General features: G+C 46.3%; 13 protein-coding genes across 13 annotated transcripts in view; 8 read left to right on the top strand and 5 right to left on the bottom strand.

Annotated features, from left to right (window-relative positions):
- Positions 1–20,803: 20,803 nt before the first annotated feature.
- F5891DRAFT_1118302 (uncharacterized protein) lies at positions 20,804–23,684 on the bottom strand. The gene is made up of 6 exons (XM_041363828.1): positions 22,787–23,684; positions 22,523–22,731; positions 22,275–22,464; positions 22,156–22,224; positions 22,032–22,103; positions 20,804–21,222 (listed from the first exon to the last, which is right to left on the bottom strand). Exons 1-6 carry the CDS (start codon positions 23,619–23,621, stop codon positions 20,861–20,863), a joined length of 1,737 nt encoding a protein of 578 aa, XP_041217476.1. The 5' UTR covers positions 23,622–23,684; the 3' UTR covers positions 20,804–20,860.
- Positions 23,685–24,771: 1,087 nt separating this feature from the next.
- On the top strand, positions 24,772–25,729 carry F5891DRAFT_987373 (uncharacterized protein; the record flags this gene model as incomplete). Its single annotated transcript, XM_041377896.1, has 5 exons — positions 24,772–24,774; positions 24,845–24,904; positions 24,960–25,004; positions 25,027–25,067; positions 25,123–25,729. The coding sequence occupies 5 exons, from the start codon at positions 24,772–24,774 to the stop codon at positions 25,727–25,729; spliced, it is 756 nt and encodes a 251-aa protein (XP_041217475.1).
- An 855-nt stretch (positions 25,730–26,584) lies between these two features.
- On the bottom strand, positions 26,585–26,842 carry F5891DRAFT_927971 (uncharacterized protein; the record flags this gene model as incomplete). Its single annotated transcript, XM_041373904.1, has 2 exons — positions 26,585–26,702; positions 26,757–26,842. Coding segments are annotated over 2 exons (204 nt in total), but the record flags the coding sequence as incomplete, so codon positions are not given.
- A 1,288-nt stretch (positions 26,843–28,130) lies between these two features.
- Positions 28,131–30,755, top strand: F5891DRAFT_1131821 (uncharacterized protein; the record flags this gene model as incomplete). The annotated part of the gene is made up of 9 exons (XM_041364702.1): positions 28,131–28,280; positions 28,325–28,529; positions 28,551–28,872; positions 28,921–29,166; positions 29,224–29,297; positions 29,352–29,574; positions 29,637–29,689; positions 29,713–29,955; positions 30,010–30,755. 9 exons carry the CDS (start codon positions 28,131–28,133, stop codon positions 30,753–30,755), a joined length of 2,262 nt encoding a protein of 753 aa, XP_041217473.1.
- A 1,831-nt stretch (positions 30,756–32,586) lies between these two features.
- Positions 32,587–32,906, bottom strand: F5891DRAFT_906011 (uncharacterized protein; the record flags this gene model as incomplete). Its single annotated transcript, XM_041373545.1, has 2 exons — positions 32,587–32,657; positions 32,711–32,906. Coding segments are annotated over 2 exons (267 nt in total), but the record flags the coding sequence as incomplete, so codon positions are not given.
- A 112-nt stretch (positions 32,907–33,018) lies between these two features.
- Positions 33,019–33,655, bottom strand: F5891DRAFT_965438 (uncharacterized protein; the record flags this gene model as incomplete). Its single annotated transcript, XM_041376168.1, has 2 exons — positions 33,019–33,255; positions 33,311–33,655. The coding sequence occupies 2 exons, from the start codon at positions 33,653–33,655 to the stop codon at positions 33,019–33,021; spliced, it is 582 nt and encodes a 193-aa protein (XP_041217471.1).
- A 2,591-nt stretch (positions 33,656–36,246) lies between these two features.
- F5891DRAFT_965477 (uncharacterized protein) lies at positions 36,247–36,426 on the top strand (the record flags this gene model as incomplete). Its single annotated transcript, XM_041376170.1, has 1 exon — positions 36,247–36,426. A coding segment is annotated over one exon (180 nt), but the record flags the coding sequence as incomplete, so codon positions are not given.
- A 54-nt stretch (positions 36,427–36,480) lies between these two features.
- On the top strand, positions 36,481–37,562 carry F5891DRAFT_1073509 (uncharacterized protein; the record flags this gene model as incomplete). Its single annotated transcript, XM_041363343.1, has 6 exons — positions 36,481–36,510; positions 36,568–36,625; positions 36,677–36,932; positions 37,110–37,150; positions 37,187–37,280; positions 37,365–37,562. Coding segments are annotated over 6 exons (597 nt in total), but the record flags the coding sequence as incomplete, so codon positions are not given.
- Positions 37,563–43,628: 6,066 nt separating this feature from the next.
- F5891DRAFT_965439 (kinase-like domain-containing protein) lies at positions 43,629–44,132 on the top strand (the record flags this gene model as incomplete). Its single annotated transcript, XM_041376169.1, has 2 exons — positions 43,629–43,698; positions 43,756–44,132. 2 exons carry the CDS (start codon positions 43,629–43,631, stop codon positions 44,130–44,132), a joined length of 447 nt encoding a protein of 148 aa, XP_041217468.1.
- Positions 44,133–57,200: 13,068 nt separating this feature from the next.
- F5891DRAFT_1198586 (uncharacterized protein) lies at positions 57,201–57,861 on the top strand (the record flags this gene model as incomplete). Its single annotated transcript, XM_041368651.1, has 2 exons — positions 57,201–57,404; positions 57,460–57,861. The coding sequence occupies 2 exons, from the start codon at positions 57,201–57,203 to the stop codon at positions 57,859–57,861; spliced, it is 606 nt and encodes a 201-aa protein (XP_041217467.1).
- A 173-nt stretch (positions 57,862–58,034) lies between these two features.
- On the top strand, positions 58,035–59,504 carry F5891DRAFT_1198585 (uncharacterized protein; the record flags this gene model as incomplete). Its single annotated transcript, XM_041368650.1, has 3 exons — positions 58,035–58,597; positions 58,658–59,024; positions 59,097–59,504. The coding sequence occupies 3 exons, from the start codon at positions 58,035–58,037 to the stop codon at positions 59,502–59,504; spliced, it is 1,338 nt and encodes a 445-aa protein (XP_041217466.1).
- Positions 59,505–63,072: 3,568 nt separating this feature from the next.
- On the bottom strand, positions 63,073–64,521 carry F5891DRAFT_140284 (uncharacterized protein). Its single transcript, XM_041370633.1, has 8 exons — positions 64,122–64,521; positions 63,940–64,072; positions 63,825–63,879; positions 63,698–63,772; positions 63,629–63,640; positions 63,396–63,572; positions 63,201–63,338; positions 63,073–63,143 (listed from the first exon to the last, which is right to left on the bottom strand). Exons 1-8 carry the CDS (start codon positions 64,373–64,375, stop codon positions 63,088–63,090), a joined length of 900 nt encoding a protein of 299 aa, XP_041217465.1. The 5' UTR covers positions 64,376–64,521; the 3' UTR covers positions 63,073–63,087.
- A 4,940-nt stretch (positions 64,522–69,461) lies between these two features.
- Positions 69,462–69,900, top strand: part of F5891DRAFT_965495 (uncharacterized protein) — a gene marked incomplete at both ends in the record, with an annotated part of 788 nt that continues 349 nt past the window's right edge. The window contains one exon of the mRNA XM_041376171.1: positions 69,462–69,900. This exon is cut by the window's right edge and continues 50 nt beyond it. Within this exon, the coding sequence (XP_041217464.1) occupies positions 69,462–69,900 (439 nt within the window).

Below are 69,900 nucleotides of genomic sequence, written 5' to 3'. Positions count from 1 at the left end.
AGATGTGCTCGATGTCAACGGCGACACTCTTGCATACGAGAGTTCGTCCTGTTCATCCGCGTCGGGCCCCGCCTGTGATAACAAGAACTCGTACATCTCGCGAAGAGCAGTAAAGTCCGTCGGGAACATAATGTCGAACCAGCCTTGCTGCACGAAGACAGTCCCACAAGGAATCATGGTCGTGCCAACGCGCGTTTGTACTACAGGGGCGTTTAAGCCTGGCACCGCATCCGGTAGCGATGAAAAGTCTGACAATAAAAGCCGGTGGCGAGGAAAGTGCGTACGTAGTATCTTCAGTAGGCTCAACAGTCTCGTCGGGATGTAATCTGGGGGTGAAAGGTTTGGTGCGAATGGTAAAGATGCGTACAATTTCCGCAAAGTTGGCGAACGGAGGAATCGGGGTAGCGGGACTGGAAGTGACAGCCGCCGACGCAGCGCAAGATAAGAAGCGATGAGCGGATCACTGATCTTCGTGTAAAACGGTACGAAATCGCCCACTTCGTCCACAGCTACGACTCCCTGATATGCCTCCAGGGTCTTTAGATCATACCGCACTACATCGTGTGCAAAATTGTCGACCACCTCCGCTGCTACCACATAACATGGAGCATGTTCCTTGCGTTGCCACTGGAAAACGCTCTGGTTCACCACGTCCACGACCTGGCCATGGCCCCGTTGATGTAGATGGTGCCGTTGTGCCCGTGCCAACTTCTCGCTAATCTCAATGATCGTATACTGTGTGCGGTCATAAACATCTGGGTAGTGCGTCTTTAGAAAATCCAAGATATTCAGCGCCAGCGTGCCATTGCCGGCTCCCAGTTCGTAGACCTTGAAGTCTTCGTAAGGGAAGTATTTGAGCAGGTACTCGGACACTAGGCACTGAGCTATCGCCTGTCCATACCATGGCTGTAGGACATTTTAGCTGTCTGTACCAATAACACGAAAAACAGGGTTGCCCACCTTGAACAATTCTGTCGGAGTGTGCCAGAGTTGCCTCCCAGGACCGTCCTCTTCTCCATTGCCAAATTCCCCGTACCTCTTTGCAACGTCGACTTCAAACTCAACACTGTCTCTATACTTATTAAAATCAAAGCCTCCCTCAACGCCACCGCAATGAGGAGGTGCAGTGAAAATCGTGGCGCGCTTGCTGAAATAGCCGTAGTGCGGATTGTACAATGAATCTTCTATGAAATCTCGGACTAGCATCCGTACTCTGGTTGGTGGTTTACGATGAGACTCTAGGTCATGCGACGAAAGCATTGGGTACTTGAGATATTTCGGGTCGACAGTGGTAGAGAAAGAGATATCCGGGTTATAGTTAATTTTGTCATTGTGTTTCGAGGGCGGCTTATCGTTCGCTGTCAGCGCCGTCGAAGAGAAGTAGACCTTGAGGTGAGTTTGTCGTGGACAGCATCGATGATTACATGAGAGTATGCTGCGAAGCATTTGCTAGTTAAACTTGGTGAAAATACAGCTGGCGCTATATGCATACAGTCACCTTCAAGAGCTTCAACCGAAACACGATCAGACAGAATTTCCGTGTGACAATATGCGCTGATGTTGATTTGTTGAGCTTCCACTTTCCTTTTCGAATCTAGTAATGATTCTAATCTCCTTCAACTGCCACTGCCTTCCGGTATCGGCTGGTACCACAGTTCGGCGAAAATGACTACAGCGGAGCGTTTGGTTCGCTCCTGGATGGCATCAGAGAAGGACTCCGAGGTCGATGAGAGCGTTGCTGGTACACATTTCGTTGCAAGGCGATATCAAAATTTAAATGAATTCTTCAGGAATATCAATTGGTCAATTAACTTTGTTGGATATTATAAAGGCTCTTGGTGAATTCTTAACATCTGAGGAGGACCGCTTGCGGACGAAAGGTGAACATGTCACTCACTTGTCGGTGTTCTTGTTCTTAGTCATTGCAGGTGTCGAGTTTCTCTCATCTGTTCTTGGACGATGTCCACACGAAAAGCTCAATCGCCAGGCTAGTAAGTACAGGTCACCTCAAGGATGAATTAATTCTACTCACCGCCTTTAATAGTTCGTGTACTCACCACGTTTTATTGCAGCAAGCTTGAAGATCTTGAGACCATCATCCCTGCACTCAACGGTCTCTCTTACCTTGTCAAGTTTCCTAACATACAGTCGGCCGAGGTGAAGGATATTATCAACGCGTACGTACTTGAATTGTCGTGCATTTCCGTTACTTTTAATATCGCCTAGTATATTCGCCAATGTCAAAATGAGAGCCCTTGTGCAGTCCACTCGCTTCTTCGTCTTTTCAATCGTCAATTCTCTGATCGCTAGCCATCGAGACACCCTCAAGGAGATGGGAAGTGCTTTCCTTGCGGGATATGTGAACCTTGCAGTCGGAGAGAAAGACCCTCGAAATCTCATGTTGGCATTTGCCATTGCTCGAGTTGTGCTGGCAGAATTCGACACTCTTGCTCACACTGAGGTACGGTTCGCTGTTATGCCATCTGCTCCACGTCCAACCGTCGTACATAGGATTTCTTTGACATAACATTCTGCTACTTTCCCATCACATTCCGACCACCACCCGACGATCCTTATGGCATCAGCGCAGATGATCTGAAGCAGTCTCTTCGGTGCGATAAGGTCTTACACACTGTGTCTTCCATTTTCTAATGCTGCTGCAGACTCTGTCTGTGCGCAACTCCAGCCTTCGGGCTCCTTGGAATTCCAGTCTTTCTGGAAAAGCTTACTGCTGGATCACCCTCAACCAAGGTCACTGCTGCACTTGTGATATTTAAATATTAATCTAATAATCCATCGGCAGCGAGATACTCTACATGCAATGGATACCTGTCTTCCGGTCTACGGACCTGTTGTGGCGCGCGAGTTGGGGAAGAAAATTTGGAGCTCTCTGAAAATCGAAGTAAGATTTTATCCCCTGGAATCTTGAGTATAACATTACGTGAAATCAGATTTTTCAACCAACTGATCCAGATACCGAACATTCAGCCCTCAATACACTTCAGGTCCTTCTTAGAACCATGCATGCTGATAAATCCCAAGACGCAGTAGGTGAGGACTCCATCACGAGCCTCGCACAAGACATGTGTAGCGAGTGCATACAAACGTTGAAGGAGCCTGAGAAATCCCAAGCAAGAGCTGCAATGAAGGTCATATGTGCCTTTGCCCGAGCTAATGGTAAGCGTTGTACAATGGTACAAGCTGGATCTCAACAGTCTTCATTCATCAGGACCACTTTCCAGTTTTGCAGTCTCGCAAGCTGCTGAGCTTCTCATCAGAAATTTCCATGACCCAGATGAGGTATCAAACCGGGCGTCAGTGGTTATATTACTCACAGAGTTGATTGAAGCCTGCCGGGGTGATGTTACGCATGCCTCCGTTTCTCGATCTTCTCAGTCAACATTATCCCCACTCGCTGCCTCGAAGGATCCCCTCCTTGGGCTCCTCATTGTCAGCTTGAAAGGACCTGCGACATGCCTGCCAGCACTGCATGGTCTAAACGCACTTGTGCGCACTCCTAAATTAGTAGCTGATGATGAGCTTGGGTACATAGTGCTTGAGGTCAGCGAACTACTACGCAAGGAGCCTGATGAAGTAGAAGACGTGACGTATGAACATTTTTCTCTCCATCTACGATGAGTTACTGAGGTTCATGGTTTCAGTATGGACACCCTCGCGCTTCTCTCTACCATCGCTGGTATTGCCCCGCACCATCTGTCATCGCAGACGCTCCCAATCCTTTTTTCCTTCCTCCCAGATGTTGCTCCATCAAGGGATGCCATCACGCAGCGCGCATCTTACTGGCGCGCCCTTTCGTCCCTCAGTGCCCTTTGTGTACAACCACAACTTTTTGAGACATTAGTTGTCAGGCTCATCGCCAAACTTGATATCCTTTGTGCAATCTTGTCATCTAGGACAATTGACCAGGAAAGTACAGCTGCGTATGCCCATGCTATCCTCACGGCACTCGCAAATACACTCGACGTCAAAGTCTCTTCGAAAGACGTAGATGTCCCCAAGTACGCCGAGCAGCTACTGCCGCACATGTTCAGATTGTACTTGGATGCTGCGCTAGCGAGCTCGGAGGTGGTGGCTATCGCTGCAGATCCAAGGCTGCTGCAAGTTGGGGCGAGGATTATCAGGCTCGTGAGTCAGACCTTGACTATTGCGTGAGTCTTTGTCTTATCTCTGAGTGAACACCATTGATAAAGGTAGCAGGGGGCAAGAAAAGCTTGTTGCCGCTGTGTTTGCCGCCTATACGCAAGGTGACGTGAAGCTGATTACTGGTGGTCTCTTAAACTCAGCCATACCATTCGCACCTCTCCATGTGAGTGCAACACTCACATTCCCCTTATGTACGTCACATTGACTCCGATCCTAGCTCAATGCCAGTCCCCGACAACGGAACAGTTTCACTCTTTTCTCTTCTACCATTGTATCATTACGCAAGGAGGTATGCCGCTTTTCAACCTGAATTTCGGTGCTTTTGTTAATGCCGCTTCAAGGTTCGGATGCCTGTCGACAATCTATCCACTTTCCTCTCCGAACTGGTCGCGTGGAGTGATAGCCCATCCAGTACAATATTACAACGAGAAGCTGCATCTCATGTTCTTGCATCCAATGTTAATAAGCATGTTGATGGTGATTTATCACATATGTTCATTGTAATCGGACTGATCACTTCTCTTCAGATGCATCTGACTTTCTGACATCCCAGCTGGAGGGTTACTCGTCATCAGCCCTCAAAAACACAAGTATCCCGACAGAAGCACGCAAGAACGCAATCAGTACCTGGATATCTGTACTCGCCTTCTAGCTCGCACCTTATTTGCCCTGATTTTTCTCTCCAGATTACAAGGGCGCTCCTTGTTCGCTCTCATCCCTCTGCAAATGCATTCATTAATCACCTGTTCGAGCTTTTGGATGACAACACAGTCGACTGGGATGCAGCGCGAGCGATCGGTTTGCTTGCAAGCGAGGATGTCATATTGACGAAACGCAATGATGCTGTTCTTAAGGTATGCAAAGGAAACCTAGCAGAATCATCCTAAAAAAACTGCGTATTTTTAGATTCTACACGTGCAGAAGTACTTCAATGTAGTGATGCCGCGGTTGTTAGAAGGAGCCAAGGGTGTGTAGAGTGTTCATACTCCATATAATCTAACACACTTCCTATTCGCAAGGATCGCGAAGAGAGACATCATATTTGGTTGCTTTGGCGTACCTCATCAATGCTGTACCGAAGGCAATCTACGCTAGTCAGATGCCCTCAGTTAGTCGTCATTTTATTTGACTAAAGCATATTGGTTGGTTTGCTGACGGCGTTCCCTTAGCTGATGCCTATTTTACTACGCGGACTCGACCTCGTTGACCCATCCATTCGTTCACACATTATTAACACGTTGTCTAACAATATCGATGTTACATCCGCTGATAAGGACGCTGTCTCGATGTATGCGTCGACTCTCGTGCTTGCCATGCTTAAAAATTGCATGTGTTCGGAAATGCCTGATCCTGTGCGTCGTTCACGTGTTCATTGATTTTGCTCGGACTACTGAATGGCCAAAGGGAGTACGCGTAGCGGCGCTCAAATACCTGGCATTGCTGCCAGGCACTGTGCGATATGATTTACTGCATCCTTACAAGACGCGTGTATTGAAGGAATTAGCAAAGGTTTTGGATGACCCTAAGCGTGCGGTGAGGAAGGAGGCAGTCATTGCAAGGTATGGCATAATAATATTTTCGGTCATTCATCTATTCATCATGAATCAAACAGAACAAACTGGTCAGTTTCTATGCAAGCTAGTTCATCACACGGCAGAACTGATTTTTTTGGTCAGGTACAAATACAGTGGGTAGGGATGATAATGCCTTGGATGGGCACATCATGGGGTGGTCTGAATACTCCTTAGTTAGAGCGAGATTACCACCTCGAGGCGGCCTGACTGGTTTAACCGGTTATGCATTATGTTGCATGCGATGTGAAACCTAAATGGGCATGAGTGTGCACGCGTATTGAACTATCCCAAAAGCATCGCTCCTAGGCCTAAGTGTCTAGATCTCAAGGCAAGTCGAAATGACACTATTGTCTCGGCCGATGTACTTCGCTTAATTTAGAACGCTGTTCTAAGTATGGATGGAACATCTGCCAATCGTTCTTCCAAAATAATTTGTGTCATTCTGGGTCAGAATGTTCTTCTGGCTCAACTTTGCCCGGTGCGATATCTACCACAACGCACCCTCCTGTCGGTATGTAGCACCCAGAGCAAAACTATACTCGTCAATGTACCTGGACTAACAGACACTGTTAAAAACGGGAACGCTCCTCACTGAGCTGGAACTTTCAGCCACGCTTCGGAAAATAGTTTTTGAATGTGGTACCTTATTGGCTAACCTCGCTGGAAATCGTCTATGACGACAACATAGTCTTCCTCGGGAAATCCTCAGACGAAGGAAGGCGGTCGCTCACGAGTCAAACCTGAAGGCCTGATGACTGGTCAGAGCTTAGCAGGAGGACACGGCACAGCTGCACCTTTAGCTTCTTGTCTGAGGATCCCGACGTCCACCAAGTTAGACTCTTCGTGAGTGGAAGCAATATCGTCAATCCATGAATGTATGCCGATTTTTCATGAGCACCACCATCACATATCTCCAGCAGCACAGATCCTGAGGATGCCTTTCTGGTATCCATTTCATGTTTCTGGATAGCGATCGTGAATTTTCTGGCCTTTTTCTCGGCCCATAAAGCTCGCGACGAACGCGGCATGGAAATTCCAGTTACTCCAAAGTTCAGCACTGGTTTCGTAATGTGTGCATAATTGCATGCTCCCAAGAGTAGTCTGCTAATGTCTTATTTCAGTAATCCGGAGATATTTCCCTGCTGCATTGTCCCGTGATTCCCTGATGCGTCCGTGAACACACTAGTGCACCTCACTGTGTTAGGTTCGTCTGTGGAGATCACCTCGAAATCCTGAAAGACTAACTTACAGTAGCAGAGGAATCGTGATTGTGGTATAACATGTAGGTCAAGTGTAAACGTCCCATGGATATGGCTTTCTGCTTTGAAATTTTGGTCTATGTAACACATTTTCTTCAATCGAAGTACAATGTACACATGCGAGGCGGGTCATGATGGACCTCATGATTGGACGGACTCGCCCTTCCTCCTCGAGTGCTCCATTACCATGAGTGAAGACCACCGCTGACGACAATACTGCGAATTTTACACTTAGCTTCACTGCTAAGCAAAGAAATAAAAGGAAGTCGACGCACTCGCTACCCGTACAGAATGTCGATGCATCAGATACCAACCACGTCACTACACCGCGCAACTCGTTAGGGCGTCCGAGTCGACCCATAGGGTTCATATTAGACCACACATCGAGAAGGTGCGGTTCTTTGTCCAGATATGCTCTAGTCATACTATCACAGCCATCATGATTTAGCACTGCAATGCAATTAATCGCGAGACAAACCTGGTGTACATATATCCTGGAGACAACGAGTTGACGCGAATCTTCTTTTCGCCAAGCTCGCAAGCCATGCTGCGAGCCATCTGCAGGACAGCTGATTTGGAGGTGTTGTACGATACCCAGGCGTGGCCCTATACAGGGTCAGTATGCAAACATGGCCATAACAGTTTTTGGGAGATGCGCACCCTGTTATTGACACTGCCCGACATTGATGCGATAAGAATAATACTGCCACCGCATCCGAATCGCGACATCTGTCTACCAGCAGCCTGCGCAGTGAAGAGGACACCACTGGCGTTGACATCCAGGACCTTCACACGGGGTTGATCTCAAAAACTGTCGGTCGGTGGAAAGCAACTGTCAATAATCACCCACCTCTCTGTACTCCTCTGCCGGGTATTCCAGACAGTCTATGGGTGACCTAAGAATACCAGCCGCAGCGATGAAAAAGTCCATTCTTCCTTCTTTATCACTAATCTCCTCTGTCTTTTTCCAAAGCGCCTGCTGATCAGTGACGGTCCCGCTGAAATACTCCAGCCGCGAGTTATTCCCTAGCTTCGCGACGTAATCTCTGCTTGCGATCCATTCATCTAATGGCTAGATCTTGGGCTTTGGTGTGATGGTCGGGTCTGCAGCAGCCTCGACACCGAGTTTACCGAGAAGAGACGCAGATTGAGCTGGGAATTGGGAACTATGGGAAAATTCAGCTTCCGTTTCATGCAACATTTCCAGATAAATAAACACTTGACACATCTTACCTGGACATGATAGATGATCGCGACAGGTTCAACGTTAGGGAAACCGATCACGCATGAAGGGTCTTTATACTGCACACACAATAAGGCCTGGCCGCCTTCTGTGAGCTTGCCTGACCATAATCAAGTGGCGTATGAATAATGGGAATTGGTACTAACTTCGAATTCGTGACCACATGAGCATGAGGTATTAATTTGCGGAACGAAGTAGTCTTCCTACAGCAGATAAAGAAGTGAAGTATCCGCGTTATCCGCGTTTGATCTGATAGTACAATTCTAGGGGATTGTGGGCTTCCATTGATGCACTGTTTCCTGCATATGATATTGAATCCATAGCGGTACTCTACAAGCTAGCGTGCGACATGAAAGATAAATCTCTGCGTGTAGTGTTGTACACAAAGATCGTGCAGGTGGCGCGCAGGTGGAGCACGCACGTGGGGTGGACGCGAATTGGTTCCGCGGGATCAAATGCTCCGTGCTGTGAACGTCCGTGTCAGGACTAGTGGGCCTGTCATTCGTTATCTGAAATCAAGTATCTCTAATCACAAGCTCTGACTTACAGATAGTCGTCGTAATCAATCCTACGACTCTTCAGTCTCCTTCGCCACAACCATTCCGGGTCCAGCCCCAAGTTTATCCACCAAATCCCCCGTCCGTTCCCTGAGAGCATCCCTCATCTCACTCCATAATACCTCACCTGCATCACACGCAACTTTAAACACCTCCTCAAAGCGATCCATATGCAACCTGGTCTCCATCTGGACGAGCGTCACGCGTCCTGTACGAGGCATCACCCCTGCCACGACGCTCGGAATATCATTTTCTTCGACTGCAGTCAGATCAAGTAAGGGTTGGGTGCCATGCACGCCGCCGCCGATGGCGCAGACAAAGTCAAAGAGGGGGATGCCTGCGGCTGCTAGAGCGAGGGTGGAGGCATTTATGCAAGCGGGGAGGAAGCCGCCATCGAGCTGGAGGACATGTACAAAGATATCGATTGTGCTGCGTGGGTAGAGATGGGTTTGTACGACTGGTTCGAATGTGCTTTTTATTGATGCTGCGAGTTCGAGGACACGCCTGAGTGGTATTAGCGATGTAATAAAGTGTTGGTATAGGTGATATATTTACTTGTCGCCTCTGCCTCTTCTTCTTCGTTCACCGATGCCAAAAGGGGTGAGTTGGACTTCGACGTTTAGTGTTGCACGGTCGTGGAATGTCTCGCGTCTTGTTCCTGATTTTGGTTCGTGTGGACCGAGGACTGAGACGCGTACTTGAGTGAGGCCGTGTGAGTAGGTGACGCTGCCATCTGCTGTTCCTTGTGGTGCGAAGTTGATGGCTAGTGTTCGTAGTTCATGAGGTCTGCGACCGTCGCTGCGAAGAAGACCAGCATTAAGTAGTTCGATACGGGATGACTGGATGTGAATGGGTGGGAGCTATGTTGGGATTGAGTAAATGGGCGCACCATGGTTGGTCACTTAGGTAATACGTGTGGTCTAGTGGCGGATAGCCAACTTTAAGCGCCTGTGTGATGACTAATCACGCGAGTCGGACTTTGAAGAACTTGGTATGAGATCAAATATTACTTTGGTCGATAGCTTGCCATTTTGCAAAGTATGTGGGTAAGTTTCGTCGCCATCGCTTCTCATAGAAAGGATACTGACTAGGTGGAATAGACTGAACATCGAAATCCAGAAGGAAGGACATACTGGTTCAATACTGGCACTCGTGAAAGTGTCTGGGAGAAGCCAGACGGTGCGCATCGAAGTTTTGTCTGTCCTGTCCTGCGCTAATTGTGAACTGTTTAGACTTGAAGACTCCATTTGAGGTGATTTAACATTTTTTCCCTCTAGCTGTGTACTCATAATAGCCTGTCCCTCCAGAAAGCTCTCGGGGAGACAAAATGGAAAGAATACTTCTCCGGAGGCAGAAAGTATTATTACAATGTGCGTCCAACGATGAAGATATTTCTCATCAGTATCTAATCTACTTGAGCAGACCGAATCCAAAGAATCAAAATGGGACATGCCAGACGAGCTGCTCCTGCTCCTTGAAAAAGTCGAGAAGGAGAAACAAAACAGCCAACTTGTCGTCGCTGGTTCCATTCCGTATGTCCCTAGCCTATTTACCTGCCCTTTCTCCTTATCATTCAATACAGCACTTCGTCTGCTCCAATTCATGCTGCGACAGCCCCAGCGCAGCCTGACGGCACCGTAGCCACTGCAGGCTCTGCCTCGCTCCCCTTCAGTAACACAGGCGTTCTTCCCGCAAGGCCGAACCTTCCGGATGACCCTACCATTCCTCACAATGGTTTCGCCACCTTTGAGGAGGGTGAGAAAGCTTTTATGCATCTCTTGCGCAAGGCGGGTGTCGATGCGGACTGGACATGGGACCAGACTATGCGTACCATCATCACGGATCCATTATATAAGGCTTTGAACTCTTTAGCTGAGAAGAAAGCAACTTGGCAGAAGGTGCGTTTCCTTCGTTCACGGTATATTGTATTACTTAATTGTTGTGGCATGCCCAGTACACAGACGGTTTGCGTCAGAAGGAAGAAGAAGAGCGTGAAGCACGGCTTTCCAAGCTCCGCCCAGCTATACGTAACATGCTCAAGGGCAATCCGAATGTGTTTCATTACACTACATTCGCTACTGCGGATAAATTGTTCTCGCAGCATCCCATCTGGCAACTAGCTCGTATCGAGGCTGAGCGAAAGCTCATATTTGAGGAATACGTCGCGGAGCTCAAGCAGCGCGAAGTGGTGCATTCTTGTTTATTCTCCTGATCATGAATACAATCTGACTCACACTCACATCCACAGCAAGAAACCCGTGCTGCGCGTACGCGCGCAATCTCCAAAGTCGTGTCTCTTTTCAAAGAACTCGATGTGAATGTCCTCACACGTTGGCGCAAGGCCCACGAAATGGTCACTGAGTCCCTCGACTGGCAAGCTGATTCTGAGCTGCGCAAGCTTCCTACGCTAGATATCCTCCTTGCATTCGAAGATTACTCGCGTGTCAAAGAACGTGAGTTTGAGGAGCACATGCGCCGCGCCCAAGTTGAGAAGACACGTGAGGAGCGCAAAGCCAGAGAGGCGTTCAGGGGATTGCTGCAAGATCTTGTGGCTACTGGAAAAATCAAGGCGCGCAGCAAATGGCGTCATGTTTACCCAACTTTTGCTTCTGATCAGCGATACCTCAATATGCTCGGCAAGCCTGGATCGAATCCCTTGGAACTTTTCTGGGATGCTATCGACGCACTTGACCAGAGGCTCGATGCTAAGATCACTATTGCTGAGGAGTGTGCCAGGCGTGGCGATGACCCCAATGTCATGGACGTAGTGAAGAACGATAAGGATAAAGAATCCGTGAGCGTGGTGACCGTACAGACGACATTCGAAGAGTTCAAGGCTCGCATAAGGAGGGACCCTGACAGCGTAGGCAAGCTCGGGGAGGATGATTTGCGCGAGGTGTATGACACGGTGTGTTACTTTTCTGTGTGTAAATGACGAGAGTGCTTATGAGTCTGGTAGATCCACGATCAAGTCGTGAAGAAGCAGAATGAAGAGAAGCGCCGCACAGAGAGAAGGCAGAGGCACCTACAAGATGATCTTCGCTACGCGATGAAGAAGCTTCCCGAGCCGCTTGACATCACATTGTCCTATGAAGCCGTGCGTCTTTCGTGGCCCTCCCTTGACATCAGATATTAATTTAATCCTTATGCAGGCTGTCCCCTTCATTGAGAACCTCCCAGAGTACAAGGCCCTAGACGATGATGAGAGTCGACGTTCAGCCTTTGCCAAGTTTGTGAAGAGGCAAAAGGAACGACTACGCGAGGCTCCGTCGGAGGATGGTGCTTCAACGACGAGTAGACGTCGTAAGGAGCCTGAGCGCGAACGTGAGCGGGATCGTGACCGTGACCGCCGCGATGACCGTGACAGAGAGCGAGACCGCGAGCGAGATCGTGAGCGGGACAGGAGCTCCAGACACCACCACCGTGAGGACCACGACGGGTACCATGGCCGTGACAAGGACGGGCATGGCGAGCGTGAGCGGGAAAAGGATCGTGAACGTGAACGTGATAGGGAGAAGGACAGGGAAAGAGACAGAGATAGGGACAGGGATCGCGAGCACAAACGGCATACCCGAGACGAGCGGGACGGAAGGGATGAGCGCAAGCGTAGGAAAGGTTCAAGGGAACGTGGTTATAGTCGGACTGATGCGCCGCCATACGGGGACGAGGAAGATGTTGCAGGGGATAAACCAGAACAGAGTAGAGAACGGAAGCGAGGTTCTGATAGGGCACATAGTGAACGCGCTGAAAAGCGTGCTCGCTACGATCCTGATGTAGATTTTAGAGAGGAGCGCGGAGAACGATCCCGGAGGGCGGAAACGCCTGAAGAAGGGGAGATATGATACTTATCCACTGGTTTTAATATTGACTAACTTCCGTTTTCTTGTGCGTGATGATTTGACTGATTAGAAAACAAAAATATTATAATGCTCGGACCAATGCTATGGATTCGAAGGATCAGGGAACTCAATAGAGCCTATACGCAGACGAGTGTATGGATGCTTGTTCTTGATCGTCTTCTGGTAACCCTTTCTACGCTTCTTCTTGAACACCACCTCCATTTTACCCTTGGTATGCTCGACGACGGTAGCATCAACCTTAACGCGACTTGAGGATATTACAGGATCACCGCGAAGGGTGTAATCCCGTGAGCCAACTTCATGTATATCCTGCAACGCCAACACGTCGCCAACGCGTACGTCTTTCAGATGTGGGACTGTGAGTAAGTCCTTGGGTGCGAGGAGATATTTACGTCCTGCGAGAGATGCGACAATGTATTGCGAAGGTTGGGAACGGATAAGAGAAAACGCGGCACTAGTATTTTTCGGGAGCGCTGCCTGTGTTGACACCGAACATGACGCCACTAGAAATCGTATCAGAAAGCACTACCAATATGTAAAAAAAAATGACCGACCGCGTCTTAGATTATTTGATAGCCAGCTGCGAAATTGCCAACTCGCCATGGCGAAATGAAGACCAGCAGGCAACCGGCAGTTCTCTTCAAGTAAAGACTACGTGACCGCGTGACACTGTGACACGGAGAACCGGTTTAGTCGGAGATTTAAATTAAGTCTGTTCCGAGAAATTCCTTTAACATCGACTCTGCTCATTCCTTCCCATCCAACTCATTCCTGTCGCGACAATGCACAGAATCGCTCTCCAGAACTCGGCGCGCAGAGCTGCCTTTGCTGCTGCCCCCAAGGTCCTGCTTTTGCCGCTTTCTCCTACTCAATTTCATGCTCATACAACTTTTTTATGTTCAGAATGTCGCTGCACTTGCCTCTCGGTCATATGCTACCGCAAAGCCTGGTGCGTACTCCTGTGCGGCGTATCCTACTGTGTTTGACGTGTATTGGAACTTTCCGGTACTATTTGTCACATTGCGTGTCTTAAACAGCCGCATCCGAGGTTTCTTCAATACTGGAGTCCCGTATTGCTGGTACTGCTATCAGTGGTAACGTTGAGGAGACTGGCCGTGTCTTGAGTGCGTAGTCGCGGTGGTCATTTCCAGTCTGTTGGTCTCATAATATCTGCAGGCGTTGGTGACGGTATTGGACGTGTCTGGGGTCTTAAAAATGTCCAGGGTAAGCCGTGATTCTCGACAATTCGTTCCGTGCAAATAACCTTGTTCGCAGCCGAGGAGATGGTGGAATTCTCGTCCGGTGTCCGGGGCATGTGTCTCAACTTGGAAGCTGACAACGTCGGTGTCTCCATCTTCGGTAACGATCGTCTCATCAAGGAGGGCGACACCGTCAAGCGCACTGGTCAGATTGTCGATGTTCCCGTTGGCCCAGGTCTTCTTGGTCGCGTCGTCGACGCTCTCGGTAACCCAATTGACGGAAAGGGTCCCATTGAGGCTGCCGAGCGGAGACGTGCCTCTCTTAAGGCCCCCGGTATCTTGCCCCGTCGTTCGGTCAACCAGCCTATGATGACCGGTCTCAAGCCTATTGACGCCATGGTGCCTATTGGTCGTGGTCAGCGTGAGCTTATCATTGGTGACCGTCAAACCGGAAAGACTGCCGTAGCAATCGACACCATTCTCAACCAGAAGCGATGGAATGATGGCAAGGATGAGGACAAAAAGCTCTACTGTGTTTACGTTGCTGTCGGCCAGAAGCGTTCCACTGTCGCCCAGCTAGTCAAGACCCTCGAGGAAAACGACGCAATGAAGTACACTATTATTGTTGCTGCTACCGCCTCAGAGGCTGCTCCCCTGCAGTACCTTGCGCCCTTCTCTGGCTGTGCAATGGGCGAGTGGTTCCGTGACAATGGCAAGCACGGTATGATATTATTCGCTTCTTCGGGCGAACTCGGTACTGAGTACTATGTTAGCCCTCATTATCTATGATGATCTGTCGAAGCAGGCCGTTGCTTACCGTCAAATGTCTCTCCTCCTCCGTCGTCCCCCCGGTCGTGAGGCTTACCCTGGTGATGTCTTCTACCTGCACTCCCGTCTCCTTGAGCGCGCTGCCAAGATGAGCGACAAATTCGGTGGTGGATCCCTCACTGCACTCCCCATTATTGAAACTCAAGGTGGTGATGTCTCCGCTTACATTCCTACCAACGTGCGTGATTGCCCAGTCTTGCACATTTATTGATCCCCATCTCGCATATAGGTCATCTCGATCACTGATGGCCAAATCTTCTTGGAGGCTGAGCTGTTCTTCCGTGGTGTCCGTCCCGCCATTAACGTCGGTCTCTCCGTGTCTCGTGTTGGTTCTGCTGCCCAAACGTTCGTATCTTTTACGGTTTTCGTATAACATCCTTAACCCAATTCTCTCCGCCTATAGGAAGATCATGAAGAAGTTCGCTGGCTCTCTTAAGCTGTACCTTGCTCAATACCGTGAAGTCGCTGCCTTCGCCCAATTCGGTTCAGATCTCGATGCTTCAACACGTTTCCTCCTCTCCCGTGGTGCTCGTTTGACCGAGCTCCTTAGTAAGCAACTGCGTTTAATGATCTAAAAATATAGCTAATGCTTTCTAAAAGAGCAAGGCCAATATCAGCCCTTGCCTACTGAGATCCAGGTGCCCATCATCTATGCTGGTGTCAACGGTCTCGTGCGTAACCTATCTTCCAAGCCTCACCTGCCACTCGCTAATCTCTATCATGTAGCTTGACTCCATCCCCGTCGACAAAATCACTTCATGGGAAGCTGAATTCCGTTCACATCTGACTGCTACCCAGAGTGCACTTCTGGAAGAAATTGCGACTGGCAATGTTACCCCCGAGATGGAGGCTAAAATTAAGAAGGTCGTTGAGGACCACGTCTCGTCGTTTACCTCCTCGTAGACTAGATATTCTTGTGTATCTACCCCGGTTTTTTTCCGTTGTGACGGACACGCACTAAAGTCCTATCGCGAATGCCATGATTATTTTCGCAGCGCGATTGTAATATTGTATATAAGTCAGCAGCATGGTGAGATACAAGGCCTATAAGTGGGGTACATCGAATTCGGCAGAGTTCGCAACAAGTAATTAGCCTCATGCTGCGACTTCCGTCTCGGTCTCATCTTCATCGTCATAATCTTGATCATCCTCGTTTTCGCCCATGGACTCCTTGAGCTATATTACGTGCTTCGTCGGTATTACTGTTCTAGGAAGTACAACAAGACCAAGACGCACCATCTCTAGTAGTTCATGACACTCGTTCAGGTGTGCCATGACGATACCCTGTCCTTCGGGAATATTTCCACCTACGCCCACGAATCTGCCGTCTTTCCGCATGGAGTCGATCTGGTGCAATGCCAGTTGATACTATGAAAAATGAACTCCCTGACACCAAAATAATCAAAGGACCGGAAACTCACGGGGTAGAGGTCCCGGGGCGTAAACGGACCACCAAATTTGTATACTTCATTAAGACACTTCTTCACTGTGGAGAGTTTATTGGCCTGCATGCAATGTATGAGAATCAGAATCGAGGGCAGATGGGAGAAAGACGCACGATGGGGATGAGTTCCTCCGATACCGGCTCGCTCGACGATAATAGACGGTAGATAAGACCATAACACCGTCTCAGCAAGTACAGTAGGACCTGCACATGTATGAATAGTTGCACATCGACGAGTACAAACACCACTCACATACTGTCCTGGTGGCCTGTTACCCTCTGTATCGACAAACTTGCCATCGATACGCATCTTGTCGATCTCGTGTAGGCTCATCGAATAATTATAAAGATCTGTCTCACGGAGACTCCATCTATGCGTGAGGACAAGGTTCTCCAGTTCCGCACGCAGCTGGTTCAGGCGGTCATGAATGGGCTTCAGAGAAGACGCTACGTTCTTTGACTCGTCCTGCGCTTTAATTTGCTGGAGAATGTCGAAGCATTCCTCGATGAGGGAGGTGCAAAGTGCTTGAGAAGCTGGCATAATTCCTCCTGGGCCAAGGAATTTCCCGTCGACACGTTTTCTGTGAAGGTGATAAAGACAAAAGATGTAGTCTAGTTGATGGCGCACTCACGAATCGATCTTGCGCAGTTCCTCAGCCAGAGACTTTATTTCGGCTTTGTGTGAACCCTCTTTGGCAGCCAGCGCAACTAGTTGTCTCCGAATCGTGACGAGGCGTTCATGAATGGGAACCAGTTCTACTGAGAGCACCGACAGAGAACCTTGGAGTGATCGCATGATAACATCTTTAGAGCCGCAGCATTCATTAAGCGACTTTAGAAAGGATATTCGGAGATGAAGGCGCACCACATTCATTAAACTGGCGCTCCAGGAGCTTTGTCATAGCTTCGGGGTGTTTACTACTCTCAGCATCTTGTTGTACTATGTGGCGTAGCTCGCTTAGTCTCCGTTGGAAAGGAGCTAGGTCTGATTCATTGTAGACTCCTGATTCTTCCATATGACTGAGTAATTGCTGTGCGTGATAAATAACAATCAGCACGGATCTTCATACAGTAGACGCATGTGTGATGATATGGAGACAGAATGGAATGCGGTAGACAATGGCCGGCTGGGTCTCCGCAACACAGGGCGCACACCACCCGTGATGAGATAGTGAAGAGATGGAATACTGACCCTCATGGAGGCCAGCTGTGAGTATACAGCGGGACATTCCTTCGTTCGCCCCAATGTAAGATAACACAAGGAAAGGAGGCTGAACACATCGGCCAGTGTTGTATCCACTCGATTGTTGTAGGTCGTGTTATCATCACGGACATCGTTGAGTTTTGTGACTATGGAAGATAAGTATCCAAAATGAGATAAACAATACTTTGGAAGAAAGAAAGAATTATACCCACCTTGTTTAACGACGGCCTGGTAAAGGGCATTCACATCTGACGGCTTGATAAACTCGGCACGGTCCCTCTTCAGGGCAGTAAGCCGGTTCCGTATGCTGCGGTGGGCAAGGGTTTGTTGGACTGGTAGCAATAAGAGCGCGCACTAGACTCACTTTATCACGGCCTCGAGGATCGGTAGTTCTGAGATATAAGAGATCAGTGAAGCTCAGGATCAAAAGTAGCACCTGCCACTTGCCCTCTTGCGCGACCGGTGCGCTCATCTGTAAGATTCACAGTTCTTGCTCGTCGTGGAGTACGTGAGATACTGATTGTATTTCTTCAAGGAACAGAGACGCCAGCAAACCAGCTTGGTTTCCAATTGCCAAGAATTGTCCTATCATGATTGGAAAAGGCAAGTGCTTATGGTCGAATCCACGTTTCCCACGGTATCATCCCATTTAAGCTGACTGTGGCTATTGGCAGTGCCCAGCAAAGTGCCCGTTCAAGTCGGTTTTCCTCTTCGTTCACCGCTATCATCGTCTATACCATCTGCACATCCATCAAACACAATGGAGAAGATTAAAGAGGTTGGCAGTGATCGTTTGCGTACATACGATCTTACTGAACATGCGCTTGTAGAAAATGAACCAGCTGCGGTTTGAGGCAGACAATGCGGTTACCCGCGCCGAAGATGCAGAAGCTAAGAACAAGAAATATGATCAACTGATCCTTGAAAAGGATCAGGAGATTACTTCGATGTCTCACAAGATCTCTGTTCTTGAGGCGGAGCTTGACAAGGTAGACGCGAAACTTGCAGAAGCCAAGGCTTCACAGGAAGAGGGAGAATCGCTGAAGAGCACGAACGAGAACCTTACGAGAAAGATTGCACTACTGGAGGAGGAACTTGATGCCGCTGAGAAGAACGTGAAAGAAACGATGGAGAAGTACGTTGTGGCTACCATCTTTCTCTGTTATCAACGACTGATTACCTGTTCAGGCTGCGACAAGTGGACGTCAAGGCAGAACACTTCGAACGCCAAGTTCAACGGATCGAACAAGAGCGTGATCAATGGGAGAAGAAGTTCGAGGTATCTCGATGTGTTTTATGCTGTTGAAAATGCCAACTGACACTTGCACAGGAAATGCAACAGAAGTACAAGCAGTCGCAAGCAGAACTGGACAACATGGTTGCTAACATGGAGTCACTGTGATCTGTTTCTTCATGTCTCGTACGCTCTCCATATAGAGCTTCGATCCTGACTATCTCATACCACAGCCAGCACTGCGTGGTCACGACCTTCCTACACGACATTCTCATAATTCTCTTACCAGGAATATTGTCTGATTATTTAACCGAATAAATTCTTGTCCCAAATCTATTGGCTGATCTCGCGATCCGACATTCTTTGTTCTTCGTAAGTTCCTGCATGCTGAAGCGTTAGGGGGTTCGTAGTCATCATGATTACATAAGTTGTAAGTTTGGCACCTGACTCCACGCCTCATGCACTGATCCATCCAAGTCAATGCTGTATGCATCATCAGCTGGCACTACTGTGTGGGGCTGCTTATGCAGTTGACATTCACAAATGGACATCGTGTTTTTCTTTAGCTCGACAAACAGGACCACAGATGTATTGTTTGCTACTTATCTTTTCATCAACCGCGTGACAATCGCGTGAAGCAATACTAGGCAGTCGGTGACCACTGATTCTAAGTCACCCCCTTTGATGACCCCTCGTTTCCCGCAGAATTTCATCGACAAGATGAAGCTGGTACTAGCTTGATCACTCGCCTTACCAGTTATTGTTCCTTGTGCTTCTCGATTCTCAATCGCATCATTTGTACACCGCCCGATCCCGTGTACCCTTTCTGTTTCCTGTGGCTGACTCTATACTTAGGTCTTAATCTAGGGTTTCATTCGTCCATTTGCAGCAGTACTCCGAGATTGGCCTATCTGGACGTTCTTATCGAGGTGTGCAGCTCCTGTGCTTATCCATGCATTCTTATTATCAAAGTATGTCATAATACAGCTGTTCGTTATTCAGCTATGTTATAGAGATTAAGCCGTCTTTGAGGAGATTCGACTATTCTCGATGTCCTCTTCCTCAGGTGAGATACTGGATAAGCTCAATTTCTAATCGACGGTGCATCACCGGCCATTAATGGTACACGTTGTATCTGCGTTCTAACGATATTCACGCAACCAAAACTTTATTCATCCTTAAAGTTCAGCGAGACCGAATTCACGCAGTGTCGTTCATCGGCTGTAGAGGTTGTAAGACCCAGACCAAAAATACGCAAGATAGAAAGGAGCGTACTTGGCGTGTCGTATCCTTCTCCTTTGAACACATGACCGAGGTGACCACCGCATGCGGTACAGGTAATCTCTGTCCTCGTCATAAACATCGACCGATCTTCATGCCTACTAACGGCACCAGGGATTGCTACGATGAACCATGAGAGAGAAGATGGATTTCCGAAAATGATAAGTTACCATCAAAGAAAGCAGGCCATCCGCAGCCGCTGTTAAACTTCGTGCTGCTCTTGTATAGTGGTGTGCCACAGCCAGCACAGCTATACACGCCTGACGTGTCATGGTGGTTGTATTCCCCTGTATTTGGTCCCTCTGTTCCCTTCTGACGGAGAATTCTAAACTACCTCCGACGCAAAGAGTGAGCATATGTCCAAGGTGTAGAATGAAGAACACACCTGTTGTGGAGACAAAATGGCACGCCATTCATCCTCAGACTTAGAGTTAGTTCCCATTACGAAGGCGGATCGATGAAAATGAGATTTGAAAGTCAGAGGAGAGGCTTTTCTGATGCTGGTGAAAGACGCAATAGACTTGTGATATCGTAGTAGACTACGCATATCATGTACGTCGTCTAGCAATATGCTGACAATGACGTCAGGTGACCAACCGAAAAGGGTCATGAAGGTGACTAAGTTAGATTATTTCACCTGTGACTCCCACATAAGGGCTGTAGTTACAGGTGATAATAAATAGGGTTCGCACCTCTAACACGAGGCAAATACAGCCAATCAGCGCCTCCTGCAATATCTTTCCAATAATGGGGGACTTTTACATAGCGCTGTAGATCCATAGGCTCTTACCGGGACTGGGTGCCACCGGCATAACGGCAAATGCCGTGACGTTGCTAACGTCGTTTAAGGTCCGAGCTCGCTGTGCGACATGATGAGCTCGTGCATCTCGATATCTCGCGCCCAGATGAACGTATTGACGACGGGTTTCGACGGCCCGTGCACAGGCAATGACTAAGATGCGTGACTGAGTTGTATTGGTCTGTAGACTAGACTAAGGTAATACAAACTACTACTAGTCGTTGTCACCCCCTTCATCAGATGACTGGACAAACTCAGCACTTTTTGGACCTCGAGGAAGCTGGGCAGAATTCCTTTTTGCTCTTTTCAACGTCCGTTGGTTCTCCTTACTAGGACCTGCGCTAGTTGCAGCTTTACGTTTCCAAGGTACCCCAGCGTCCGAACACTTTTTTCGCGGCTTGCGAACAACATCTCCAGCTGAACAGCGCGCTTCGAGTTCGGCAGTGTGAGCTTTGATTTCCGCCAGTGAGAGAACAGTCCAGTAGCACGTTCGCGCCTTCAGTGCATCTCGCAGCTTGCGAATGTCGCCCACAGTCCCGAAATTAAGACCGTGGGGCCACCCCACCAGGCATACACCGTTGTAGAAACAACAATACTGCTAGGAACAAAAGATGCTCCTAACTGTATCTAAAAATGTTGTAGGTCGAGTGTTGCCTAGTCTGCTATGCTTGAGGTGGCAAGCACGTTCGACCCTTAAGGGGAAGCAAGTGCAGCGAAGATCTAGAGGTACGCGCCGAAGTGAAGCGCGAGAAAGCGCAGGTGCGCGCAAGGTACGAAGGCACGGGAACGCGCGCGCGTATTAGCGCAAACCGCGGGAAAGCGCGTGCGTGTATGCGGAAATGATAGATAGATTAGACTCAAGTGATAATATGATGCAAGAGATGTGAGAGTGCGAGATGTAAAGGAATAGAGTTCTATTGCGACTTTCTAGGTAGTAAGGACTAGGTAAAGTGAGAGGTGAAAGTTCCCTCTGTAATAGTATGTACTGCTGGCGCTTATATAGCGCGCCTAAGCGCTGTAATGCGGAGCCGAAGCGCTACTGAGTAGGTATGTAAAGATATATATGAGTGAGAAACCATGATAAAAATAAAGGTGGAACACTATGCTAATAAAGGAAATGGAAATATACGCACTAGGGAGCTTGGTGGACAGTGGATGGATGCATCTGGATGGCTGGTGCTATAGGGCGCGCAAGCGCGGGAACGCGCGCGCGTATACATCGCGAAGCGCGGGAATGGTGCGCGCATGGTGCGCGTTGCGCGGGAAAGCTGCGCCTCATATAGGAATTGCTGTGGACAGTACACAGAGTGGTGCTGCGAGTTGGTGCTGTATACTCCCTAGTGAAAACTGCCATATCACGCCATGAGAGGCATGATTCTCTACACCGTATGTCTCGACGATGGCTGTTTCATAGTTATGGTAATTCATGCCGATATCTTTTTTTCCGGTCACCTCGACTACGAACGACGTCAATCGAGGACAGCACGTACAAAACAAGATCTCACTCACCAAGACCACAGATGATCATTTTATGTACCTGCTTCCGTACCATTTCCAAAGAGTCCCGTTCGTTAAGATCTGTAGGATATTGAATAGGCTGGTAGTATACAAAAATGTGAAATGCGCACTTCGATTCTGGGTGCACGCCCATTGCTCATATTGCCTGAGGAAATCAGCCATAGGATGCTCGTATACGTCCTCCCAGAAGTCTTCTGAGTTATCGGTCCCATGCATCGCACTTTGAACTGTGTCGTTAATGTGACTGCGAACAACAAATAACGTTGCATAGACGCCAGTCCGAACTCGCAGGTCGTCCAGCTTTGAAAGAGTAAAGTATGAGTTTCATTCATTGTAGTCCAGGTTCGGGCAAACTCACCTCTTTGACAATCCTATCCATCATAGCTACAACATCACACGCAGCTGCTATATTGTTTGACTGAACACCAACCGACTTTTTTTCATGATGCTCGTCGAGTGCTGAAATGTAGGCGGCCTCTTGTTCCCTCGTCAAGTCTTTCATCTTGGGGTCACTTGCGACCATTTCGCGGAGCTCCACCAACGAATATCGAGACCCTACAGGTAGGTCTAATTGACATGATATAAGCTTTGCGGTACCATCAAACAAATGTATTTTACGTACCTGCGTTCATCTCCTTTGACTTAGCGTGAACAAGCGCGTTTTTCACCTGCATCTTGCGAGAATTGCGATAGTGTGTCTGACTCCCGATGATGTCATTGATTACCTTTGGAGTCACACTATGAGCTCGTGAGAGCGCTTCGATCTTCACTCGTTGTTCCTCCAGGTATTCAGCGACAGTGTTATGTAAGCGCTTCCTTTTCTCCGTCGTTTGGTCCCTCTTGATCTTACGAGACGCCTTCTGGGCATCTGTCAGTCGAGGGGGCGGCGTCCGAGGACGGATGGTGGCTCGCGTTGGGTTTCGTGCTGCCCATGTGGACGTGTTTGCTTCGCGTTGGAGTAACTCTGGCACCTCTCGACTGGTGTCCGACACCTCTGACTGGGTGGGACTTACTGGGCCTTGATCATGGATTTCAGAGGGCTTAGGTGAGGGCGTGCGAGCAGAGGAGGTGCTCGCGCCAGCAACATGTGTGGGGGGAGGCAACTCTGGAAGGGGGTGGTTTGTGGCCACTATGTCGCGAGTGAGAGCTGCAATTTCATCATGGGTAAGCGGCATGGTGTACAATGAGGGATTGTTCCAGTCGATATTGTTAATCAAGGGAATATGTCTACCACCTTCACCGGGTGGCGTATCTTCACCTCTAGCTAGTGGATCCAAAAACCGGCCGGTTGAGATAAAGTTGCTGTTGGCATCAAAATCGTCAGCTGAATATAGGTAGCTCATATTTGAAACTATAAGCAGAAACTCTGTAAGTGTAGACGCAAAGTTTAAACCAACAAAAAATGTGCGCATTGACATGTGATGGACTCCATGGCAAATAAACAACGCGTGTCGCATCGCGAAAATCCTATCATTGCCAGCCAGTTTCTGGGGGAGAAGATCCAGTGGAATCAGTGTAAGATCTTGAGGTTGATATTCATTAAAACCGCGGCTAAGGTCACATGTGCATCTCAGAGGCAGTGCAGATCGGTACTGATCAGACCTACCACAAGCCGAAGGATCTATCGTCCTATGGAGGATGCAAACAGACCTTCCATGAGCCGAAGGGTCTACCGTCCTATGGAGGATGCGGACAGATGAAGGGTCTATCATCCTATGGAGGATGCGGACAGACCTTCCATGAGCCGAAGGGTCTATCGTCCTATGTGGGATGCGGACAGACCTTCCATAAGCCGAAGGGTCTATCGTCCTATAGAGGATGTGGCCAGACCTTCCAAGAACCGAAGGGTCTATCGTCCTATGGAGGATACGGACAGACCTTCCATGAGCCGAAGGGTCTATTGTCCTATGTGGGATGCGGACAGACCTTCCATAAGCCGAAGGGTCTATCGTCCTATAGCAGATGTAGACTCACCTTCCCAGTTGAAATGGAATGCGCCGCGCGCCACGTAGAGGCAGTGGGTGCCTTCTGGGTTGAAATGGAATGTGCCATGCAGGCAGTGGAGGCAGAGGTATCCTCCTCGGTTGAAATGGAATGTGCTGTGCGCTTGGTGGAGGTAGGATTCTCCTCCCTGGTTGAAATGGAACGCACCGCATGCCAAGTAGAGGCAGTGGGTGCCTCCTGGGTTGAAATGGAACGCGCTGTGCACTCCACCACTCGACTGTTTCACTGAGGTGCCAGGGCCTGGGCTTCCTGCAACATTGAAGGACTGACATGTACTTATACGACGTACTCTGGGGCTGGTGAGAATGGAGGGGAGGGACCAGGAAGATTACCATCTTGCTTGCAGGCAATCAGAACTGTTGAGTGCAGTAGTATACTTGGACCTATAACAGTCTACAATGGTTCCCTAATTTAGATGAATTAGTAATCAAGATGACTGCACAAGCGGCAATCCTACAGAATCCTACTCCGTGCCTTTCAATCAGATCTTGCAGCGTTGTCAACCATATTGCCTGGATATCAACCCTCATTTTATTGATGATCTTGACCATATACCTAGGGATGACCCCAGGTCATCTCTCCTTCCTTCATTTTTTTGACGACATGGTAAGTTCAAACTCACGTTAAAGGCTGGACTATCTAACATATTTTCCAAGGCTTGCTGAGGCAAGAGCAGATCCTGCAGTCCCGCGTCGAAGCAGCAGATAGCCACAGAGCGCTGGCTCACGAAGCCAGGGTGAGTTCAACGTCCTTAGTCACTGGTGAATTCTGCTTACCTGCCCTCACTGCAGAGTGTGAGAAACTCGAAACGAGAAGGCTCACATTCGAGCTGCTCGGTGAGTTCATACCTATCCTCAGTCTTATGTGCGCTATATAATTGATTTTAGGAATAGGGCAAGGTGAGAATGCCTAACTATAGGAGTGTGCTAGACTCACTAACCGACTTTTGCACAGGAAAAAAAGGGTTCTACCTTGCGACGCGCATGACACGCCTGTCACTGCCTCAGACCATGAAGACTATCATTCTCAGTATGATGCCACCGAAGCTGTGCTCACCTTGGACCATAACGATTCCGAGTGTGATGACGATCTACCTTATTTCGCAGACACCAACCTGCCTTCTCCTCGCAACTCTCCCTCGCTGCAAGCGATTGATGAAGAATATGATCGTTCATTCGATCCTGACGAATCTATCCTCACGATGGACAACAATTTATTGTGTGCCTGTGACTCTCCGTCACTGCAAATGCTTGAGATCCTCGTTGGGCAGTGGCGAAAGGAGTGGGTGTCTGAAGAAATGTGGAATGAGGCATACGATGAAGCACTTCGTCGCACCCTGAGCAAGGGGGAGCACGCTGTATTTGTTGAGCAGTGTGCACAGCATGCTTCAGAGGGTAGATCACTGCTGGAAAGTATCAAGGACGTCGTGCACACTCATTGCCCGTGTTGCAGGGAACGCCTGAAGTACGATACAATATTACTATATGATTTGCTGGTTAGTGTCACATCAGAGGTGAAATTTTTCGAAGTCAAATTAGTTGTAGACACCGTCTGTAACTAGTAGTATACATATTGTGAATGTAGCTCTGAGCATCTCATCATCAGACACAGTGTGAATGCCTAGTCACGTAGCGAATGTATAGTGAACAATAGCGACCGTATATGGAACAATAGCGAACTTATGGTGAACTTATGGTGAACTTATGGTGAACTTATGGTGAACTTATGGTGAACTTATAGCAAACTTATAGCAAACTTTCATTCTCGGATGCTTGGGACTGTGAATAACACCCTATAGCAAAAATTTGAAGACACAGAATGCTTCAGCCACTTGAACACGATATACATTATCAAGCCGAAGCTGGAAAAATGTGTGTTGAGTAGTGTAGAGCATTTATGATGTTTAGGATACTCGTTTGCAAATGTGATGCACTTGCCAATCGGAATACCCCTCTAAGGGCAGCAGCAACAACAACTTACTTCTGATCCGTTCTCAATCACGCTGGTTCCTTCTCACTCTCATATGGCCACCACACATAATATTTATCAGCCGCATCATAACAGTACGAGCCATCTACTCCTGATCCGTTCCCAGTACCGCAGGTTCCTTCTCACTCTCACTTCCCAGTACCGCAAGTTCCTTCTCACTCTCACATGGCCAACACATAATCTTTATCAGCCGCATCTCATAGTATGAGTAAGGCAAATTCAATTTCTGTACTCTAATTATAAGTACCATTCGCAAACTAGACTACGTAGATTCAAATTTATATTGACTCATGGTGTCCGACAGGTCTTCTACTTGCAACCACAAATCATCCGAGTCTATAGACAATGTGGGAGATGTAGGGGGAGGGGGAGATGCTGGGGACACAGGCGAGTTCATAGGCCAGAATGGGCCACCCGGAATCGGAACTGCATGGACGCTGCGTTCGTTATACTTGACGGTGTATGCGTGAAGAGCTTGCTGGAAAGATGGGTATCGTTTCTGAATACTCCCGCTAACAAAATGTGTTCGTTCCGCAACATCAGCCCTAAGATAAACATTGTGATTATAAGTGAGATATAAGTAAAAGAGAGCGTGTAACACTGACCAACAGTAAAATACACCGACTTCTTGCCCAACGATGATGACCCAGAAGCCCTCAGGCTTGAGCCCAGCTTGTGGTGGGCGGATCTCATCTGGGGTTGGAGCAAGCGGAACATGGGAGGGGATTGACACCGGATGCGAGGGTGTTTGAGCTGTTGAAGTGGTAGGAAGAGGCACGATCCGTCCATCAGGAATGGTGTTGTGCGCGGATTGCGTGCACGAGTTTCTTGAGAGTGTGATAGACTCTTCTGTAGTCTTGCGCTTCCAAGTAACAGTACCGACCGATGAATCTATGATAAGTGATGTGAGTAGACAGTATTTTGCGGATGTTGAAAGAAATACATACCTGCTAGGCTCATACGATCGAGCAAATTCTGTAGATCTTGAATGTGATCACCTGCTTGGGAGTCAGATCGAGTTGATGGATGGCTGGACATAGCAGACATGATGATGTATAGGGACCCTTTGCGACACTACCGATCATCAGTCACGTGAAATGAAAAGATATTCCTTACTAACATGAAGAATTTGTAGATAATGCGAAATACCATAGGACGCCAGCGAATTCGAAGTAAGCTCTCCCTGCGATCTATCCGGCACATTGGACCGTCGAAGAATAAAGATGGGCTGCCGGTCAACAGCAGTGTGTCGAAGGTGCTCAAGCACCGGGACTTGGTGGAGCAGGCAGCAAGGTCCAACGAGCGATGGAAAGCACGTCTGCAAGGTATCTAATGTTAATTGAAATACTCGACAAAAAAAACTCACCTCTTGTAAAGCCGTGAGTTTGGATGAGCATCGTGCTCTCGAAGCACTCAAAGAGAACAAAAACGCCACCATTGACGATTGGCAGGAAGGCTGTGATGATAGCTTTGGCGATGTCTGGAATGGGACTGAATCAATTGCCATCAGTCACGCTGGTGGCGAATTCACTGACCTTGCAAGAGAGGTGTTGGGAGATTTCTGGAAAATGTAAGTGTCAGTGAGTGTTGACTATTGATATGTGAGTCACATACCTTCGTGAACAGAAACAATCGTGTTCGACGCGTGGATAACCGCACTCGTCGTGATCGCATCCTCCGCAGAAACCAGGCATTTACAGAGCAGATGCCTGCGATGATCGACGCTTACCTTGCCTGGAGCCTGGCAAAATCCAAGGAAGAGTTCAAGAGTTTTTTTGAGAGATTGCGGAATGAGGAGCTGGAGAACAACTCGGACTATGGTGAATGGTCAATTAGTGTTATTGACGTGTTCTGTGAGTGATCTTGTTGTTGTTTGCTTACTTTTAATATTGATGTCGGCGTGACTCATTGTATTAGACGCTTCGAAAGTGACTCTTCGAATCTTACCAATCGACGCCACCATCTGCTCTGCAATGGTGCATCAAGGTGTCATGCCCTGTTTGCCGATATCGCCAACTGTAGGAATCACTACAGAAGCTCTTGACTTATACCGTGTTGCGCATCTTAGAAGTCCTCATTTGTCTATTCAAGCTTTCGTGAAAACCGTGTGCGACTTGCATGGGGTAACTATCTTAATTTGTCTAGTTATTGTGCTAATCATATGCAGGTGGAATTTCATAGACATCTCTCGCGTCAATTTTCAATTGCGTTCGACTTGTATCTTCAAATTCGACGCTCTGTGGCAGCTCTCGTAGCCGAATCGCTTCAGCGCAACTCACCTGACTGGCGCCTTAAACATGCATGCCCTACATGTACATATGAACTCACTGACGAAGAAGCACTAACATTTAGATTGCTATATTCTATGGACGGTAACGACTCTCTAAAATGAGTCCTGCGGAGGTCTTTAGACCATGACACTGACGACTCTCTTGCTCCCTCGTCTGAAGTTCCTACCAGCCAACAATTCACAAGTGACCGGTACCTACCTCGTGCATTTGTAGACCGGTATTCTCGAGAGTCCGAAACGACAACTACTGTAGGTGATGAGGAAGATGCAGCCGCTGAAGACTCTTGCGCAGGACGATGGAAAAATATGGACGACGCTAAAACAAAGAAAGCGTGGGGGATATACGATGAAACAGGTATATTTGTGGCTGTTTGCCGTCACAGATTTGTGTTACTTGTCGCGGACATGGTACAGAGCAGTGAACTGTAAGTAGTGCCTATCGTTTTCTCAGCTATTAACGAGTGTTTGAATAGTGCAAAGTATCCCCTTGCTGTCATTGCAAAGTTGCTGGATGTATTCGGGAAACGATTAGGGAGTGGGTATGACATTGGTTGCCAGTTTAAGACGACACTCGACAACAGCTCACTTGGACCGCTCGCTCGTTCGCTTCAACACACCTGCCTGGTTGGCGCCTTCCACAGACATGCTCACAGGCGCTTGTGCCAGCTGTTCTCACTCACAACGTACATCAAGGGTCTGGGCCTCGAGGATCTCGAAACGTGTGAATGAACGTTCTCGAAATCGAATTCGCTGGCATCTGCGCTACGCTATGCGAGTGTGTTCCATCGGCAGCAGGCTATCGACTGTTATTTCGAGCACAACAACGATTTTGAGGTCTACGCTAATCTTTGTAAGTATAGCTAGTACATAAATCGAACATTAGCTGACATAATTATCGTATTAGCCAATTTTTTGTACTGCAACTACAAACAAGCACTGGACATCTTGAACGATGGCGACACAACTCTACCCAAGCTCATGCAAGATCTGGGACTTGTGGACGAGAGCATTTTTGAGCGCTGGCTAGAGGAAGAGAAGACCTACCTCCAAGGTCTAACACGAGAACCCGAAGATGAGACCTTGCAGATGGAGTATTGGCAGAAGTTGGTAAATTTCACCGCAAGCGAGTGAGTGTAGCTTCCAAGGTATACGAGTCTTGTGTTAACTGACGCTTCATTCGCTTAGAGAGGCTCTTAATGCTGCGATGGAAGCCTTTCAGGTCTATTCTCACCATGAGGCCGTGTCATATGACGTTCAGATGCAAGATACTCGCAAAGCGGAGACTGCACGACGTCACGCTGTCGAGGACCACGAGAGGAATTCGAAACTTGTTCAAGCACTCGAACGCAAACTCGAGATCACAATGCGCTGGACCCCTGAGGATGCAGATTGGCAGAGGGTGGGGAGGCTCGTTGCTCATAGGAAGTACCAACGTGCATTGGATCGCCTCGAAGGACTTATCGTCGCACGCATATTTGAACTGACGAGGATGAACCGGGCAGCTACAGGTGAGTTTGTTTAGACGATGTCTTGCTTGCGTGTCGATTCTAATATCACTCAAGGCTACAAGCTACGTAAACACATCGCCAAGGCATTACAAACACGCTCCATCGCCATCCGAACTGCCCTCAACACATACAATGCCATCGCTGAGGCAATGCACCCTCCCCGCAAAACGCTTAAGTGGGACGAGGTCGTGGAGTACGCGTTTCTAGCCGACTTTGACCTCTTACGTGACACGCGTGCAGACGTGTCGCAACGGCCTTGGGCATCGCCTGTTGCTCGCAGGGCGATGGACCTGTATTTCAAGATGTGCCAGGCACGGGAGGAAATTCAACAGTTGAACGTGGAGGTACGGCGCCTAGTGACATACATCCAAGACAAAGAAAAATACCTGCGGGCGTGCGAGGGTCAGTTGAAGGCTGTCAGTCCAACTCTTGCCCATCAAGTCGCTATACATCGAAACGTCCGAGGACGGTTCAACTCACGCCACCTAAAGTGGGTCCATGAGATATCGACACTTCCTGGCTTCACCAGGACAATATCCCCAGGTATAAGCACTCATACAGGTCTCGGAGAAAGCTCCAGTGCGCCGAATGCGCAGATCCCATCACAATTGCTGGTAGAACACTTACCTTTTGATAACATTAGACGACCTGCAGTGGCGCCGGATACTCCGGATGAGTTAGATGAGGAGGAGCAGGAAGAGGAGGTGGAAGAGGAGGCATCCAGAAGTTTGCAGGATGTGCTCCGTGTTGCTGATGATCTCTCGCGACTGGAACTTCATGATCATGCCGATGAGCAGTAGTATAGCTTAATTTACACATTCTATGGACACATAAGTCAGATCTACGTATGTTAATGGTCACTCGCGCATGGGCCATCAAAACCCGCTGTCAATACATTCATCTGGGCGCGAGATATCGAGATGCGCGAGCTCATCGTGTCGCACAGCGAGCTCGGACCTTAAACGACGTTAGCAACACGTCACGGCATTTGCCGTTATGCCGGCGGCACCCAGTCCCGGTAAGAGCCTATGGATCTACAGCGCTATGTAAAAGTCCCTCATTATTGGAAAGATATTGCAGGAGGCGCTGATTGGCTGTATTTGCCTTGTGTTAGAGGTGCAAACCCTATTTATTATCACCTGTAACTACAGCCCTTATGTGGGAGTCACAGGTGGATTATTTGATGAAATTTACACTTGGCAGGTAAAAACCATAAATGGGAATCTGCTGCGCCCGCTGCTGCTGACCAAGCACACCCATCCCGCCAGTTTTCTGCCTCCCTTTCGTCCTTCAACGTCGAAAGACCGATTGTCGAACAGGTGCGACAGTGCCATGCAGTGGATAATATTAGTAGTCTGTTTGAATATAATAGTGAGCATGTGTTCAGACCAAAGTCACTACTTGGGTTGATTTATGGATCACTTGACCTTAGCACTGTGACCTGAAAGGTCTGCTGTGCCGGTGGGTCCTCAGATTTACTGATTTATGAGTTTATGACAGATTTACCAGATTTATGACCAACTTTGGGTGGTCCTGCACTTAACTCCTGCTTAACTTGCCTTAACTACCCAAAACTTGACTTAGTTTGTCTGTGAGGCTGACCATGGTGAGGACCAAGCCAAAATTGTGCAAAGGGCCTCCTTCCCCTCATGCTGCAGAGGCCAGCCCAAGGAAGTGACGGAAGGGGGCAGTGCCCACAGGCAATACCACCCTGCCGGCCATCAACAAAGTCAAGGAAAGGGCCAAGCAACAGCACAAGCATGCAAAGAAGACACGTGAGAGCTACAATTAGGCATTGGCACGGGTAAACCTGTGGGTATCAAGAGCTTGACCCGCACCCGTACCCGCCATATACCTGTACCTGTATACCCAAGGGTACCAGTGGATACAGGTACGACAATGGGTCAGACAGGTCTAGATGGGTACAGTACCTGCAATGGGTATACCCCCGGGTAAGCAAGGCAAACGACAGTAACATAGGGACTCGAACTAGTACAAATTGTTAGCTACACTAGAACAATACTACCCCATCCATCCTCAAGTTCTGGTTCCTCACCCTCGACGTCAGCCAAACGAGCGACTGGTAATACATCCTTGTCCTTCACAAGCCTGAGTAAGCTCCAACAGCTGAGACAGAGCAATGCACGTGTGGTTTCAGTGGAAAGTTGTGAGCAGACGTGCGACAAGAGCAGGCGTCCATGAGAGAAGACATGTTCAACATCAACCAATGTAGCTGCAAAAACAATCAATGAGTGGTAAATCAAAATACAAATATACATACCAGGGATGGTAAGGTAGTCGAGCACCATATGCGAAAGGTGAGGGTAAGTAGCACATTGTCGCTGCCACCACTTGAGAGCATCGTCAATATCCTCGACAGGTGCACTAAGGTAGGCGTCGAGTTCATTGTTGGTTGGGTGGTGCGTTGACTTGGCAAGCGCAGGTAAACGGTCAAAAATATTCAGATCTTTGTCCTGTTGTATTGATACAAATCAACAGCGAGAAAAAGTAACAAAAAATAACAAGGCGTACCTGGGCTGTTTGAGTGACGGTGACCTTCTCCCCGGGCCCTGGTGCTGGGCATGAACGTGATGCATATGAGCGTTCATACTCAGCGCGAACAATATTGTGAGCAGTGGTCACCCACTCATCCTCCCATCCCGCAGCCTTGAAGTATTGAAGTTTGTGTCGAGGGTGTAGAACTAGCAGATGTTGAATGTCAGAATAGATACAAAGAAAAGTGAATAATACTTACCCATCGCGATTTGATAGGTTTCTGACTTGTCAGTGAGCGAATAGTACCTGTTGAGAGTCTGTTTGGCAAGTTTGAGAGCAGTGTGAATAGAGGGATTTAGAGTTTGGTGATTGATGATTCCAGCAGTAAAAACAGAATAAATGTGGTCCATTGCTGGAATAACCATGGCAAGAGTTGGTGGTCCACGTGAAAGTATAGTGTTGCGTGTTTAAGAATCTAGTAACAATAATGACTTGCATTAGAAGGTGACAAAGACAATGTGACATGTGACTCACCTTCATAACATTGTGCAACTGCACAACAAGTCTTCACTCATTCTCTTTCAACTCAAAAGGTCCCAAACCCAATCTTCGCTTGTCCGTCATGGTGTCGATGGCTTTCCGATACTGGAGTGCAAACTCCAGCATATCAAACATGGAATTCCAGCGAGTAGAGATGTCATGAGGCATGATTCTCACGGTAAGCTTCAGTTCAGGTAAGATTGACTTCCATTCAGGCAGCAACAGTGTCAATGAATGCACAATTTTGTAGGACAGCTTGCACAGCTGTTGTGATGCATGAGTACATGGTGCATCATTTTCTGTGTTGTTGAGAGCTTACCTTCACTAGAACAAATTTTATAGGGCGTATGTCATCCTGAAGCATGTTGTGCTCCTCATCTGATAGCTCCCCAACTTCGTCAACCCAGCCATCAAGATTATCAGTATCATCTGCATTGGGATCACTGGCACCATTTTCTGCGACGGTGTCTGCATCCTCAGCCTCAAGTCCTTGTGCAATCTCTCGCAGCTCTTCCTCTGCAGTCCCAACAAATGCTAGGGCCTCATTTTTAGGTACGTCAAATTGTTTCAATAGACTTTTTGCAACCAGATTGACGATATGCAGGAAACACCGAGTCCGTGCGGTATCTCCTCCGAAGTGGGCTACATTTTCAGCAAGTGCCATCGTCATCATGTCATTGCTCGATGCGTTATCAGTGGTGATACTAAGTATCTTTGCAGGTATGAGTAACATATTTAAATGTGAAACTTTGCACTTACCTTGTCTGAAATTCCAAAGTCTTCTAAAATCTTTGTGAAGGCTTCTGCAAGATGCACGCCCAAGTGTGACTGGTATGTAGTGTTATTGATGCGCACCATGTCACTGATGGTATACTCACCTTTGAAACCTCGATGATATCAAGTAGTATTGCAAGTGGCTCGCCATTGTGTTCGAAGTGAACCGACACAGCTATAAATGCTTTGTGATTCAGTGAAGTCCACACATCTGTGGCAAAGTTCAGTTCCCCATCGTAAGTTTGCAGCATGCATGCAATACATTTTCTGACATTTACAAATACTAGCTTCACATCATGGGAGACTGTTGACGGTGATGGAATATAATATTCCGGCCATCCAGTCTTCATCAGTGATGCAAAGCCTCAATCATGGACTGTTTCGAATGGACGCAAGCTCTCTGCAACCCATCACATGAACTCGGCCCTTCCATCTGTTGTAAGTTTGCTATTATGAGATGTGTGTTAGTCCACTCACTTTGCCTCTGTCTTGGTATGTTGCTTGTGTGAGTAAGTAACCTTACCCTTTCCCTTCCTTTCAAATGACATTGTGGTCGAGCCAGTCTTAAGAATACTGTTGATGATGGATTCACATGCTGACACTGCTGTTTTTGCTTCTTTTGCAGCTTCATATGCCATGTCACCCCAACAGGATCTAACATGCTTCACCATGTTGCTGGTCGACTTCGCATCTCCCTTGTCAAGATAGCAACAGACATGCTGCCAACAGCCTTTAGCTATGCACTTGAAGATGTGCGCACGGCGGCTACCAGTGTACTCGATACTAGGAACTGGTTCAAAAAATGCATAGACTGGTGATGTCCACCCCTTTTGCAATCTTTCTTTCGAGAATAATTTTTGTGTCAGTTGTTGCAGGGATTAGATATATTTTTACTATGCACTGAGTTCCACATCTGAAGACTCAGCATTGGATTCGATGACATCACGACTTGCCTGTGACTTCATCGACTCCATGTCAGAGTCGATGATGATGGAATCACCATGCAACAATTGTTCTTCCTCTTCCGTGCGGATGGAGGCTTGCCAGGATAGAGGCTCGGGGGGGCTCAGAGATGAGGTGAAAATAGATTCATTTGATGTTGAAGGTGCAGTCTTCAATTTCTTTGATTGTTCCTTGGTACTGATACCGCTTGCCTTCTGTTTTAGCGTCTTGCTTCCTTCAGCGATGGCCTGGGCAGCTTTGGCTGTCAGTTTGGTGACTCGCTTGCCAAACATAATAGAAGACACTTGTGAGACGTCTCTGCTGGTTACCTGTTTTGGATTCAATGGGTCATGGGTACCTAGTGATGCTATCCGCACCTGTACCCGTGAGGTACCCATACCCGTACCCGTGCCAATGCCTAGCTACAATGGGTATGTGGAATGAGGACAGACATGGTTGAAGGCACATTTCGCTACTAGCAGGAGGGTCATGGCAAGCATGGATTTGGAGACTGTGTCTATCAGGACTGATGCCTATGAGAATCCCACATTCAGAGATGCACTCGAGAGCATGCCCAACCAACATTCTGACAAGGCCCTCGCACTCCTCATCTCCTTCAAGTGTTTCCATGAGAACTGTGGCCAGAGCACACGTGACAGGTCCTACTCAGCCTTCAAAAAATTCTGGGAGGAAGTGTGAATGCCATATTTGTGTCAGTGAGTCTCATACTTATGGTTTTCGATGGAATGTGTCATCCAAGGATGGAGATACCTACTGTGGAGGGTGGCATTTCAATGAGGCACGTCTGTGCTGGGAAGGAAACCCTGCCTCGTCAGCTGAGGTTCAAGACATCATCAAGTCTGTCAAGCACATGAACAGCAGCGAGGGTGGAGACAGAACTCACTCCATTGCAATGTTGAAAGGATTCATGGATCAAATCCTGGCCTGGACCCACAAACTCTGCCCACCAGAGACATTACTTGGGCTTATGAGGTCAGTTCTGGCACCAGATACAACAAGCACAGAACTTCTTACACTGGAATTGCATGAATTGCTTACAAAGATGGTGATGTACCAAGCATTTAGTACAATGGCCTGGAACCTGTGGACAAGGTCAGCTCACTCAATACAGACTGCTTGCTGAATTTTGAAGCAACCCATGGCAGGTGCTTCAAGCTCATCAAACTGAAATGGAAAGACTTGACCATCAATTTTTTCCAAGTCGGCACAACATTCACAAGATATTTGAATGGTGAGAAGCTGTGCTCAAAGCACCTCCACATATATTTCAAGGTATTTTTGTCCAACCGAAAGGGCTGGCAGCAGAGAGTAGACAAGAGCATGAAGGAATAGACCTACAGAGTGAGTACCTAATTACACCAGTTGTTGGTTCATAATTCAAACATTAACCTCCTACTGCTTTTATCATCAGGCAACCGGTACAAGCTCTATCCACAGCCAGACTTACCAGGCTGCAACTGCTTCTTCTGGCTTTTACTCTGGCTTACCTTTCTCGAAGTTGCCCATTATGGTCAAAAACTTGAGCCCAAAGACTATATCTTTCCTGCAATAGGTGCAAATGGCATTGTCCACTGTGGTGGACCTGTCTCACATGACATTATTCAAGCATGGATTGATGAAGCAACCACAGAAGCAGGAATCCCACGAGGTGCAGGTGATAACTTCACAACCCACACTTATTCATGTGATGGTGCATAGTGGCATTGGATGTGCACACCTATCAGTTAATGTTGGACTTTCGTGAGGGTCAGGTGGTGGGGTTCATGGGCAGAGAATGAGAATGTGAGTCTTAGACTGACTCAAACTTTTCTGTTTCTAACAATGAATTACTTCAATTAGCGTGACACACTCACCTGGTATCTCCTTGATGAGCTCTCCACCTATGAAAATGACCATAGTGATGCCCTCTGTCTAACATAGTGTGAAGCTGATGCATTTCTGCTTTGAGAGCACTTGCTTGTCAAGCCCATTTACATCCAGGACCTGCAGTTGATGCATGAATGCATCTCAGCTGATGTTGCAGGTCTGCGGAGTGACCTACACACCCTAACAGCCATGCTCTACAATGGGCAGCTGACTCACCTGCCCAACTCACTCAGCAGCACAGGCATGTGCAATGCTCTACACTCGTCAACTCTGCTGTCAAACCTAGGCAACCCCTGCATTATTCATCACTCATCTGGATCCCAGCCACCCAGCTCTGAGTCTTAGCCATGCTACCCTGCTATTCCCTCCTCCACTCTCCTACAGCACTCTGCACTCACTTGAATCACAGACAGTGCCACCATTCAAGTTGGTTCCCGCTCACTAGTACTACCTGAGAAGGGACTTATCATCCCTGATGTCCCAACATGACATCCTGATGGGACCCACATCCCAAGAGCTGCCTCTTGGAGACAGATCATGAAGCACTGGACGGATGGTAACCCCAAGCATGGATTGCTACTTCCACTTTGAGATTGGCTGCCTGAGTGGATCCATGGGAAGAACAAGAAGTTTTTTGCAATGAAGTACCACCAACACTTAGTGATCGCACTGGAGTTTCTCGACCAGTGAGTGGGAGTTGATTTCGCAATTTTCAGGCACACAAACTGCTCTCATCCCCACCCATCATCATTCCATGCACACACTACTAGGTTCAATGGACATGAGCCTGCATTCCTCACCGCATATCCAGAGGCCACTGTGGGCCACACAGCTTTGCTTCAGGCAATCAACCGCATGAAAAAGGAGTGTGGGGATATCATCCCTTGAAAGTAGTGAGTTATACTTCTTGCACTCTGCCAGCTGAATCTGCGCTGATGATTTTTAGACTCTTTTTCTTTCTTTCTTTCAGCACCAACACACTTTGAAGTTCCCTCCCTTTTGTTGCCCAGGATGCAGGACAGATGGCTCACACATTCAAAGCCATTGTCCCTTGTTAATTCAGGTCAAGTCTCATAGGTCTCATCCAATTCTAACTAATCTCAATGAGCTTGTTACACTACCTACTAGTACTGCTGTCCCCATACTGTACATCCTTGACACATGTCCCTAGCTCTAATGCTCAAGCCTTTCGTTCATTCCCAGACTTGCCTCCCACCAGCACCTCCATTTGCTCCTTCAAGTTCCCGTCATCTGGCCTTGTTCCCTCACAACTTCATCCTCTCGCTGTGTGTGCGCAGCATCCCAACTGCAGCAGGAGGCAGGGTCACATGATGTGCACTACCATATATGGCAAGCCAAGAGGTAAATTTTTTGACCAAAGTCATGTAAATTGCAAGCAAAAAACAGGAGACCAGCAAAAAAAGATTTGGAAGGCCCCCTCCATTATTATGACACCAAATATTGAAATGCAAGGCTGAAGCCTGCATGTGCATTGGCAGAGGATACATGATACTTCCATTCATTTGTCCATTTCATTTTTACTTGTCTTTTTTTGTCCTCCAAGTATCACCACTGGTGGTGCCAGATGAACTTGAAGTGCATGCTGCATCTTCCACAGTTCCATCGAGGCTTTCCTATATCCAAACAGAGGGGCACCATGATTGTTGGCTTTGAAACATACATTATACTTGGTCAACTGTGGCAGATAACCAATCTGTCAGTCCACCTCAAGTTGGATATGCAGCAGCATAAAGATGATCCAGAGTCCATTTTATTTGGCACTTGTTGTTTTTCTCCTTTGACTCGGATGTATAGAATTGCGATGTATGCACAAACCTTTGGCCCTCCCCTTCCATTGACCAATGCACTGGTTCTATTTCCAACCTGAATGGCATTCCTCAACTCGCTTATAACAGATTCATTCATATGTGAGCTTATCTTCAAGTTATCATGTATGCTCTATGGATACTTCCCCATGTGCTTCTGCTGTCTTGTTACTTAAGGGTCTTGTATAAAGTTGTGTATAATGACAACATAATTATACACAGTGAAGACTTTTTGCCAGTCCTTAAGTCCATGGTCTCCGACTTTCCTACTTTGTGGGAGGTAATGTGGTGAGTTCTTGGGAGGATTTAGTTTGTTGTCCTCTTCTTGTGTATTCTTATACAAAATGTTGTGGAACATTCTGTGTTCTGGATAAATTTGTTAGGTTTGTTTCAGCCTAGTAGGTCATGTTTCAACCTATGAAAGTCTGTTTCAACTTTGTTGTCCTTAGATATGTGTCTCACTTTCCATTGAAAGAGAGAGTCTTTTGTATACACGTAAAGCTTTAGAATGAGAGCTGTTTAATGGTTATATAGTCAACCCCTGTAAGGTAGTATATAACTTTAGAGTAGAATAATGATATGTCTTAGTCTTACTTCAAGGCACTGTGCCTGCACTTTTATTCTTACATACTCTCACACAGTTTGAGAGAAGAATGAAAAATGGGAAGTTATATTTCATGGGTGAAAATGGGGTCCTTTTATACCTTTTGGGAACCCCCTTACTAAGCATGGTTTATCAGATGGATTGGTAAGAATGTGGCTTACAAACCAGGTGATGACTCAGCTTATTACTAAGTACATCACAAATACAGTGTAATCTTACAAAGAAATTACAAACCATGACAAACCATGACTGAACATGTTGAGTCATGTTAAATGTTGTTACAAAGCATGACCAATCATGACCAAACATGTTGAGTCAGCTTAAATAATATTACAAACCAGAATATTTCCCAGTCACATGATGTGATGACAAATAAAAGCTGGTGGCTGAAAGAAGCCAAATAAAAATAAACAGTCAGAAACAAATAGAGATACAAAACTTGGTGGCTGAAAGGAGCCAAATAAAAATAAACAATGAGAAATAAACAGGAGGTCACATGCTTGATACAAATACAAGGTAAAATAAGCCTGAAAAGTGAGAAATAAAATACAAGACAATGAATCAAAGGAAAAAATAGAGAAGTAACTCAGTAATAGAGGGCTAGACAGTCTCTCATATCTTCCTTATCACTCTCTATATATATCTGACATGGTATGAATCACATACCATGCATGACACCGTGTGGTAACCTTGAGCCACAGACCTATCTCTGATGTATAAGTGCTGTCTCCAATGCTACATCATGTGTTCCATACTCCCCATGTCCCTTTGCAAATGTTACAGACTGCCCCGCATTTTGGTCTGAATTGCGCAGGATCTGACAAGATAATTAAGGAGCGAAAAGGCTCAGACTAGAAACAAGGAAGAGACAACTCAGTCTTAGTTGGAGAAAGGAATGCTGAATAGTAGAGGATTAGAATGAAAATGTGAACGTGGATGGTATAGTAGTATATAAGATATGTACGTATGAAGGATGTATCATGATATTGAATCTATCGAGCGAGCAATAGGATACATAGGTCAATTTGTGATTCACCTGTTCCTGTGTCAGATGCCCAATACCTGTTCACTATTCTCATATGCGTCCGACATATGAGGGTATGTGCAGGAATATTGAATTGTTGCTTGCAAAAGACACTAAGTCTAGCAGCTGGAGGCCTGACCGGGACCATTAATCAATATTCATAACTGACCAATGCAAACTCCATTGCTCGAACTTTCTCTCCTGACATTGGAGAACAATAATACCCAGACATCAGGAAAAAACATTGTAGGAGTCCTTGTTACGACGTGTGTCGTGTGCTCTCATAGTGACTGTAACAGTCCTGGTGATGCCTATATAGTACTATATAGTCACCATGGGTCTATGTACCTCACATAGCTGTAACTCAGACTATATAGAGCTACAGTGGGCTACAGGAGGCTATGGTGGGCGCTGGTAGTAAACTGAAGTTGCAATAGCAAAATTTCAGTTTGTAGTTGATAGTAGCTAAGTAGTAACAAAACTAATTGATAGTGGACATGCATAATGTATCAAGGTCGATAAAGGTATGTATTTAAGTGAAAATTATTTACCAACTCATAGACATTTGTACTGGTCCATCCGTGGTCAACAAATTGTTCTATCTTTGGAATGAGATGACACTGCAGCAGTGATGTTCTGACCTGGCTTGGTCCAAAGACTGTGGCCCTGGCCTGCAAAAAATCCAAGCTGGGCCAAAGTCACAAATGACAATTGGCTTTGGCCTGGCTCTGGCCTAAGCCATGGCTCAAGTAGGGAATTTGTGATTCTGACAAGTGAGCATGAGCAGGTCACTGTGAAACCAGGATTCAACAACATGACTCACCTGTGCACCTCAGAATGTAGTTGTGACCTGCATTCCCATGGGCAGTGCTGAACAGGTACGCCATAGACAGAGAATTCAAAGTGTAGACCTTGTTGCTATGAAATATTGTTTAATCAAGACCGTCACTCGTGCTGATGTTTCCCACTATTTGTCTTTTGTGATGTTGCCAATAGAGAGGTACACAGGCCACACTGATTTGTCACCCAGCAGGTTGGAAAACTTTCAATTCCAACATTTGTATATGTTTGTTCATGTGACGGTGCACTCACGTATGTTCGAAATTTTTCCTCAACTTTGATGTTCTAACTTCTCTGCCTGAGACAGCTGCCTGTTTCTTATTTAAATTTTCATATTTAGGTGCACAGTGATTTTTGTTTATTCTCTTGTTCTTTCTATTTAAACAAAATCATGCAAGGTCTTCTTCAACACAACACCTGTCTTCAAGTCCCACAAATGAAGCACCTTGTTGTTTAATTCCACAAAGGTGCATGGTGGTGGTAGCCTGTGAGTGTCGATCTTCCTTCGAGCTTGAGTCATACTGATCCAAATCATTGCCTGCCATTCACAGTTTGTGAGTGTGTTGATCCTTTTTCGGGCTTGACCATCACACACTAACTTTTTGATGCTGCCAAATTATATTCATCAGCATCAAAAGAGTTGGACTGTGAGCGGCAAAGTGGGGAAAATGAGTTGCCAACATTGTGGATCTCCATTAAAGGTGCAGTGACTTCATCGTCGATCTCCACTGTTGAAGGTGTGGTGACTTCTGAGTCTTTTTCTTTGATCGTTAACTTCCATGCACTTCTACATTTAGGGCAGTGTAGAATCAACAATACTGAGAGGAACAAATGATGCTCCTGACTGTATCTAAAAATAGTTGTAAGGTTGTGTGTTGCCTAGTCTGCATTACTTGAGGAGACAAGTGCATTCGACCCTAAAGGGGAAGCGAGTGGAGCGAAGATCTAGAGGTACACACTGAAGTGAAGCGCAGGTGCGTGCAAGGCACAAAGGCGCGGGAATGCATGCGCGTATTGCGCGAAGCACAGGAAAGTGCGCATGTGTATGCAGAAATGAGAGACTAAGCTTAAGTAATGATATAAAGCAAGATAAGAGATGTGAGATGCGATGTGCTAATGAATAGATTTCTACTGCGACTTTCTAGGTATTAAGTATGTAAGTAAAGTTGGGTGAAAAGGTAAGTAAGTAATGGTATGTACTGCTGGCGCTTATATAGGGTGCCTAAGCGCTGTCATGCGGAGCCAAAGCGCTACTGAGCAGGTATGTAAAGATATATATGAGTGAGAATCCATGATAAAAATAAAGGTGGAATGATATGCTAATAAGAGAAATGGAAATATATGCACTAGAGGGCTTGGTGGACAGTGGATGGATGCTTCTGGATGGCTGGTGCTATAGGGCACTCAAGCGCGGGAACATGCACGCGCATATACATCGCGAAGCGCGGTGAAGGTACAACAATTCAGATGGTGAGTCTGAACAATGTTGGGTCTTGCAGAACATAGCTGCTATTCGACCCTAAAGGGTTTCTGGACTAGGCTTAAGGCTCAGAGGAGAGGAAATATCATAGAAACTTGGTCAGCCCTCAGATCCATACTGGTAACTGGTGAAAAGATTGCTTGCTTATGTAAGCTACAAAAGTGCCAACATAAGGTAAGGTAAAAACAGTCTCTACAAGCCCAGCCAGAAATGAATCCCTACAGCGGGAAGAGTGCGCGCATGGTGCACATTGCGCAGGAAAGCTGCGCCTCATATAGGAATAGCTGTGGATAGCACACAGAGTGGTGCTGCAAGTTTGTGCTATGTACTCCCTAGTGGAAACTGCCATATCACGCCATGAGAGGCATGAGTCTCTATAGCAGTTAGTTATGTGTCTCTTGATGCCCCCCCTTATAGGGAACTCCTTGCCACAAAATGTACAGCACTGCGACATGGTAGGTGAGTGTTTCACCCTGGTCTTGTGTGGCTTGCCTCATTGTATGCACAGTTTTTTTCAATGGCCTGGTCTAGACTCAAACTGGGCACAGTTACTGGGTGCTGTGCCACAACTAGATCCGGGCACCATCCATGAGGAGTGCTTACCCTGGTCTTTCTACATTCTGTCTACAGTAAGATAGGCAGAGATCCAGAACTGGTACTGGCTACGCAGAGTCATTGAAAATGGGTTCGGTCTTTTTGGTCCTTGTTTTCAAGGTATTCATTTGATTTCAACCCAATGCCCATCAAAACCATTGCACTTACCCTTACCATGGTGAGTCTCATTTTCTTACTTTCAACTTGATGATGCTGACAATATCTTACAGATGCGTGCACCTGCGCTTTCTTGTGCTTCGCTTCAGCACATACTTCTAGATCCTTGCTGCACTCGCTTCCCCTTTAGGGTCGAACGCACTTGTTGTCTCAAGTATAGCAGACTAGGCAATGCACAACCTTACAACATTTACAGATACAGTCAGGAGCCTCGTTTGCGCCTCGCAGTATTGTTGTTTCTACACTGGTTTGCCAGAAGTTTGGCAATTATCATGAGCCAAGCCACTGATTAGTGACTTGGTCCAATTTGTAAGCCATGCAAACTGGTTTCAACCAAAAATGTGTGAACCTTGGCTTGAACTGCTTTAAGCTGGCTCAAGCCAGTCTAGGCCAAAATGCAAAAGTGGCAGTTGGGTGACAGAATATTAATCGCTTTCCTCTCAGTTAGTTGATTTCACGTTATTTTCTACTTAGGCTATTGTATACATCATGGATAAGGTCCCTACTCGAGTTGATGGAAGGTTTAGGCTGGGAGATATGTTGGGGTCTGGCTTGTACAGTATGTCATTCCCATATCACTGACTACATGTTGATTCAACATTTGGACCACATTTAGCTGTTGTGTATCATGCACAGAATATCATCAAGGATAACGCAGTCGCCATCAAGCTTGAACCTATCAACCACTCATCTTCCATGCAGCGTGAATACCGCATTTTGAAAAACCTTGAAGGTGGTATTGGGATTCCCTGTGCCCTTTGGTTTGATAGGGAGTCAGCATATCACACTCTAGTTCTTGATCTCCTTGGGCCATCACTGCATCATATCTTCCTTGCCCACAACCAAAAATTTAACCTTGACACTGTTGTGAATCTAGGAGACCAGCTGGTCAGTTGGTGTGTGTATTGCCATCGCACACGCAGATCACTAACCCCATCTCTGCAACCTCTTATCTTTCAACATGCTGCAGGCAGCAGTGCAACTCAGCAATGAGAGACTCATGGTGACTTTCTGAAGAGTCATTAAGCCTGAAAATGAGGATCTGATTTCTGATTTCCTTGATCATTCAGTTACACGGTCACCCATGGGCCACAGTCACCCACTGTCTGCACAAGGACCTTATCCCATCCATTCTGTTGTGATCTAGAGAGCCTCTGGGCCCTCTGATGGAGTCAATCGCCTCTAGTAAGTCCCTATCTCAAAATCACATTAGTTTTTTTGCTCCTCAAGGCTCTCACTCATCTGACTCGCATATAACATTAAAACATCAAGGCTACTTCACTAGCGACACCTATGGATTTTCCATCAGGGACTCGCAATCACTGCATGTTGGCGTGCTCTGGGGTTTCCCATGGTAAAAACCTATATAGACAGGTAATTCTGACATTAGATCCTTCAGCACAACCATACCTCCTCAACGGAAGAACACTTCCCAGGTTGCTCCCAAAGCCACTCCTGCTCCCATTACTGCCGCTCCTGTTGCTGCCACTCCTCTTACTGCAACTCCTGCTGTCGCTCCCATTGCTGCTGCAGCGAATGCATCCATGCTTCAAAATCCCCCAAGATGTCATCAGCTTCCTGTTGGATTCAGAGATAATGGTTCAAGTCCCACTGCAGACAAAGGGGAATCCTTTCACTTCGAGAACATCTCCAATGATGAGGAAGACGAAGTGGCCAACCCTCCTGCACTCACAGTAACGCCTATTGCATACCCTAGTCCACTCCAGACTGCGATGAATACCGCCAGAACTGACCCTCTGGCCACTGGTGGCCAAGCCAAACCACCTAAATCCTCTGCTGACATTCATTTCTTCTACAGACAGGACCCTGTCACTCAGTCTAGAATCTGTAAAGCCTGCGAGTGAGTATTGTATCTGCAGTCTATTGTTTTTTCTAACATAATTTGCAAGAGAAATCCACACTTGTGACAATACTCATGCTGTTGTATCATACCTTGCTACTACAGGCACTACAGGTCATTGGACACACATTTAATGAGCATACCATTATTTATTTGGAAGAAGCAGAGCGCTGTAGAAACTACAACACAGCGAGGCGCGAACAAGGCTCCAGACTGTATCTATAAGTGTTGTAAGGTCATGTGTTGCCTAGTCTGCTATACTTGAGACAACAAGTGCGTTCGACCCTAAAGGGGAAGCGAGTGCAGCAAGGATCTAGAAGTATGTGCTGAAGCGAAGCGCAAGAAAGTGCAGGTGCACACAAGGCACAGGAATGTGTGCGCATGCTGCACGAAGTGCGGGAAAGTGCACACAGGTATGCGGAATTGAGAGAGACTAAGCTTAAGTGATGGTATGATGCAAGATAAGAGATGAGAGTGCAAGATGTAAAGGAATAGATTTCTACTGTGACTTTCTAGGTAGTAAGTGGTAGGTAAAGTTGGGTAAGGTAAAAATTAGTGGAATGATTGGTGAGAAGTCAGTCATGGTATGTACTGCTGGCGCTGATATACGGCGCCTAAGCGCCGTCATGCGGAGCCGAAGTGCTACCAAGTAAGGTATGTAAAGATATATATAAGTAAGGGTCCATGATAAAAATAAAGGTGGAATGATATGCAAATAAGGGAAATGGAAATACACACACTAGAGAGCTTGGTGGACAGTGGATGGATGCTTCTGGATGGCTGGTGCTATAGGGCACTCAAGCACGGGAAAGCATGCACGCATATACATTGTGAAGTGCGGGAAGTGTGTGCACATGGTGCGTGTTGTGCGGGAAAGCTGCACCTCATATAGGGATAGCTGCGGATAGTACACAAAGTGGTGCTGCAAGTTCATGTAATGTACTCCCTAGTGAAAGTGCCATATCAGACCATGAGAGGCATGAGTCTCTACAGCGCAACCACTGGCACATCCATGCTTCATCGTGTCTTACACCTTGGACTCACTTGGTACTCCCCCAAGTCCTAGCTCACTCACCAGTACCAGCCTGTTAGCTCCAGATGACATACTGCCTAACTTTACCCTGGACAAAATGCACAAACAGATCATGAGATTTATTGTTGCCGATGATCAGGTGAGTTGATGTGCACTTTCTACATACTATAGTCAGTAATTGTTTTCAGGCAATCAGCGTTATTGAATGCCCAGAATTTTGCTGCCTGATCTGTCTTCTGTGGCCATCACTCAATGAGACTGATGTCTTTCATTGAACTAAAATATGTGAATTGGTCATTGATGCTTTCCATGAGCACTTCAATGCTTTGAAGAGGGACCTTGCAGTAGGTCTACAGTTGTTGAGAGCCCTGCAAAGCATCTTATATTCTTCAGGCTGCCCTGGGAAAGGTTTCATTCACATCGGACCTCTGGTCAGATTCTAACCTTTACCCATTCATGGCTGTTACCGCCCACTGGATTGCTAGGGCAGACCATAGTTCAGTCCTCATCTTGAACACAGTGTTGATAGCCTTCCATCACATCCCAGGAAGTCACACTGGAGAATTGCTAGCAGAATTAATATTGTATCTTCTGGATTGTGCCGGTGTGACCAAGAAGGTTAGTGTTTAGTTGTGCTGTATAGCATGCTCTAACTTTGTTTAGACTGGTCATTTCACCTCGGACAATACCTCCAACAACCAGGTTGCCATGTGGGAGCTGTCACACAAACTCAAGTCCTGGGGGATTAATTTCCCTCCCATTGACCGCAGAATCCCGTGTTTCCCCCACATCATTAACATATGTGTGAAGCACATCATCAAAGAATATCACACAGCCAACTATTCGCTTGTGCCCGACTATTGGGTCATTGGCAATCACACTATCATAAAAGTGGAGTATCTCAAGGCTGTGTCAGGGAAAGCTATTCTCAGAGCTAGGGATGTTGTGTGCACAATTTGCGCATCTAACTAGCGACATGATTTTTTCAGGGACACCATTGTCACAGGTAACGAGAAGGAGTGGTTTCAAGATGACGTGGGTGTGAAACTACGGCTTCCTGTTGTCGAACTCCTGCTTGATGAGTCAACTCACTGGGATTCAGTCTATATCATGCTTAACCATTTGCGAACCCTTCGCCAGGTAAGACATCACCCACTAAACATCTGCCATGACTAATAGTTGCCCAGGCAATATATTTATTCTCTGACTCTCCTACTCAATGCTCTATCAGCAAATTCAAACTGAGTTTGATGGAGTGGCAGTTCTTACAGGACATTGAGGTAATCCTAGAGGTCAATGTTAGTATATTCAAAATTCACACTTCATCTGACTGTGTCATATCAGGTGCCCCATGCTGCCCAACAATGCATGTCAGGCAAATGCACTCCCAAGCTGAGCAGTGCATTTCCAGTGTTTGAAATGTTTATCGAGCGCTGGAAGCTTTTGGCCCAACATGTCCCACACTGTGACCCTCTTGTCCAGATAGGTTTAGACTGGGCTGATAAATATGATGAGAGGATAGGCGCCACAAATGCCTATGCAGTTGCTATGTGTGAGTCCATCAATGTTATGAACTAGGGTAGTTCTAACAACAGCGACTCGACAGAGTTTCTAGCTGTTGAGTTTCATGAAGTCCTTCAGAAAAGAAGGGGTTCTGTAAAGACTTAGTCAAAGGAGTGCTTTGACTAAGAATACTAGTTCAGATAACTTAAGATTGGAGGTCTTAAGCGAAGGAAGTTCTGGTAAAACCTAGTAAGATTCAAGTGAAGTTCTACAAGGCTAATACTTGTGCTTAAATAAGTCAATATGTGCACACGGACCAAGGTAGTCGTGAGATATAAGTACATAGTCCAAGAAAGGTAAATGATCATAAATGGAAAGCGTACTATCGGACAAAGAGAACAGAGAAGCGAAAGAAAAGCGTGATTGTAACATTACCCCCCTACTAGGCATAAAGTCACCGACTTTAATCATCTAAGTTAGCGTAGTAAATGGGGTCATCGGAATAATCCAAGTCGTCAGAATCTCCCTTCAATTGCTCAGAATGATAGAAAGCTTCTTCTTCCTGACACTGCGCAATGTATTGCTCGTCTCTGGTGTTTTCCCAGAGGGCTAATGCAGTATAAAATCCCTCATCCTTCCAAGTTAGAGTGGTAGGTGTTCTGCCCGTATATCTAGGACAATAGAACGAAAGATGTCCAGGACTTAACTCTCTGCATACTCTGCAGTAGTAGTCTGGGCAATGTACTTGATGATGCCCGAGAGTTTTGCAGTATCGGCAAACTCGATTTTCATCTGGGTTGGATGAGGTGGAGCGTAGCAGAGAGGGACCAGGTTGTGGGCTTAATGCTTCGTCCACACTAGTAGCCCGTTTCTTTCCTTTTCCTTTATAGGACTGCCCACGTGTCCTCTTTCGAAGAGTGGTAGGTGGTTTTTGTTCGACAGGGTGCTTACAGGTGACATCTTGTCGTTCCGCCTCCACGATTAGCTCAGCAGGAGTAGAAGGAACAGTTGCTCCTAGCATCTCAACAGGGACAATCCCATCCTTGAACATATGCATGGATAATGATTTAGGAATGGTCATTGGAGGATGAATATGAAGTGCTTCGAGCGCAGTTGAAAGATCTTTGATTTTGTAGTAAGAGAGATACTGTATTGCTCATTAGGGTTCTCTTCTATTTCTTCATGGGTAGCGGAGAATGCTTTATAAAGATTTTCTGGGTGATTTTGTGTTTCGATGGAGGTGTTAGGCAGGGGAGTATCTTCAATGGGGGCATCTACAGGTGGCATGATTTGTTGTTCTATGGGAGGGGATTGATTTTCTACATTGAGAGCGGCAATCATGGCTTCCGTGGTTTGCGTGAGACTATTGACAGCAGCCAACAGCTCGTTAGGAATATGAGGAGGAGGTACAGGTACTGCATCGTGGTAAGAGGGGGGCGGGTTGTCAGTTGTTCTATTGACAGGGGATGGAGAAGGCGGATGAGCAACGCCTGCTGATCATTCTGCGACGATATGGATGACGGTTCTAATATCATCTTTAACCTCGTCAGGAATAAGACGCAGAGTAAAGTTGTGTATACGCCTTTGAAGGTGCATAATGCCATGTTGGACTGATTCGTCCTCGACGAGGCACGCAAGTCTTTCGATAAGGTCTGTGGCTCTGATGATGTTGACAAGGAGATTAATGGAGTATGTGTTTCTTTCGAAGAGGATTCTATTGATTTAATGGCGTGTTGGGGACAGAGCATGGCTGCCTCGATGAGGGTGAGATCTTCGGCATTGGTGATAAAGGCTTCATATCGGTCTTCATCATTTGCAAACGTAGTGGTTGAGAAGGTGGATTCGTAGGGGAGTGTGAAAGAGGTTGGGAAAGACATTCTTGCTGAAGGTTTTGGGTTTGGGTGAAGAGTATATCGTCGATGTAGTTTTTGATTTCAAAGTGAGTTTCTGGCTTTATAGACGTCGAGGGTCTCCACGGCATTTCCCAGATTCTCTTCAGGAATCCACTCGTTACTGGCGGAAGAATATCCTTTCCAAGATACCAGATAACGGTGTCTTTTTCCATTTCCTTTATGCGCAAGGATGGCTTCAATTTTGTATTCCTCTTCTTCTTCTAGAATATCAGGTGGTGGTTCTAAGAAGTTCGGACTGTGTTTGTTATTTTCGCTATAGGACGATAACTGAGAAGTGTGGAACGTGGGGTGGATCTTCCATTGCGGTGGTAATTGGAGTGTGAAAGTGATCGGTGATAGTACTGCGGAGATGACGAATGGTCCGTATCGTTTCGGAGTGAGTTTCCAAGATGGAAGTTTTAACCTGAGGTTGGTAGAAGATAGCCATACCTTATCTCTGACTTTCCATGGTTGGTACTTCTGCCCGAAGGATCTTTCTGTCATTCATTGCATAGCGATGTTATGACAGGCCACTGCTTCTTCCCTTATCTTTTGGAGAAGTCTCACTTGTTCTTCTACTGCAGGTATCTTTGATTCAGGGAGAATGTGCGGAAGAGCCTTTGGTTCATATCCCATCATGATGAAAAAGGGGGAAGCGTCTTTTGTAGCATGTTTCCGATGATTGTGGACGAATTCAGCGATAGGGAGATGTTCTACCCATTCAGACGGGTTGTTCTGGCAATATATTTGTAGATAGGTTTCCAGTTCCTGATTTAGCCGTTCTGTTTGTCCGTCGGTCTGTGGATGATATGCAGTGGAAGAGGCGATGGTGTAATCAAGGAGTCGTGCCAATTCTAGTGAGAATTTGGAGAGGAATTGGGGTCCTTTGTCCAATATTATTTTGTCATGGAGACCAAAGCGTTTGAAAACATGTTTTAGGAAAAGTTTCACCACTCCTTCGGAAGATATAATTTTGTGATAAGGGGTAATGATCACCCCCTTACTAAGCCCATGGTCTACCACAACCATGACACTGTTGAAGCCCGAGGATACAGGGAGGTCAGTGATGAGATCTACAGAGACCTGTGTGAATGGACGGGTGGCAGTGGTTGCAATAGGAGTTAGGGGAGGGGTGGTAGGGTGGGTATCGACCTTCATTTGCTGGCAAGTTGCGCATCCATCAACATATTTCCTAATAAATGTTCCCATGCTGGGCCACCATGCTTCTCGTTTGACTAATTCTTCCATTTTAAAACGGCCAGGATGCCCCACGGTAGGATGATCATGGTGCTTCTCTAGGATTCAATGCCGATGATCTGGCGCGATATACGTGCGATTTTTGTAGAAAAGGATATCATCAGAAATCAACCAATCCGAGAGAGAGGATTTCATTGGGGGTAAGCAGAGACCATTCAAGGCATCTTGTGCAGTAGTAAAAATAGGATCACGAGTTTCCGAAGATAAAGCAGCTTGAAGATCATCATCGATGAGTCGGATAAACATGGAATCCGGTAGTAATACTGCTTCCTGGTTATCAGCAGATCCGTCATCATGGTCTGGTCATCATGATAATGCGTCTGGAACGACTAGCTTTGATCCAGGAACATGATGTAATTCCAGATTGAAAGTAGTCAAGAATAGCTGCCAATGTGCTTGCCTTCTAGAGAGTCATTCTGATTTTTGGAAATATAAGAGATTCATGTGATCAGTGAATACAAGGATGGGGAATGGATGTCCTTCTAAATAGTGTCTCCAATGAGAAAGGGCTCGTATAATGGCTAGTAATTCCCTGTCATGGATCAGGTAGTTTCATTCGGCTGGTCCAAATGACTGAGAAAGGTAAGCACATGGATGATAGTTACCATTCTTGTCTGTTTGAAGCAGCACTCCTCCAGAGGCGACAAGAGAGGCATCCGTTGCAATAGCAAAGTGTCGAGAAGGATCAGGATTACAGAGCACCAGGTGACTGGTGAAGCATGCCTTGAGTTTTTCAAATGTTTGTTGACACAACGGGGTCCAGACGAATATAGTATCTTTCTTGGTCAAATCGATGAGAGGTCGGGCTATATCCAAGTAATGAGAGATGAAGGTTCGGTAGAAGTTACAAAATCCTAGAAAGGAGCGGACTTCTTTCACTGATTGAGGGATAGGCCAGTCTTGTATTCCGTTTGTTTTGTCTTTGTCCATTTCTACGTGCCCCGGTTTAATGATCATGCCCAAATATTCCACTTCTTGAGAGTCGAAGGTACATTTCTCTGGTTTCAAGAACAATTGTTCTTGATGGATCTTTCCTAAAATAATATGAGTTCGTGTTTGATGTTCTTCGATCGTGGTGGAAAAGATTAGGATATCATCCATATAGATAACCAGCCATCCTTCATTAAGTTCCGCTCGGAAAGTGCTATCCATATAGGCTTGGAATGTGGCGGGAGAATTGCATAATCCGAAGAACATAACCATTGGTTCGAACAATCCTTCTTCAGTGATAAATGCCGCTTTCCACCTGTCTTCGGCATGGATACGATGTAGAGAATCATACCTCTCATGGCGTGATATGGCAGTTCCCACCAAGGAGTACATAGCACAAACTTGTAGTGTCACTCCGTGCGCTACCCGCAGCTATCCCTATACGAGGCGCAACTTTCCCGTGCAACGCGCACCATTCCCGCGCTTCGCGATGTATACGCGCGCACGTGTTCCCGCACTTGAGCGCCCTATAGCGCCAGCCATCCAGATGCATCCATCCACTGTCCACCATATTCTCTAGTGCGTATATTTCTATTTCTCTCATCTGCATATTGTTCCATCTTTATTTTTATCATGGACTCTCACCCATATATATCTTACATACCTACTCGGTAGCGCTTCGGCTCCGCATGACTGCACTTAGGCGCGCTATATAAGCGCCAGCAGTACATACTATTACTTACTTTTCAACTAACTTTCCATTTTTACAACTTACTTTTCCTGCAACTGACTACTTACTACTCACTTACTACTTAGCAGAGTATAGTAGAAATCTATTTGTCTACACTTTGCATCTCTCTTCTCCTACCTTGCATCATATTATCACTCAAGCTTAGTCTTTATCAATTTCCGCATATGCATGTGCGCTTTCCCGCGCTTCGCGCTAATACGCGCGCGTGTTCCCGCGCCTTGCGCGCACCTGCGCTTTCTCATGCTTCGCTTCAGCGCGTACCTGTAGATCTTTGCTGCACTCACTTCCCCTCGGGTCGAACGCACTTGTCGTCTCAACAATAGCAGACTAGGCAACACTTGACCTACAACATTTTTAGATACAGTTAGGAGCATCATTGTTCCTCTCTGTATTGTAGTTTCTACAACGAATATTGTTATATCCAGATCTGATATCCATTTTAGTGAAGAATTTAGCACCATGTAATTGTTCGACCAAAGATGAAGGAAGTGGAAGGGGATACACATTCTTTATTGTTTGGTCGTTAAGGAAGCGATAGTCCTGACATGGGCGAAGTTCTCCGCTCTTTTTTCCTACAAAGAAAAATCTGCTTGCCTGTGGGGATTTTGATTTGACGATAAATCCTTTGGCTAAGTTATCAGCAATAAATTTTTTAACCGTGAGTCGCTCGTTGTGGGAAAGAGGATAAATTTTGGATGTTTTTGGAATGAAACTAGGCTTCGTTTCTATCCGATGATCGATACTGGGTCTTTCCGGGGGAAGTTGATTCAGACCGTCTTTTGCAAATATATCTGAGAAGTCGTGGAGGTAAGAAGGGACTAGTTCTTCGAAGGTTTTCTTTTGTTTGACTTTTTCTTTGGATGCGAATTCTTGAGCTTTATTACTATACTTTGGCGTCTTGTTTGGAATTTCTTCTATTCTTTTGAGGTATTCTCCGTCATCCGTAAGAGCTTCGGAGGATACCGGCGAAGTTGTCCATACGTCTTCTTTGGTATTGAATTCTTTAAAGAACATTTTCTTCGGCCTGGATGTTTCTTTTATGTACTTTTCTACTTCAGTAGATCTTTCCGTTGCAGGGAGGGAAAGAGTCTGACTGGCCCAGTCAATGGATGGGTTCATCGCTCTGAGCCAGGGGATTTCTAAGAGGATTTGATCTTTAGTTCCTAACTTTGTGATGTTGAACTTTCCGATCATCATTTGTTCATTGATCTTGATGATGAGCATACAGTATCGCTCTACTGGTCCGCTACTAAAGTAGCTTCCATCTGCGGTCCTGATAAAGAACAGTTTTTCCAGTGTCTTGGTACAGATCTTGTGTTTCTTTATGAAGTCTTTGGATATATAGGTTCCGGCTGCTCCGGAATTGATTACTGCATCGGTTTCGACATTTTCTGGACGTGTTCGTGAGACGAGGGTGATTGGGACACAAAGTTCTTTTCTTTCACCTATTGCTTGTATTACACGAATTGGTTCTTCTGGAGATACTACCATCGACATAGACCTCCTCTTCAAAAATCCTTGTTGACTTGTCTTGCTTCTTCTTCCTTTTCTTCCACTTGTCGAATGGGTGGGGGAAGTCCGTTCTTTTTCTGAGGACATTCCCTAGCGCGATACCCAATTTGATGGCATTTGAAACATTTTCCGATTTGCATGTGCTCCTGTTTTTCGGCTTCAGTAAGCCTACCAATTCTGTCAATTACCATAGTGTCTCTGTCTCTAGCTGGGACAAATCGTTGATCCCCAAATCTTCTTTTCTTTTGTTGGGGAGAAGAACTCGCTCTGATAGATTGGAGCCACATATAGCAGTTATCCATATCTATGACTGCGGTGATATAGTCGTCTAGGTTCTTCGGAACTCCCCCAGCATTGAATATCTTGGTGAGGAGCCCAGTGTTCAGCCCTTTCTGGAAATGTAATATTTTCATGTGTTCTTCTTTGATCTTTGCTTGTGCGAGGAGTCTTTGGAAGTCTGCGATATAGCTTGGCAGTTCTCCATTGCCTTGTTTGAGGTGAATGATTCTTGCTAAGGCAGTTCCGGAAGGGTCAATAGCTCCAAAAGCTTTGTCAAATACTTCCATGAATTCTTTCATCATTCCATATCCTTTCTTTTGTCCAGAGGAGTCGACGTGTTGGGCGTCTGTCAGGAATTCTTCTTTCCATAGCAGAGCATTTCCTTTATTCATAAACGAGGTGATAAAGATGACCCGTTGCTTGTCGGTTTTGTATAATTCCTCATTAATGTCCATGTATGCATTGCAGGATAGGATAAAAGATTTAGACTTCTCTCGATCTCCATCAAAGATGGGCAGATGATTAATCTTATATTCGAATAGTTTCGATAAAGATGACATGTTCAGTGGCAGTACGGGAGTACTGAGATTAAGGGCTTGGAAGGTAGGAGTGAGTGAAGTCAGTTTGTCGTTTCTTCTTTGCCTGTGCTAGCTATCTTGCTCAGCCAGGGCTTGTCTGTTCTTCTGTTTCTTTTTCTTCGAGACACGTGTGGATACAGGTGTCCTTTTGAAAGACTTGAATATTTTGTTACGAACTAGGGTAGTTCTAACAACAGCGACTCGACAGAGTTTCTAGCTGTTGAGTTTCGTGAAGTCCTTCAGAAAAGAAGGGGTTCTGTAAAGACTTAGTCAAAGGAGTGCTTCGACTAAGAATACTAGTTCAGATAACTTAAGATTGGAGGTCTTAGGCGAAGGAAGTTCTGGTAAAACCTAGTAAGATTCAAGTGAAGTTCTACAAGGCTAATACTTGTGCTTAAATAAGTCAATATGTGCACACGGACCAAGGTAGTCGTGAGATATAAGTACATAGTCCAAGAAAGGTAAATGATCATAAATGGAAAGCGTACTATCAGACAAAGAGAACAGAGAAGCGAAAGAAAAGCATGATTGTAACAATCAATATCTTTTAGTAATGTATGGTTGCTCATGTTTGAGTTCATCAGTCGTTGATCCTAGTATCTGAATGTTGTGGGTTCGGAGTCGTTGGGGGGACAAATGAATAAAGATGTAGACAAGCATATAATCCATCTGGTATGTCTACCATGCAACTTCAAAGGTCAAACTGATATTATCTCATGTAGATGCATCAAAAGTGAGCTGAAAATGGCTCAGCATGTGTAGGGCCTTCAGCTAATGAAGTAGTACTTCGAGAACAACCACGCACACTAGGCTCGTGCCTCTACAGACTACCTAACATGAATGTCCTGCCACATCACAACAGCATTGCTCAAATGGTCGAGCAAGAGTTTGAGGCCTATGCTATGGCTAATCTTAGCCCCAAGACAACAGACATACTTGCACTCTGGGAGGTGAGTGTCCTGCATCTCCATATGTTATACTTTTTATCATTGACCACGAGGTGTTGACCAGGTTGCAGAGACATCATTGCCGACAATTTTCAGCATTGCAATGGACCATCTCCCAATACAGGCCTCCGCTGTTCCATGTGAGTGAGTTTTTCCATCTAGTAGCAAAACTGACACGAAGAAACATAATCACACAAGCCTGGTCCTGATGGAGGCTCTGCAGGTGGTAAAGTTCCTTCTGAAAAAAGAGCGACTCAACTTTACCAAAGGTTTGGTGGCATTGCAGAAGGATATGGAGTACAAGACATTGCGCAAACGACAGGAATCCAACATTGTTTTGACATTAACTAACAGTGGCATTACAGGTGATATATGTGACAATCTTCTCAGAGCTATCGCAGAGGATGAGTGTGGCGACATCAATGATTTTCCTACTACCTATGAGCTATGATGTTTGCTTTCCCTACTTATCTCTTGTTTTCCCTATCTTTACATGTTCTAGCTGCTGGCTGTTTGCAATAGTGAACTTGTTCATTATTTGCCTTTCCTTGACAGCCTGCACTTCATCTCGACAGGCCAAGTGCTCTCTTGATCTTTACAAGTACTGGCTAATCACCTCTACTCACACTTTGCAGTGCACCAACACTCATCAAACATTGCAGATGTCCATCCAAACAGTTTGGACTTCTCAATTTGGCAATCTTTCGCCACTTTGCCTGTCCGCCTCTCGTAGTCTTCAGACTCGTGTTTCTCACCATGAGACATAGTTCTGAGTGCGTGACGAGTTTGGGGCCGGAAATCAAATGTTGAGGTGTGAGTAATAATCTAGTATCTGGCCAAACTGACAGCCGAGGATGTTCTCCCAAGCAACGGCCATCTTGATGAAGGTACAACAATTCAGATGGTGAGTCTGAACAATGTTGGGTCTTGCAGAACCTAGCTGCTATTCAACCCTAAAGGGTTTCTGGACTAGGCTCAAGGCTCAGAGGAGAGGAAATATCATGAAAACTTGCTGAGTACTCTGACTCATACTGGTAACTGGTGAAAAGATAACTTTCTTTATGTAAGCTACAAAAGTGCCAACATAAGGTAAGGTAAAAACAGTCTCTACCAGCCCAGCCAGAAATGAATCCCTACATCGAATTGTTAAAAACTAATGGAAGCAGAAGTTCGGGCAGAAGGCCAGGTGCCTTTCAGAATGTATTGGGTATACATACATCAAGGTGGCAGGTTTAATGTACTGGGCACTGACTCTTATCTTGATGCTTATGATCCACATGATCAATAAATTCTACTTTTAGTAAGTTATTCTTGGCCCTGTGAAAGGGCGCTCAATTTAGTTGCCGGCGGGCATCTTAGACTTGAGATTTTCTTATGCAACTACACTCATGAGCTGGTCACACTACTCGGATGCATGGCATGTTCACCTCACCACAAGTTGTCTCACAGATAGTTTGTATATCCAAATTGCTCAGCTGAGCTATGGATTCAACTACAAGGTGTGTTATTAATCTTCTTATGTTCTCATGCATTCTCAATGTCTCCCCACCACCTCCAGCTGCTTTGACACCTATCTCTACATATGGCCATCATTATTCCTCGCTGCCACAGCCTGCTTTCCCTCCATCCAACTCTTCCTACATCACACCACCCATCTATCCCCCTCCATCATTCTTTGCACCCACCCGCCTCTCCCTCTCTCAGACTCCAGATGAAGGGCATGTTCCAACTGCACAAAACCAGCTAGACGGAGCATGAGATGTGTCTGTATCTGAAGTGGGAGCTCAATATGGATCCGGTGACGTTTAGGGAGCTCGAGGACATGGTCAAGAAGTATTTGGTACATCAACAACTTTACCCTTCTCACATTCTTCCCTCATCATCCCAGACAACTCCTCCTCCTACCACAAATCTCTTCCTGCCTCCTCCAGCCACTTTGGCACCTACACCTACATATGGTCATTGTTATCCTTCACTGCCAAAGCCTGATTCCCCCCCGCCCAACTCTTCCTACATCACACCACCCACATTGTCGTCATCAGCGGCATCTCCTCCAACACCCCCAGGTATGGAGGACTGCGCAGCTTGCATTGTTTCAGCTTCATCTTCACCAGGTATCCCAAAATCCCCCCCACCCAGCTCTTCCTATGGTGTGGATCACTTAGAGACCACTACTTAGGTGCAGTGGCCAAACTGACCTCCAGTGACTGAAAACTTAAACCCTAACCCTAAGCTCACGACTGCACGAGGATCCTCCAACACCACTCCTTTGATCTTAGTGCCCCATGGTTCATGTTACAGTAGAGACACATACACAGATGTTTGTGAATATAACCACCCTTACCAGTCTCAATGCCCACCTCTCACAAGAAGCTTGCTGCCGCCCGTGCAAGAGCAGCACAATGGCAAACTCAGTCTCTGACATCTGAACATAGCAATTCCACTCCCACCACCAAAAAACCATCTCCACTACTCCCAACACATGCTGCGGAGGCACCTGAAAGCTTCAACATTGAATTCTGTCCAATAGAGCTGGATTTCGAATGTCTTTCTGACTGTGTTTATACGGGTGGTGTCAGCTGTTGGTCAGATGATGATATTATTGAGTACCAACCAGACACATTTTCAGAAAGTACTCTGTCAGACTGTGAAAGCCTCTGTGAGCTTGAGGGAGATGATTTGGAGTACAATTTAAGGCAACTCACAGCAAACACCAATTCAAAAGCCCTTGAGTTGACAGCAGATGAGGCTGACACATTGTTCAAGATCATTTCGAAGCCAACAACAAATGTGATTTGGAGGAAGGTGGAACAAAATAGATTGCTGGGATACAATGGACTGTCAGATCATTCTTGGCGTCGGAGGGATAAGCTGGCCCGAGACCAAGCTGAACACCGAAAAAAGATGAAGACTTTGTATGTGTCAATTCAAATAGCTTGCGACTTGAAAATGTGTTCTGATACATACATGAGCAGAGACAATCTACAGGTTGCATGTATGCAGCAGTGGTGTGTACCCAAAGACTCAAACACTATGTCCGATGTTGAACGAAATACACATACACACAGTGCACTGGCAGTCGATTTTTCTGGTTACCTTTCCGACGAGTCCGAGGATCATTTTGACTCAGATACTGACAGTGAACACGAGGATGAATACAGAGTTACAGGAAGTAGTCGAGGTGTAAGCAGCCGCTTGCCTGCTGTTCCACTGCTCAAGCGGCGCAAGCTCGAGATCCCTTTTCGCATGGAGTGGAAAAATGCGAAGGAAAGGCGTGCAGATGAGAGGCATGTGGCATTGGAGGCAATTGAAAAGCTGTTGAAGTCGAAGAAAACAAACTTTGTTAGTGGTCCAGATGGTTTGCAAGCAAAATGAACACATACCATTCAAAGCCATCTCGCTCTCATTGTGAAGAGAGGCCACTCTTCAATTGAAGCATCTGAATGTGCTGCTGAAAGTCATGGGTTCGCAGCTGTCTGGGGCAGCCATCAACTGCGCAGCTGGACCCATAACTGGGTGACCAAACGGGAGCTCCCTCGTTCATTGACTGGTCATCATGCCAAGGTGTATTCATTGCTTGATGACCCAGCAGTAGCTGCTGAGCTTCACACTTATGTTCATTTGAACAAGTGGGCAATCAATCCTGAAAAGCTGGCAGAGTTCTCAAAGAGCAAGTTGACACCCTCAGAAGCAGAAAAATACCTTCACACCATTGTCAACGATGAGATGCCCCGTGGATTGAAGCATTACATGGAACTGGAGTTGTTTCCTCAAATTCACCTCAAAATCGGACGTGGAATTTCACTTGTCACTGCTCGCTGATGGTTGCATCGAGAAGGTTTTCAATACATGTCCCATTGAAAAGGCCTTTACTTTGATGGCCATGACCAGCCTGATGTTGTCTCTTATCATCAAGAGCATTTCTTGCCAATGATGAAGGAATATGAGCGGCGTCTGGTTCGCTATGTTGTCGGAGATGTTGAAACAGAATTCAAGGACCCAAATTGCAATTTTGTGGAATGGCAGCTTGTTCTCTGTGCACATGATGAGATGATGGCACAATCAAATGACGCAACAGATAAATACTGGGTATTTGAAGATCAGTTCAAGTTGTGAAAGAAAGGGGTGGGCCGTGGCCTCCATCGCAGTGATGTAATCTGCTCCACAGTGGGACACCTGGTGGACACAGGTGAATCATTGGAGTACAGCAAGAATCACAAGGGATACTGGAATGGTGAGATGTTTGTTAAGCAGGTGGGGGCTTTTGTATTGCTTCGAGTGTTGATTTGAACTCAAATTCAATATGATTCAGCTCAACAAAAAAATAATCCCAACATTTGAGCGCATTCACGGGCCAGGATATCAAGCATTATTCCTGATTGATAACTCACAGGGGCACTCCGCATATGCTGAAGATGCATTGCTCATTTCTCGCATGAACATCAATCCAGCAGGGAAGCAGGCTCCCATGCGAAATGGATGGTTCATGTGCGATGGCATCCAGGTCGAACAGGACATGGTGTTTCCTCTGGATCACCCACAATTCCCAAATGAACCCAAAGGAGTCAAGACTGTCCTTGTTGAACGAGGCCTCCATCAACCTCAGCTGCATGAAAAATGTGCCTCCAAGTGCAATACTGATGCAACACCTTGTTGCAACAAGCGGATCCTCGAGCTCCAGCTGGATTTTCAGCAGCAAAAGTCCCATATCCAGGAATCCATTGAAAAAGCTGAGCATCTCTGCATTTTTCTGCTGAAGTTCCACTGCGAACTCAATTTCATTGAATATTTCTGGGGGAAGGTCAAGAAATATCTCCGAGACAACTGTGACGGCACTTTTGAGATGTTGAAAAAGAATATGCCCTTGGCAATGCAGTCTGTGCAGCTCAGTACGATCTGACTGTGGGAGCATCACATGCACCACTGGATGGAGGCATATTGGACAGGCCTGGAGATGAAAGATGCTCAATTTCAGGTCAAACAATTTAGTTCTACTAAGTATAAGTCACATAGACATGTTCCTGAGACGGTGGCATGTACTTTCAACTGATGGGGGGTCATAGTTCTACATGTGGCCAAATCAGCATCTTGATGAAAATTTTTCTCGCTCAAATTTGATCCAATCGAAAATCCCTCTTGTAGTTTTACTCTACTCATCAAAAGGATCATTTCTACAAGAGTATATAAACATCCGATTTTTTTTGAAGGGGGTGGGAACTTTGCACAAAAGTAGTGGTGTCTAAGTGATTGGCACCATACATCACACCACCCACATTGTCATCATCAATGGCATCTCCTCCAACACCCCCAGGTATGGAGGACTGTCTGGCTTGCATCATTTTAGCTTCATCTTCACCAGGTATCCCAAAACACGAGCCTGTATGGCTGTACCAGTAAATTTGTTTCTATTATCACCCACTACCAATTTTCTGTAGTACATTCTCATAGGGCTGCTCACCATACACCGTATTACTGAACTGTATGGGGCTGTAATATGGTCTCCATATCTGTACCACAAAGTACGGTGTGTTGCCATATTTGTACGGCCGTATACAGCCATAATACGGGGTAAGTATGGGTTTCTATAAACTACATGCCTTGACGCTACATGCAGTAGGCACATGTCTTATTTCTCAACGAGTCGTTCCGGACCTGATCCTCACAATGCATCTCAACCAATCGAACAACAGGCAAATGTTCATTTCGTATGAATGTCCACCCACCCATCTTCTCTGCAACCTCTTCCAATCCTACTCTCAAATTCCACACCTCTACTTTTCCAATTCCGCCAGAGTTGCATGATGATCAGCATTGCTGGAGGTGGTTTCAAGTCAACGCTCCAGCTTGCATATGTCCCTGGGTCGCTCGTGGACTCTACACCCCAGAATCCGTCTGCCATGGAAAAATTGGAGATGAACATTGACTTTGTAATGTGGAACCCGCAGACACCATCCATTGGCAGGTATATTGCTCATTGGCATGTTTGCCAGCTCCTTCCTGATCTGAATGGCATCACACTCCCAAAGCCCATTCAATTGCTCTTCCATCAACCAATTCCATCACTCATCACCACTTCCTCTGTGCCCACCTTGAGAATAGTCCTTCACCAGTATCTGCTACCTCTTCTGGTGGTGCACCCCATGCCTTGGGAAATTTAGGAAGATTGGCACGTGAGGCATTGACTCAATGCAGGATGCTCATCATATGGTTCACATAACTGTGCCCACACTTCAAGGGTGGAGTGAACATGCAGGCGACACCATAACAAGTTGCTTCGTGCACTGAGTTGGGCTCAGATGGAGAGGAAGAGGAGTAAGCAACAAGACCTGTGCACTTGTATCTGCCCCCAAAGACACGTCAGAAATTGCTCTTTTGTTAAGGAAAATCGATTCGCTTATGTCTCGCAGGCACTCATAAAATCAAGTGTTGTGGGGTCATCCCATGGCACCAGTACCCTTCTCTTCCATTAGCTCACATTCACTAGCAAAGTAGAGCGCTCACCAAGTGACAATGTTACAGGATCTTAAACGCATGGAGCACGAACAGTCTGACGCCAGCCGAGACTCGTTCCGTATGTCGTACCGTACTGTATTACGGCCGTAAAGTACCCCGTACTGTACTGTCAGCATTTTTTTTCAACTGTAATATATGGTTATGTTGGAACTTTGTATGGTTGACGGACGTACACTATACGGCCATATACCGTATACAGTACAGTGAACAGCCCTACATTCTCGTCATGTGTAGTACATCCATTCTCATCCTATCTCACCACTAAAGAAACCACCACATATCAAGAGCATAGACTTGTGTCATTTCAATACAATTATATATATATATATTATTATTATTAAAGCTGGCTTTAAGACCTTAAATGCGGCTCCATAGACTAGACCAAACTACTAATTACATAAGCTATAACTACATACACGGTTTGGCTACCAGCTCCGCTCGCGGCTAAAGCCGGCCACAAGCCAGAGCCGCGGCAACACTACTAGTATGTAGTCACCTTTTTTCCTGATGGAAGTGGAAGTGACCATAACACAAGGAACAAGATTGCGATGCCATCATGTGGCAGATCAGTGACACTTTGTTTTCCAACACCCAGTCAAAATACAAATACCTGACACCTGTCACATGTGGATCGCCAAGGACAATGTGCCATTTCAAATCCGATCGACAAAGAGTACGTAGAACCCGGCCACATGAAACTCCTCGCGGAACAGAAACTGGGATTGTGACAACTTGTGTGATACATCATTGCCGGAGTTTGAACTGACGTTGGGAGTACATACGTAATTGCAATGCTTCTAGCTACTGGAGACCCACGAATGCCCAGTCAATAATCCATTACTGATACACTGTCGACTAGACATATAATATCGAACGCGTCACAATCATCAAATCAAGTTAACTGAGACGTCAGCTTATTGATATCCAGGCCTAGCGCTGACCGGTCCCCTATCATATTGTCATTAAACATCACATGGGTTGACATCGGCAGCGAACGTGACAAACCTTCATTCGCCCCGACATTCAATGTTGGTCCTGTCGATTCTGAATCAAAAGACACCACGCTTTGGTTGATGAAAATATTGATCAATGAGCAGCTGGAGCTAGGGGACGGCGCTCTGCTTTGTGAGTTCAAGGCTCTGACTGAGATACCAAAGATCCTGTTGAGTTATATCATAGGTAATGACTTTGAAATCATACCAGTGGCACTACCATCATCATCATCTTCTTCTTCTGCTTCTTCTGCCTGTTCATATTCGTCCGCATTCCTGACTTTCACTATTCGACTAATCGTCGCAAAGAGCTCATGTTCTTCCTGTTTATTGTGTACATCTACATTAAGACCTCGAATGGTTCTGTTTGGAGGAAGATCGGTGACTGATCCACTACACGTGAGATATGGACGGAGAGAAAGAAAGAGCTATTACACCAACCTGAAAGACTGTCTATGTAAAAAGATTTGTGCTCAGCATGGTGCCATGGAATGCGGAGATCATACATACCTTCTACCACATCACGCGGACTCTCCTCACAATCAGAGGCTTGGTCTTGTGCAGACTTCTCGGGGGTTCCAAATACTAGTCAACAGATTGGAGTTAGTAAGGAACTCGCCCTGTTGTTCTGACATACCAAAGGTGTTATTTTTTTCTGGTAGCAACCGTCTGGCCAGGTCATCTGAAGTCCTCTGTAGTATTGCCATTTAACTGCAATTCAAAGATGTCTCTTGTGCGACTAGTCGACTTACTCTGATACTCGTATAAGCCCGATGTGTGACTTTAAGAAAGCGCTCGGCATCCGACTTGCGGACGAAAAGGTTGACAATGAACCTGCGGAAGGATTTTTTCTGCGTTTGAAGTTGGTCTCTGAGTTTTACCGCCCTGTGAAGGCGAGTGAGTAAGGCATTTTTGGCTAGGTGGAAAAGCCTACTGGTCATATTGTAATTTGCCAGCGGTGTAAGCTCGACCGTAGGTGGTTTTATCAGTTTCTGAGAGACGATCGTGTTCCAACAAGTCGGCCAGCTCTCGCAGGGTTGCCAGCGATAATTGTAGATAGAGGTCGCCTTCTTCGAGATCTGTCCGGCCCTTGAGCTGAATGAAGGTCGCGGGCAAGTTTGCGAATTGGCTCGCAGGTCCAAAGTTCGCGGATATTCGAATTGTTGTACTGGCCTTTGGGGGACGCATGGTATGTAACTAAAAATCGACGGAAGCTGTCGTAATCTGTCGCGCTGATTTCCTTGGTTATATACAAAGACCAGTGCAAGCGATTGATGATGATGAGTCCAGAGGGCAAAGATAACAAGCTTGTTTCCTTCACAGGAAAATTGTGCAGATATAGCAACTAGCTGTTGCCATACCATAGTAAGTTATATATGCTTGGCGCTTGAGCCTGAAGTCGATAAGAAATCGTGTAATCCTCGAAATAGAACAATACAGCAGAACATTTTCGTCATTCAGATAAAAGTTCCCTATATATATATATCAGGGTGCTTTGTAGATATGTATATTCAGCTGGGTATATGAATTGTTGAGACGTAACTTGGCATGGGGTCACGGCGAATGACCTACTATAATCAAGCGGTAAGTTGGTTCTGAAGTCCGCGAAGTGCCGGGGTCCGAATTATGGGTCCATGTTTGCTTTGACAACCTTTTACTTTTGGTGCACACAACTCAGGCAGTGTTTTCAAGGATGGCCTCAACCTCCGCTGCTCATTCCCATCTTTCTGAATACGAGATTTGGTGGAGTGGCCACTACAAATTCCTCGAAGAAAAGGGTTACAAGCTACGAAGTCGCTACAGTCCAGATTGGGTCCCCTCTTGGACGAACACCAACAAAGTTGATATAAACTGTGAGGATGGGATTGTGCCACCAGTAGGTGTTTTGATAATAGCGGTGTTTATCGATTACCATGCGTTCTTTAGCACTATCTTGTGCTAGATGCACGGCGTATTCAAGACGGCGCTCGAGTATCACTGAAACGCATAAATATATCCCGTCACCCTTATGAGATAGAGATCGGTCGCTATTTCTCTACCCATCCTCTTAGCATTGACCCAGCCAACCATTGCGTGCCAATTTACGATGTTTTGGAGGTGCCCGCCGACAATGACACTGTGATAATTGTCATGCCGTTACTTCGAGATATTATGAATCCCTCTTTTGACACGATTGGAGAAGTTGTTGATTGCGTTCACCAGCTATTTGAGGTATGCTTCTATGTACTAATTCATGATGTCTTCTTTCTTACGTTCGAAGGGGTTGCGCTTTATGCACAGGCATCATGTCGCTCACCGGTGCGTATCCCAGTTGATTGAGTGACTTGTCTCACGACCTGGACGTAGTGACTGTATGCAACTGAACATACTGATGGACGGCTGCATGTTCATAGATGCATGGCATCCAAGCGAACAATATATGTCAGAGGACCTCAAACGCCCAGCCAGGTATCGCACGCGCATGCAATCACCACCAAAATACTACTACATAGACTTTGGTATCTCCCGCAAATACGAGGCATCCAACACCAACCCATTGGAAGATCCTATATTCGGTGGGGATAAGGAAGTACCTGAATTCAAGGAAGACAATTTTAAACCTCGAAACCCTTTCCCAACTGATGTTTGGTATCTTGGACATGCCATCCAGGAAACGTTTCTCGACGTAAGGTGCAACAGCGGCTTCTCGTTTTTCATGCTCTGATTTGTATAAAACAGCACTACTCAGGCGTAGAATTTCTGGGCGGTCTAGTATCGGACATGATGGATTCGGATCCAGCACAGCGTCCGAACATGGACGAAGTTTTTTCTCGATTTCAGGTTATACGCCAAGGCTTCAGTAACTGGAAATTACGTTCCCGGGTGGCCCCTGATGGCGGGAGATCTCTTTTTGATTTCTTAGCCCACTGGGCACGTCGCATTCAGTACATAGTACGCAGGATTCCTCCAACACATACCTCGCCGTCATAAAGTGGACTTCTTTGTAAACTACAATGCACGAGTTTTTGCCCCTGAGTTTTTGCATCTATAGGGTGTGAGGCCTTGAGGTATCATGCTGACTTCACGCTACACACTTGACTACACAGCGTCAGATGCATTCAAATCAGTGAACTGGCGAGTTCTTGCTGGTGATTATACTGATTGCCATGCTTTTACATGGCCGTATATTGCTTTATATTCTAATGTTACAAAGTCCTTTTCGATATATGGCAGTATCTTCTCACTGGTCTTCTAATCTTAGTCCGTCAAGGTGCTTATCGACGTTCCCTTCAATATTACACTTACAACAACGTCAGGTGACCAGCCGAGAAAAGTCAGGACGGCCACCAGGTTCCTCAATGATTGTCTTACTTACACGAGTCCTGAATGGCTTGACTATGGGAGACCCAACAGCGCTCAGTTCTGACAGTCACATCATTGAGCCTTTATTATCATGATTCGGGAGTACTGACAGCATTTAAACGTAAGACATCCAACTCAAGCCTGCGCCGTGTGCCATAATGGATGCGCGTGCCTATATAGGCGGAGGATCATAATGATCTTTTGTTTGTCTATTTCGTCCCTACAGGCCTTTTACCTTCAAAATGCTACACACATGTCCAAGCTACATCTTCCGCAATTGCATCAAAGCTTCCCTTCGCCCAAATTGAGGGATCCGTCAGAACTGGCCCGAAAACACGATGAAATGCAAAACATTCTACTCAAGCAGCCGTTGGAACCAACATACTTCCTCGATACAGTCTACGTTAGGCTGGAATCCGCTGGATTGCACCAGCACAATGGGGATCCGGATACTATTTTCAATCATCTCAGTCATCTTTTCTTTGATATCCGAAATCACAATTTATCTGCGGACCTTGGTCCTCACCGTCCGTCGACCAACTCACTGATCCAATTTCTGACCTGAATAGCCTTCCTACTCATTTTCAGCAGATCCACCTATCCCTAGCAATCGGGCCAAAGAATAGAGGCTATCTTACCACGTATAGTCCAATTCAGTCTACCTTGAGCTGGATACGCATCAGTACAAAGGGGGCTCGGATACTATTTTCATTCACCCTCGGTCATTTTTTCTTTGATGTTCAAAACCACAGTTTATCCGTGGACCTTGGTCCCCCATGTCCATCGACCAACTCGCTGACCTGTTTTTCAACCTGAACGGCCTTCATTGACTCGCTTTGTTGCAGATCCACCTATTGATTTTCATCACCGGAAATTGGGGCAAACAATAGAGGCTGTCGCTATCTCATCACGTATAGTTTCCTCGTGTGCTGCCCAGAGTGAGCTCGAACCACAGACCTAGTCCGCACTATCGAGCCTAGAATCCGAGAATCGCCATTGTTTTGAGGTTCACAGGTTGGCCTAGGCTTCAGATGCTGTGTTACCTTGCGAAGCAAGGTCAATTGGCATGGACGATTTTCTGATATTGCCCCAACGGTGGTGAGATTTATGACGCAACGTGACAAATTTCAACTGTTCCGACTCCATGATCCAACGATACAGATCCAGAAGAGCCGTAACCGTAAGATATTTGCTGAGAAAAGACAGTGGCAGAATGAAGACAACTGCATTAGAAATCTGTTAGGTCAAAGAACAAATGGTAGAGGTAATTTGGTCGGAGAAAACACTAAATGAGTGTCGATTAAATCGAACACTCATAACCAGTCTGGTGTGCAGAACGGACAATATGATAAATGAAATACACATGGGAAGGAAGGATGCAGCTGACAGAATCTCACATGACCGCCATGTGCATGATGATTTGAAAGTGTACAAGATTATCGATTATCCGCAAGGATGGGCTGAACCTGAAGACCCATGACAGGCAACGCCGCCCCCCGGCTGGTGGTGAAAATGTGATCAACAAATTGCAACTCCACTCGTGGAATTTAGCCGTCACCGAAGCCTCTGGCTGACCCTAGACTTTGGCCCTAGAATCTACGTGGAATAACCCCAGAGCTGGCCATCTCCATGGCTTTCACGAGAACTTGTCTGGGAATGGCCCAGGGCAAGATTGGGATGATAATACCCGGGTGCTTGTCAGTGGACATTCGTTACCTGAGGCGTAGCCCCTGTACTTGGACACGTGTATTATGTTTATCACTGGGTGCAAGTTGATCGATAGCGGAGTAAATTGGAGGCCCGAAGACGACATTCTGTGAGCCAGCTAGGGACAAGTAAGCTTCCGCTAATGGCCTAGAGTTACTATGTCGGAGATTTTTTACCGGCATCATAATGGTCACGCGTTACAATCAGGCTCAAAATGATTTTGACCCTCATTACGACCTCATTACGACGCCTTAAGCGGAGTTTGAATATCATGCTGATGCAATTCTGATTCGGATTACTGATATGACTTATACCTAGGCGAGGCGACACATGCTGCATCAACAGTTCTGACTCTGTATGCCTCTTTTTCGATTCCGACACTGTACGCCTCTTTTCCAGTCTCATTTGTCTTCTTTATTCTCAACTGAACTGAGCCCTGGACCGTCTTGTCACTTTGATTTATAATCTTATTCTCTCGCATACCATCGATAACAACAACTTTTGTTCACTCCCATCGTCTATCCGAAGTCTACAGTCAGTCCAAACGTCTTCCCTATCCAAAACTCGTCGTTCTTCTGCTCAACAATTCTTCCAAGCATATCCAATTTGTTTAAATGAAACATATCATCTCCTCAATCATTGTCTGTATTCCTGACGGGCTTTGACACTTGGTCCTCGGTATGCACTCCGTTACTCGCAGCTTTACGCTCTCACTCTAATATTATATGATCACTATCAGCTTGCTCGTTGCTCGTTTGCTACTTGACATCAATGCCTAAGTCAAAACAACGAGCATCAGACCTTGTGACATGTGATCAATGTGGAGTGAATGTGCGTGCACGTGGGTTAGGATCCCATTCGAGGTCTTGCGCGAAGAAGGAACGGGAACGGCAGGAAGATGAGGAGTTTGTTAGCATAGTTCAGAAAGCCGAAAAGAAAGGTGAGCACTCGAATCAGTTGTCTTTCAATGATGTACTCGATAGATGGTTGATAATTTTTTTTACAGAACTTCGAAGGCAGCGTCGCAAAATTCGTAATAATTTACAACATTTGGAGGATGCGCAATCATCTGCAGGTGAGCACTCATATTTTAACAATAGTACTATGGTTTAGAATTTTCTTCTCGCAACACAGTGAATGCCACCGCGATATGGGCCGCAGACTCAGACATTGGTATGTTTGATTCAATTTGATTAGTGTTATACTGAGACTAACAGTATCAGTTATGCGAGGGTCTTCACCTCGCCAATACCCTCCGGCGGACCCATTACCTGACTTCCACCAAACCGATCCTGGTCCCAATGAACCAGATCCTGGTCCCAACGAACCGGATCCTGGTCCCAACGAGCCCGATCCTGGTCCCAACGAGTCCAATCCTGATCTCAATCAGCCTGCACACAAGCTTGACGATATCAAAGTCGAGCATCATCCTCACAGCCAAATTCCTTCTACTGTGCATCGCTTCTCTGAGTTCTCTTGCAGCTGCCCAACAGAAGACTATGTACCTCATAACGACTCGCCATGGGAGCCATTCCGCACACGGCTTGATTTCGAAGTAGCAGAGATTGCACTCGAAGCTGCGATGACAAAGGATCAAACCAATCGCCTTATCAATCTCATACATCGATCTGCTAGTGGCAATGACATGTTCACACTGCAAAATC

The sequence above is a fragment of the Suillus fuscotomentosus genome, assembly GCF_016647785.1.
Source record: "Suillus fuscotomentosus strain FC203 chromosome Unknown F5891scaffold_157, whole genome shotgun sequence".
Taxonomy (NCBI): Eukaryota; Fungi; Basidiomycota; class Agaricomycetes; order Boletales; family Suillaceae; genus Suillus; species Suillus fuscotomentosus.
The sequence above is the reverse complement of the archived record's forward strand: the minus strand, read 5'-3'. Positions and strand labels throughout refer to the sequence as shown.

Excerpts from the sequence above, each read along its gene's own strand:
- F5891DRAFT_1118302 (XM_041363828.1), bottom strand. The coding sequence starts at position 23,621 with ATGCGACACGCGTTGTTTATTTGCCATGGAGTCCATCACATGTCAATG. Across the intron at positions 22,465-22,522 it reads TGGATAGGATTGTCAAAGAG|CTGGACGACCTGCGAGTTCG; the intron begins GTGAGTTTGCCC and ends ACTCTTTCAAAG. Across the intron at positions 22,104-22,155 it reads AATGATCATCTGTGGTCTTG|TCGAGGTGACCGGAAAAAAA; the intron begins GTGAGTGAGATC and ends CGTCGTTCGTAG.
- F5891DRAFT_140284 (XM_041370633.1), bottom strand. The coding sequence starts at position 64,375 with ATGCGTCCCCCAAAGGCCAGTACAACAATTCGAATATCCGCGAACTTT. Across the intron at positions 63,773-63,824 it reads AGAAAAAAATAACACCTTTG|TATTTGGAACCCCCGAGAAG; the intron begins GTATGTCAGAAC and ends TCTGTTGACTAG. Across the intron at positions 63,339-63,395 it reads TGATGATGGTAGTGCCACTG|TCAGAGCCTTGAACTCACAA; the intron begins GTATGATTTCAA and ends TTGGTATCTCAG.